The 72,089-nt window shown below is 43.2% G+C and overlaps 1 protein-coding gene and 1 pseudogene across 2 annotated transcripts; both read right to left on the reverse strand.

Moving 5' to 3' along the window:
- The window catches only part of LOC147450893 (uncharacterized), a 2,571-nt pseudogene extending 2,139 nt beyond the window's left edge, over positions 1–432 (reverse strand).
- A 20,650-nt stretch (positions 433–21,082) lies between these two features.
- LOC147450894 (uncharacterized) lies at positions 21,083–39,961 on the reverse strand. 2 transcript variants are annotated; one of them, XM_086519882.1, is made up of 2 exons: positions 38,932–39,961; positions 21,083–21,456 (listed from the first exon to the last, which is right to left on the reverse strand). In XM_086519882.1, exon 1 carries the CDS (start codon positions 39,551–39,553, stop codon positions 38,951–38,953), a length of 603 nt encoding a protein of 200 aa, XP_086376008.1. In that variant the 5' UTR covers positions 39,554–39,961; the 3' UTR covers positions 21,083–21,456; positions 38,932–38,950. The 2 variants fall into 2 exon arrangements, with proteins under 2 accessions (XP_086376008.1, XP_086376007.1); XM_086519881.1 differs by lacking the exon at positions 21,083–21,456 and adding an exon at positions 33,750–33,879 and having other exon boundaries at positions 38,932–39,949.
- Between the last annotated feature and the right edge of the window lie 32,128 nt (positions 39,962–72,089).

Here is a 72,089-nt window from a genome sequence, read left to right on the forward strand (position 1 = left end):
TCTATTATTACCACTGTATTGCTCAAATCAATGGTTAAAACATCACTACTCTTCCCTACTTTGGGAAAGAACAGCAACACTCCCTGATTATGTAGCTCCATGATAGCTGCTTGAATCACTTTATCACTAGTTTTTGTAGAAGGGAAAATTTGATAGTATTTTTTTGAAATGTCAGCCAAAGGTAAGAAGATTGTGGGCTTTGATCTAGACCACCACCGGACAGCAGGTTTGGGCATCAATGCTGGCAACACTTTTTCTGCAATATCGCTGCACAACTTTGGGACGAGGCATCGACTATTGCTAATTAGCTGCACTTGGAGTAAGGTTGCTAATCTAGTCTTTACTTTCCGCACTTGGGAAGTCTTGTTTAGAGCAATACCAAAAAGATTGTCAATGACATGGCTCGGTCCACTACTAACCATATCTTGCACTGGCTCAATTATACCAAAATCAAGCTCTTGGAGAAGTCTTCCATGATTCGATAAGCCTTGTTCCAAGCAACGCTGTACATGTCGGCAGGAGAGGTTGCATAAAAGAAATTGACTACCACAATCACCTTGGGCCTGTTGGCAGATGTAGGAGAATCATCCATTGATGTAGTAGAGTCAAGTCTCTTATGGGAGACAATGAATTTCAACCAGTATCGAAGCTGGCTTTCAAACTGTGCTTGAGACGGCTGGCCGGGTTCCGAAAGCTTGCACACCACTGCAAAGAGATCATTGTTGCTGGAAGTCATGATGTAATGGTGAAATGTGTGGAACTCCTCTTGGCCAGCCAAATCACAAATGACCAGCTTTGGCGCTCCTTTTAATTCCTTGAACCTGAGCGAATGAAACTCCATACCTCGCGTCCGGCTAATATTTGGTTTGCCTGCAAGCGAACCACAAAATGTTGGAATTAAGGAGGATGTTGATGAGCCAACTGACAGCAATGCTCGGCAAAGTGTTGTTTTGCCCGCCTCTCCATGGCCACAGAGGAAGAGCTTTGCCCCAGTTGGCTTCACCATCGCCTCTTTCAAATCAAGCCCGGCAGACCTCTAGAGTGAATTTATGCGGAGGACAGAAGCGGCTTGGGTCTTTGCTGCAGGATTTTCCCATCCTTGCGGGACAATGAATGTGCAAAGAGAGAAGTTATCAATCAAGGAATTGGCCACCTGCTCCTCTGCAAAATGAACTACGGCTCCTATATCTGATCCGAGCTGAAGCCAGCGCAGGGATGATTGAGCTGGGGAGCGCAAGTATTCAGCCAGGCCGGCGAGTTCCTCAGCTGATATATTGTAATTGACAGCGATGCGTAGGGCTTGGAGGGGGTAATTTGCTTCGTTGTTTCTATAAGCTGCATTGTTCTGCTGTAACGACTCCCAGAACCTGCTTCCAATTCTATGTAAGTGGTACAAGTCTAGAAACCTGATGTTACAAGTAGGTCGCTGGAGAGATTCTGCCACCAGCTCTGAAAAAGAAGAATCTTCGATTCTGAGATGAAAATAAAGGTGGAGGATGAGGAGGCGTGTGAAATAAATATCTGCTTCTGGGGAGTTGAGAAGAAGCCCCAGATCCTCGATGCGCCAGATGCTTATGCCCAGGGCCCCAGGTCGGATATCTTGCATGTCTTTGTAGCCAGCGCCTGCAGCAAATCCCTCGTAACAAATCCCTCGTCACTGTCACTGTGAGGAGAAAAGCACCATCACCGCATATCAAGACGTGTGAGAAGAGAACATGATAAGACTGCACGTATTGTAACATTTTTCAGCGGGTCGTTATATTCTAATCCCATCATCTGAAGCTGCTTCCATTAAGTAGATTGTGCATAAACTTGGGCGAGGACTTTGATTTCGCCCACCCCAACGGTTGCTTCCACCAGCTAGCATCACAACATTTTAGAAACATCAAGTTCACACAGTTAAAGACCTTTACTCTTTTACACCCACAAGTGAACATGAGCATCTGCACACGCCTAATCATCAATCACCCAATTGCTCGCTCTCTCTCTCTCTCTCTCTTTGGGGGGGAAGCACATGTCTATATATATGGGTAGAGTGTTCCCTTGAGGTGCTAAAGAAATCTAGCCTACCTCAAGGGTGTACTGACTGTAAGAGAAAAGGCTATATGAGCTAATGCTGCTCAAGGTGGCTGATGGAAAGAGTGCAATATGAACCACTGAGGAGGGTTGTAGTGCCAATGAATCTGTCCGCTCCCCGTAGAGAAGAAGAGGGATGTGCGTGCCCCTCGTCTGATAAAGCCATGTCGCTGCGCGCTAGCAGACTGAGAAGGTCATGCAGCTGCTCTCCACTGAATGTGAAAAGTGTGGATCAAGTCTATCCATGTGGAAGAGAATGTCTCCACTGCTCGAATGCTGTGGAATGCATGATAGCATTGAGCGCGCCACACATTCGACAGTGCAATACTAACTATAGTGGAGAAAATCTCGTCCCGAGGTCCAGTATCAACATCTGTCATAATAAGGCGCATCATGCTCATGCAACCTCTCAAGAAGCCATGAGATGTCAGCATGTACACTGGATCTAAGTCGCAGCTCTAACAGAAATAGTGGGGACTTGGAGCTAGATGAAGCCATGACACTTAGCCCTAGGTGGGAAGTCGTGTTGTACCTCTGCATGGCTTAGAAGGAGAATGCCATGTCTCCATATCTCCACATATGCTAGGCATGACCCCAAGCAATGACTAATGCTCTTTGGCTGCTGAAGGCATCTCTGGCGAAACGGGTCATGTCCCATGTTGATGGACCAGACACCGATCGCCAGCCCTATATGGGCTATTCGTAAGGGCAACCATCATCATGGGAACCCCCTCTACCCTCTATCACATGGGACACATGATATCACAAGGGACACGTGACATGGTCACATGGGGCACATGAAAGCCTTCTCCCTCATGCTCTTATATACATGCTCTATATAAGAGCCCTCTTTGCATGGCTGAAAATTGCAACCCCACCCACCCTTCCCAAGGCCTTTTGCCCTGTACATGCATGGCATATATGTTTTAGCCGTTCATTGTGAAGAGCATGCTGGCCAACTAGCCCTTCCTCATTTAAGGGTGATTTTATTCTAAACCTTCCTAATTGGGAAGGGCAAGCTCTCAAAACATTGTTGGTCCGAGGGGGGTAAGCCTTCTCGGGAGATCACCTCTCCCAATACTATCGTCGCACAAGCACACTTAACAACGATGTTCCACAGATTGGTCTAGCCATCTAGACCCCAAACCTTAATGTGTAAGGGACCTCCGGTCTAGCCAATTTATGCAAGCCTTGTTACAAGTTGGGCTTACCCCAACAATGTCCCCCTTAAGCCAAACATGGGAAGCTCATTCGTTCATGCCACACATGCTCAATTTTCCACAGAGGCTCTATGCTTCCAACCATGGCTCTGTGTAGGTCATGAGGGCAACAACTTCCCGGGAGGTCACCCATCCCAGTACTGTTCCCGCGCATATGCGCTTAACTATGACGTTCCACAAATTGGTCTAGCCATCCAGACCCCAAAACCTTAAGGTGTTAGGGACCTCGGGTCTAACCAATTTATGCAAGCCTCATAGATAGACACCACTTTGTCACCACAAGTTGGGCTTACCCCAACAATCACCCCCTTAAGCCAAACTTGGGACTTTCCCGTTCCCTTGAGTACCAACGTGTTTCGCCTTTTTCTAGGCTTAGAGGTTGAGAGCTTCAACGTGGCCGGGAGCTAGCTCAGAGGTTGAAGTCAACATCAACATGTCCTGTTCCACGGACTCAGAGGTTGGACTTTGAACCATGGCTCTGATACCAGTTGTAGGTCATGAGGGCAACAACTTCCCGGGAGGTCACCCATCCCAGTATTGTTCCCACGCATATGCGCTTAACTATGACGTTCCACAAATTGGTCTAGCCATCCAGACCCCAAAACCTTAAGGTGTTAGGGACCTCCGGTTTAACCAATTTATGCAAGCCTCATAGATAGACACCACTTTGTCACCACAAGTTGGGCTTACCCCAACATAGACTTGATCCACACTTTTCACAGTCAGTGGAGAGCAGCTGCAGGACCTTCTCAGTCTACTAGCACACAACGACATGGCTTTATCAGACGAGGGGTACACACATCCCTCTCCTTCTCTATGGGAGCAGATAGATTCATTGGCACTACAACCCTCCTCAGTGGTTCATATTGCACTCTTTTCATCAACCACCCTGAGCAGCATTAGCTCATAGTCTTTTCTCTTACAGTCAGTACACCCTTGAGGTAGGCTAGATTTCTTTAGCATCTCAAGGGATATATCACTGTACCCAGATATACAGACATGTGCTTCCCCCCCAAAGAGAGAGAGAGAGAGAGAGAGAGAGAGAGAGAGAGAGAGAGAGAGCATTGGGTGATTGATGATTAGGCGTGTGCAGATGCTCATGTTCACTTGTGGGTGTAAAAGAGTAAAGGTCTTTAACTGTGTGAACTTGATGTTTTTAAAATGTTGTGATGCTAGGTAGGATCAACGGTTGGGGGTGGGAAAAGTCGAGCCTCGCCCAAGTTTATGCACAATCTACTCAATTGAAGCAGCTTCAAATGATGGGATTAGAATATAACGACCCACTGAAAAATGTTACAATACGTGCAGTCTTATCATGTTCTCTTCTCACACGTCTTGATATGCGGTGGTGCTATCCTCCTCACAGTGCCAGTGACGAGGGATTTGTTACGAGGGATTTGCTGCAGGCGCTGGCTACAAAGACATGCAAGATATCCGACCTGGGCATAAGCATCTGGTCCCTAGCACCTTAAGGTTTGGGGTCTAGATGGCTAGACCAATTTGTGGAACATCGTTGTTAAGTGCGCTTATGCGGCGAGAGTACTGGGATGAGTGACCTCCTAGGAAGGCTTACCCCCCTCGGACCAACAATTGGTATCAGAGTGTTGGGGTATAGGTGTCTGTGCCTTGCCCGGCCGCCCAGAGTCTGGGCGCTCACTGACTTGTATACCTTATACATAGCATAAGTGTATAGGGGGCTGCTCACTCTTTGAGTCTCCCCACCCACATCGTGTCTGTCTCCTTCTCTCTCTCTCACTCTCCGTCTGTGGTGCTCCCCCATCCCCTTCAATTGGTATCAGAGCTATGGTCACCGCGGAGAGCACGACGGCTTTGAGAACTTCGAGGCGATAGCTCGCTCGCTCTCGACGGTGGAGTTCGATCGCGGAGTTTCACGGAGAGCGATTTTAGCTTGAGGAGCATTGTCTTTGGAGCTTAGGAGGTTGGTGTGGTCAAGCTTGGTCGAGGAGGCGGTTGCGGCTTCCTTGGTGAGAGGAGCTTTTGAGCTCAGTGGAGCTCGTTAGAGAAGTGCTCGACGGAGGAGAGCTTGACATTCGAGTGCTTGGATGCTGTTGTGGCAGAGCTCTTGTGTTGGAGCTTGCATTGAGAGGACATTGCATCACGCAGAGTGGAGCAGGAGCAGGTTCAAAACTGTGTGCAGCTCGTTTTTGCCATTTTCGGGCTCTAAAACGCAGTTTTTTGCGTAGCTCCGTCATACAGAGTCAGATCTACATGATCCAGGAGTCTAGGTCAGGGTTTTGGAACGCTCCGGACGCGATGGTGATGTCTATTTGCTGAAATTATGCTTTGAATTACAGCAGGTACAGCAGCAAGTTTATTTGTGCACTTTCGGGTCCCAAAAACACTATTTTTGGCATAGCTTTCACACCCGGACTCGGATACATATGATCTAGGAGTCTACCTTGGGGTTTTGGCATGCTCCGGACGCGCTCGTCATATCAGAGTTTTAAAATTCTGAACGCTCAATTTTCTGCAGCAGCAGTTATTTATTGTGTGTCGAGGATTCCACACATGGTTTGCTCTCAGATGTGAGAGTGATATTTGCTGCAAGTTTCCTCACAGGTGGGAGGATACGATGTATGCCTTATGTGGTTTGATGCTCAAGGAGACTAATGTGATTGCATTTTGAGCTCGGCAATGTATGCCTCGAGCATGTTTTTTGGCAGTCACAGGTAGAGCAGATATTTGTGTACTAGATTTGCAGGTGTTTGCAATGATATATGCAAAGTGTGGAGATTGGTGCATGCATTTGGAGTGCGGTTTGATGCGCTTTGGCTGCTCATGGTTTTGAGCGTGCAGTCAGTTTGGTTACTGGTTTTGTGGCCGTTTTACTGACGAAACTCTGGCGAAATTTTCCCAGGAGTTTTATGCGTATCATTTATGCGATCTAGGTAGAGATTGCAGGTTGCACTCAGCATTTGCGTGCGGTGTTCTCTGCAGGTGGGAGATTTGTGCGTGTGTATGCATCGATACCGCACAGTGTGGGCTTGGTAATTAGCTCACAGATTGCAGTGTGATACTAGAGCAGGCGAGGCTTGTATTGACATTGCGGGAGCTCTATTTTGGAGTGTGTCTCACAGGTTTTACATTGTGTTTCTGGCCATATTGGTAGACAGTTTCCAGGTGTTGTTGGTGAGGTGGTTTTGCTTTCTAGTTTGCTACATTGTGCTCATGACAGAGACAGGTGATCGATCAGATTGTGACCTCTCACAGATGCGCATGTTTGATGGGTCAGACTTTGCGGCATGGAGAGAGTGTATGCTTGATGCATTAACACAGCGAGGGTTGCATCGACCATTGAGTGGTGATGCAGGTAGACCTTCAAACATGTCTGACGATCAGTGGCAGGAGCTAGAGGAGATGGCACTATCTACGCTCTCTTTGCACCTTGCGGAATCTGTATATGCTCTTGTTATGTATGAGACTACTTCGAGAGCACTTTGGCATAGATTGCATGATATGTATGATAGATCTGAGTCATCACGGACTCGTGTGAGACATGTACATTCACGAGCACGCCGACAGGTGACATGTTGGTATTGTGGTCATTCTGGACACGTTAGACGACGCTGTTTTCGTCGTATGCGACATCGTAGGAGACATGGCAGTCTCAGAGATGTATGTGGTGATGCCATGGACTCAGTTTCTTTGACAGTTGAGGCACATGTAGTGTCAGAGTATACTAGTGACGGGGATGTCACTTTTACCTCGAGCTATGCACAAGATGCTATACATGTGGATAGTGCACTCCCTTCGCAGTGGTTGCTAGACGCAGATGCTATGTTTCATGTCACGCCGCATCGTGCATGGTTTTGTAGCTATTCGAGCGGGATGCTTGGCAGTGTACGTTTGACCGATGGATCGGTGCATGCGATAGCAGGTGCAGGAGATGTGAGACTGTCATTACCGAGTGGTGCATCTTAATTGTTACGACATGTGCGCTATGTACCAGATTTGACAGTGAGTTTGATCTCGATTGGTCAGCTTAGAGATTGTGGATGTCAGATTTCGCTATGAGAGCGAGATTTTGTGATGCATTTGGGTTTGCTAGTGATTGCGAGAGGTGCCAGGAGTGGTACAGGTTACCCATTGCATGTGGATCACGCGAGAGACGGTGTTGTCTCTGCGATCACGCAGCCAGGTAGAGAGCGAGAGAGCAGGCGAGTCTCTTTTGCTTGTGGGTTGCAGGATGCTTTGCATGGAGTGCAGAGTAGTGAGCTCGTTGTGCACACAGTTGGGGCACGACTTGAGCAGTCACACAGAGAGGTGACAGAGTCAGACATGCATGCTTTGCTAGTGACTGAGCAAAGCAAAGAGTCAGTTGTGCGAGATACTTCTATGCAGGATAGACAGGTAGAGCAGTCTTGCTCTAGTGATTCATGACAGGAGGACATTGTGCAAGAGTCTATGCATACGGAGTTAGAGCATGAGAGCTCTAGTGAGTCACAGCAGATTGAGTGGTCATGTTTGCAGTGGATGATTGCAGAGGAGGTTGAGATGTCAGCGATTATGCAGTCATTCCTTTCTATGCTTGACAGTGAGCATGGGGATATAGTTGTGCAGGATATGTCTTCCAGCAGACACCTAGAGCAGCTGGTTTGCTATGAGGTTGCACGACAGGTTGATGCGTCTTTTGCGGACAGTCAGGAGATGCATGTGTCTGACACGCCTTGTCAGTCAGAGATGCCTATTGCCAGGGACATATATGTTGATGCATGCTCCGTAGAGCTAGTAGGGCCCGCTAGCATTGCATCGGCATTCGGTGGTCTCATGTATGAGATGCTGATCTTGAGACCGGATATCGCAGCTGCAGTGGGAGCATATGTAGTTGGGATTGTCAGTCGTTTGTTGATTGATGATGGCATAGTGCACGAGGGAGATATGCAGGTATTGCGTACATACTTGCAGTACGTGTGCGGTACGTCTGGCGGTGTATGGACTTACACGGGAGCAGGACAGCCGGATGCACAGGATCACAGCCAGCCAGTGGGCATCGGTTGAGAGAGGTTTTCTCTCACCTTTTGTAGTCTTTAGACTAGGTTCCCTTGCTTAAAGGCACAGTTGCCTTTAAGTGGGAAGTTGTTGGGGTATAGGCGTCTGTGCCTTGCCCGGCTGCCCAGAGTCTGGGCGCCCACTGACTTGTATACCTTATACATAGCATAAGTGTATAGGGGGCTGCTCACTCTTTGAGTCTCCCCACCCACATCGTGTCTGTCTCCTTCTCTCTCTCTCACTCTCCGTCTGTGGTGCTCCCCGATCCCCTTCAGTCTATCCATGTGGAAGAGAATGTCTCCACTACTCCACTGCTGTGGAATGGCTTTCGTGCAAGACATGATAGCATCGAGCGTGCCATGCATTCAGCAGCGCAATACTAACTATAGTGGAGAAAATCTCGTCCCGAGGTCCAGTATCAACATCTGGCATAATAAGGCACATCATGCTCATGCAACCTCTCAAATAGCCATGAGATGTCAGCATGTACACTGGATCTGAGTCGCAGCTCTAATAGAAATAGTGGGGATCTGGAGCTAGATGAAGCCATGACACTGAGCCCTAGGTGAGAAGTCGTGTTGTACCTCTACATGGCTTAGAAGGAGAATGACATGTCTCCATAACTCGCTAGGCATGACCACAAGCAATGACTAATTTTCTTTGGCTGTTGAAGGCACCTCTGGCATAACGAGTCATGTCCCATGTTGATGGACCAGACATCCATCACCAGACCTATATGGGCTATTTGTAAGGGCAACCATCATCATGGGAACCTCCTCTACCCTCTATCACATGGGACAAATGATATCACAAGGGACACACAACATGGTCACATGGGGCACATGAAAGCCTTCTCCCTCATATATACATGCTCTATATAAGAGGCCTCTCTGCATGGCTGAAAATTGCAACCCTACCCACCCTTCCCAAGGCCTTTTGCCCTGTACATGCATGGCATATATGTTTTAGCCCTTCATTGTGAAGAGCATGTTGGCCAACTAGCCCTTCCTCATTGAAGGGTGATTTTATTCTAAACCTTGCTTGGGAAAGGCAAGCTCTCAAAACACTGTTGGTCCCAGGGGGGTAAGCCTTCTCGAGAGGTCACCCATCCCAGTATTGTCGTCGCACAAGCACACTTAACAACGATGTTCCACAGATTGGTCTAGCCATCTAGACCCCAAACCTTAAGGTGTAAGGGACCTGTGGTCTAGCCAATTTATGCAAGCATTGCTACAAGTTGGTCTTACCCCAACAATCTCCCCCTTAAGCCAAACTTGGGAAGCTCATCCATTCATGCCACACATGCTCAATTTGCCATAGAGGCTCTATGCTTCCAAACATCGCTCTGATACCAATTGTTGGTCCAAGGGGGGGTAAGCCTTCCCAGGAGGTCACTCATCCCAGTACTGTCGCCGCAGAAGCGCACTTAACAACGACGTTCCACAAATTGGTATATCCATTTAGACCCCAAACCTTAAGGTGCTAGGGACCTCCGGTGTAGCCAATTTATGCAAGCCTTGTTACAAGTTGGGCTTACCCCAACAAACACCCTTTAGGGGTTACTTCATGAGAGGAGCTATGCTAGTTGACTACTTTGGTCTTGAGGGTAGCCATTTTGATGGCATGATGGCACTTCATGGGAGCATGTCTGAGAGAGATTGCAGTTGGGTAAGTTTTCGGGAAAAGTTATTGGCCATGCATGTTTCTCTTGGTAGAGAAGTGTGCATGTCCAATAGGGCATTTCTTGAACTTTGGAGACCAAAATAATGTTGTTGTTCAAGTATATTCTTAGACTCATGTGGTTATCAAACTGTCGTGGTGTTTTCTTCCTCTATCCATCGTGAGAATTAAGTATAAGGGCAATGTGCCAACACATTGTAGTTTTCAACTTGCAATCCCATCGCAAGAGAAGAAAGACTTTGAGATAATCTTGTGCATGGAAAAGACAACATAAGTATCCTACATGTTTGTGCCTCTGAGACATAAATGACTGTACATAAGATTTTAGAATAGATACATTTAATGCATATTTATGTAAAGCGTTGCTACAACCTCCTATAAAACGTGCTAATGCTCTCATAAACCATGTGATAAAATTGGAAGCGTTAAGAATTTTTTTCCATGCACTGTGAAGGTTGACAAATACAATAGTCGTGCCTATGGGACGGCAACCATAAAAGTATCCCTTCCCTAGGAACGGCGGAGTGCCCTTCAATTTTTAGGCCTGCTTCCTTGTATCCTGTTTCCAATCTTAAGTTCAATGCAAAGTTATGCCAGCAGTTTGATCACCCACTTATCTCTTTAAGCTCTCCATTATCATTTAGCCTAATCCTAGTCTACTGATCATGCCATGAATGTAGCTTATAAGTGCAAGCCTTTCTAACCATAGTCTAACCCTCACATGCGGTATCAAAGACAAATGATGGCTATTTTCATTTCTCAGCCTTATTAATCCTAGGAATCTTATCTCCGTTAGATCAAGTAATCATCTCCCTCGCTTACTTGGTCGCAATTCAAATTCACATGCATGGTATATTAGCATTAGGTTATTTTGCATTATCCTAATCAAACCTATCGTCAAACAAACATATGTGCCACTGCCTTTCTTAAATTTGAGAAAGGAATTTCATTTTTATTTTTTATTTATTCCCTTGCATTGATAAGAGGAATCAAGACTTTGGAGGTAAGCCATTCTTGGAAAGAGGCCTATTTGGAGGCTCCACGAGCCACCTATTTCTTGGAAAACTTTCACTTAAATGAACCCAATGATGCTCATTTGAATGGTGTTAGGAAATAAGATGTAGCTAAATAGATAATTGAGTAGATTACTTAATGGAGAGAGACAGATTTATATACACAAGATTATAGAGTAGAGAGAGAGAGAGAGAGAGAGAGAGAGAGAGAGAGTACACACGATATACGTGGTTCACCCAATGTGGGCTACGTCCACGGGAAAGCAGCCACTCAATGGCTTTAGTACTTCAAAACAAGAAGTAGTTTACAAAGGGATTATACCCTTAATGGAGCTCCCGCCTTGCTTCACTCTCACCACCTCACACACCTTGTTGCATCAACTTCACACTATGAAATGTGTGTAGAAATGGCCTCCTTTTATAGGCCAAAAGGGTTGCCCTCTCTTATGAGAGACAGCCATGTGTAGCCACCCTTGTGCGAATAAGTCCAAATCGGACCCTCCAATCCGCCCATGTGTGGCCGCCCTTGAGAAGACAAGTCCGCTTTTGAATTCGGCCACCGGCCATTGACTTCCGACCACCGACCACCGGCCATTGACTTCCGACCACCGGCCATCGGCCATTGACTACCGGCCACCGGCCAACCGACCGGTTGTTTTCAGAACACTTTTCGGCCGCCGTCCGGTCATAATATTCCGACGAAAAAAAGAATATTCCGGCGAAAAAAAAAGTCTCGGGGGCGGAGGCCCCCGAGGCCTTTAAAGTTGCCCCTGATTCTTGTCCGTGAAAATTTTGGTTTCCGGTGAGTGATTTTCCTTCACGCACGATGGCTTCTCCTCATAATGGGGGCCTTACAAATGTGCACTTTTACCATAGAAAATTACAAGGGTAAATCAGGCTCCATACTTAACAACTCCCACTTGGAGACTGATCTCCAAACCAAACCTGTGACTGCTTTCCATTCTGGCTTCTTATCCTTGAATGCCGATTGAAGATGAGCAAAAGCTCAACTTCTCCTTGTTGACCACCTTTGTAAACATGTCTGCAGGATTTTCACTTGTATGCACCTTTCCTAACTTTAGTTGTCCCTCTTCCAAAAGAGTGCGTATGAAGTGATATCTCACCTCAATGTGATTTGTCCTTGAATGAAAGGCTGAGTTCTTCGCAAGATGGATAGCGCTTTGTCTATCACTGTACAAGACACAATTGTCTTGTTTGAATCCAAGCTCTTCTAAGAATCTGTGAGACCACAGAATTTCTTTGCTTGCCTCCGTCATTGCTACATACTCTGCTTCCGTGGTAGAAAGTGAAACCACTTTCTGCAGCTTTGAAGCCCAGCTTACTGTTGTGCCTCCAACCGTGAAGACATAGCCAGTAGTGCTCCTTCGAGTATCTTTGTCACCTGCCATATCTGCATCAGCATACCCTTCTAGAAAAATATCAGTTCCTCCAAAATACAAAGCATTTGTTGTTGTCCCTTTTAGATACCTAAGTATCCACTTCAAAGCTTGCCAATGCTCTTTACCTGGGTTGTCCATGAACCTACTCACAACTCCCACTGCATGTGCAATGTCTGGCCTTGTCCAGACCATAGCATACATTAGAGAACCTATCGCTGCAGCATATGGAACTTTAGACATATAGGCTATCTCCTCTTGTGGCTTTGGACACATATCCTTCGTTAGTTTAAAATGACCAGCCAAAGGTGTAGAAACTGGTTTTGCATTTTGCATTGCAAACCTTTCTAGTACCTTCTTGATGTAATCTTCTTGAGATAGCTTTATTGTCTTCTTCGTCCTGTCCCTTGATATTTTCATACCAAGTATCCTCTTTGCAGCACCTAAATCTTTCATTGAAAATGATTTGGACAGCTCCTCTTTTAGGTCTTTGATGTCCTGCATGTTAGCACTTGCAATCAACATGTCATCAACATACAACATTAGGATGATGAATTTCCCATCTCCCAAATTCTCCGTGTAGACGCAGTGATCCGAGTTGCATCTTGTGAATCCATGATCCAACATCCATCGATCAAACTTCAAGTACCATTGTCTTGATGCTTGCTTTAAACCATACAAGCTCTTCTTTAATCTGCAAACCATTTTCTCCTTACCTTTTACTTCATACCCCTTTGGTTGAAGCATGTAGATTTCCTCCTCTAAGCCACCGTGAGGGAATGACGTATTTACATCCATTTGCTTGAGATTTAGATCATGAGCAGCCACAAGGCTTAAGACAAGCCTAATTGAGTTCATTTTTACAACAGGAGAAAATATTTCATTGAAGTCAATACCTTTCTTTTGAGAAAAACCTTTTACCACAAGCCTAGACTTGTACCTTTTCTTCCCACCTTCTTCTTCCTTTAGCTTGTACACCCATTTGTTTTGAAGTGCCCGCTTACCTTCAGGCAACCCAACCAACTCCCATGTTTGGTTGCGATGTAGTGAGTTCATCTCCACTTGCATGCTCTTCGTCCATTCTTCTTTGGATTCATGTTGCATAGCTTCTTCATATGATTCCGGCTCTCCTGCAGAATCTAAGATCAAGAGATGGTTGAAGGAAGGAACAAACCTTTCTAGAGGTCTACTTGCTCTTGTAGATCTTCGGGGAATAGGTTGAGGCTCCTCATTTGGTTGACGTTGTTGCACATTGTCACCGAGGCCTTTAAAGTTGCCCCTGATTCTTGTCCGTGAAAATTTTGGTGTCCAGTGAGTGATTTTCCTTCACGCACGATGGCTTCTCCTCATAATGGGGGCCTTACAAATGTGCGCTTTTACCACAGAAAATTACAAGGGTAAATCAGGCTCCATACTTAACAAATGGAAGCCTAATAACTCTCCTCAGCTTAACTCCTGGTTACACAGAGAAAGGACCATCGTGCTACACACATGAGACATGCATCGTGCTACACACAAGAGAGATGCTGTGTAGCTTTGGGCAAAACTTATCTAAAGCGCTAATTATTCCTTCTTTGACCCAATTTTTCTACTATCTTTGATGCCATTTGAACCTACACCTTCTACAAAAATTGGCATGCATGCTCAAAATCAGTGAATCTGAGGCACGATCTTGCCATACACTAGTAGTTAACCTCACATAATCTCAAGTTGATTCATCAAGAGGCCACTGAGCACCACTCTCTATTACAGTCGGATGTGGAAACCCAAAAGTACTCTGCAATACAATTTCAGGTCTCTGGTCAAAATTGGCATGATATTTTCTAGTTGAGGGCTTGCCTTACACTGCTCATCACCCCCACGAAATTATGGCTTAATCCATACATTGGTCAAAGAGAGCCGATCTATGTTCTATTCAGTGGTAGACACCGAGTTATCCTCTTATGCACTATTTGGTGTGTACAAGCAAATTTGGCAACTGTGATTCAAGCCGCTATGGCCGCCCTAGGCCACTTGGTGCTCCTACAAGATCTTGGCTCTATCCTTCAAGCATACGAGAAAGAAATTTGACCCCTGCAGTACTTGACAGAGGCTACCCGAGAGGAAGAATATTTTTAATCTTGTATTTTTTTGGCTTGCTTAAAATTTTTATGGCCATTGTTGAAGGCTCCCTACACACGATAACAACTCTAATCACTTTTCTCTTGGTCTCATCATTAGTCCTTGAACTCAAGGGGGGGGTGCGCATCTGGCATAGGCCTTCACAGGAGCTATCACTTTCTCTTTTCTCTGAAAACAAATTTGTAACTACCATTGCAATGTATGTAGTGATCATCCTTCACAAGGATGATGTGCTAATTTTCCTATTGTAAAGGGCACAAGAGTGTTAGACATAGCCTCCTGTTTTTGGACGGTAAAGGTGTTGGGGTGTAGACCAGGTGGCCGTGGGACACCACCCGTGTATACTTGATTTCACCTAATCAATATAGGGAGAAAAAGAGAGAGGGTTGACTCCTCTCTTTCTTTTTCACTAACCCAAACACAGGCTGTCTGTGTATCATCCCCTTCCCCATTCTCTTCTTCCCCTCTCTTGCACACACTCCGTACACGCGTTACACTCAAAACAATTGGTATCAGAGCTTGGGTGTTCCAATCTTGAGCCCAGCCCGATTCCCTCCCCACCGTGCGTGTGCAGGCCTCTCAGCTCAAACAAGGAGAAATCAGCCTCTTCAAGAATCAGCAGTTTCGTGCAGAGTAGATCCAAGCATTGCGAGTCAAAGGCAGGCACCGGGAGGAATTGAGGTATAATTGGAAGCATTGCAAGCTCTAAATCGACGCTCGTAGCAAGGCAATGTGTGAACAGCCCGTGAGTAGAAGGTAGCATCATCCCGACAATAGATAGCGGGCAACAACTCAATAATCGGGCAGCAGGTTGTGAGCATGGTTGTGAGCAACGGATAACCTTGTGTGTGAGAACACACACGAGCAAGGAGAATTGATGCAGCAGCTCACAATTTGGGGGGGAATCCGCCACACAGAATTTGGCAAAATCGATTTTGCAAGCAAGTAATCAAGCTTGACAGTGCTGGAATAGAGGGGAGATTGAGAGCGGTTGTAGGTTCAAGCAAGGCATCCACACACACACACAAACACACACACACACACACATTGTGTGTGTAGAGCTACAAGTTGGGGAATCAAGAGGAAAAGAAGAGTCTGTGGCACTCTTGGAAGCAAGGGGGAAACAGTCAAATTGAATGACCTGCACATAGGAGGAATCGAGGGGTCATTTTAGCATGGAAGCCCATCGCACAAGGAATCGCCGGTCCTGATTTAGGGCAGCAGGAGTGACTCGAGCAACCAATCGAGAGAGAGCAATTGTGTGTGCAACTCACACCAATCAGCCCATAATCAGGGAGTCCTCACAAGAAGGAAGCTGAAATTGGTGGAGCCCTGGAACCTGCAGATGTAGCGAGTGCTGCAAGAGTTGTAGCAAGTGCTGAAGGAATCGAAGCGAAGAGGAGGGCGCTGGTGGTGTTTCCACACACACACACACACCGCTCGTCCTCTCTACATGCTTGTCAAACAGAGAGCATTTGACAGAGATTGCAATAAATTTTTTTTACTTTGCTTGCACGCTTAAGTGTGTGCAGCCCGGACTACCCTTTCGACATCCTCCACATCTAACCCCAAGATTGAGAGAGAGAGAGAGAGAGAGAGAGAGAGAGAGAGAGAGAGAGAGAGAGAGAGAGAGAGAGAGAGAGAGAGAGAGAGAGAGAGAGAGAGAGAGAGAGAGACAACTTGAACAAAAAAAAAAGGCGAGCTTGACACCGCGCTTGCGAGCTAGCCCAAGCAACACAGAGAGAGAGTGAGCGAGTGAGAGAGAGACCAAAGTCTCATCGTCGACATTAACGATTCTCTAATTTCGACATCGTCACCCGACTTCGACGTCCACACACCGAGTCCGACGAGCTTGAGAGCGATCTTGACATATCGGCTTCGAGCATTAGCGCTTTAAGATTACTCGGCTAGCCACTTCCGCCCGGCGGCGTAAGGCAACATCGACATCGACACCGCTCATGCGCACCAGCTCGACATTGTTCATTGCGGCGGATCTTCGACATCTGACCCAGACACCGGGCATTTCCCCAGACGAGCGCGTTCCCGCGATCGACGATCGTGCTTGCGACACGCGTGGGTGAGGTACCTCTCTCATAGAGGAGTGACACCCGGCATCGGCATCGAGCGCACCGAGCGCACTGTACGACACAATTTAGGGTTACAATACCTTTGGCAGCTATTCAACTAGCATATTTCTGCCCGACGACAGAAATCGGCACATAGCGACATCGGCACACAGGTTATAGGCTACAGGGTTTTTTTGTTCAACCCATTCACTCACAGATTCTCGAGGTTACCAGACACAGCGCTTTCACAGGTGATTTGGAAGTCATTTCGATAGCAGATTCTCTGTAGACACATGCGTTGACAGATGCATTTTGTTGTGAGCACACCTAGTGCTATTGAGATCTTTTGAGAGCAGATATCCCCGCAAGGATCACTTTCACTGCATGCAGCAGTTCTTGGCGCCTATTTGAGCGGGGTTTTACTCATGTACGTTGAGTTGCAGACACTGCCCACTGTACTACTAATAGCCGTTTTTCGGCTCTCCGTAATTGCCATAGTGAGTTAAGCCACCCTATCAAATCACTCAAACATTTTGGTTATCCCTACCATTTCACTGTATATAGGTGTGTGTGATCAGTTAGGGGACTTTTTCCATAACTTCTTAAAAACCCTCAATTAGCTAGTCACTGGGCTAGTTGAGCCAAAAAAATTTTAAAAAAATAAAAAATTATAAGTATATTATGGCCCATTTGTGTGTAAATATTTCATTGTATATAGGGCCTAAATAAAAGGATTTTTCATAATTATTTTGGTATTTATTTAAATATTTCTACCTATGGTGGGTTATTTATGCTATGTACATTGACTCACCATTACCATATTTTTTCTTACCATTTTGCATACTCTTTATTCCATATAAAAATAATTTCATGCAAGCTTCTCTTATTTTTGGTGTAACTCCATCCCAATAAAAATCCAAAAAAACTAGTTCTATTTATGTGTATATTTTTTCACTATTGTGATTTTTTCCTTCCTACATCTATTCTCTATTACTCTCATAAATTAGACCACCAAAAATATTCATCTTTTTATGGTAGACTTATAATGAGAGAGATTTATTTTGACCCCTTTATATTTTCTCCACCTATATTATTTATATTTGACATGTACATTTTTGTTTTTAGACCCCTCAATATTTGATTTTCTTAGTTGTACTATTCACTTATATCATGATCTCAACAATATCTTCAATCATAGACCTACCAAATAAGGTCAAGGGTATGTGGAATATATGCATGCACCATGGGGAGCTCATTCTTGGAGGTATTCAAAAGAATCATCCAAAGAAGGACCTCACAAGGACTTTGTGCAATGGAAAAAACAGTCGGTTTTGCTGAAGTTTTAAAGATCACATGCTCCCCAAATTTGAAAAGGTGATACAAACAAAAGTGGTAGCTCATGAGCTGAACTTTTACCTCAAATTTTTTCATATTTTTTTGAGCTACGAGCTGTGAGCTATGATTTTATTGGTGGAGCCTAGTTTGCCCATGCTATGCAGCCACACTCCCTCCACTTTATCATTTTCCTCTTTCACACACACTTCTCCACTCATCATCCCTACCTCTCTCACCACTCCTCTCTGTACCCTACTCACCTTCTTGTCAACCTTGAAGAATAAGAGAAACCATGGTGAACTCATGTCTCCTACACACACTTCCATTCCAAAATTGACCACCTAGTCTCATTTTTCCTCATCCATATTACCCATATCTATCAAAAAAACCACAAAATTCAGCCTCTTCTCTTGAAAGACGGCATCATGGTGATTGATTACTCATGTTCACTTACCTTGGCTCTCAAGGAAGGTCAAGAGTGGAGAAAAAACGTACCGTCAAAGCTAGTGGACCATCAACAAGCATCAAAATTGACCCTACTCAAGACACTTGGAGCATCAACATTGTAAGAAATCCATATTTTCTTACCTATTAAGAGTTTTTTCTTCCTTATTTGTATCCTATATGGATACTTCCATTGTAAATATCCAATTTCATTTGTAAATTAATAAAAATACTAACTCTACTAATTTACTAACACTAACCTACTATGAAAAGTCCTATCACCTCCACTTCTCTCCTCTCTCTCTTATTCATCTATCCCCACCAACTTCTTGATAATTCCAAGCAAAAGAAATTAGATAAGTGCTGAAAATATAACCCAACCATGGTTAGAGGAGTAACCCTAGCCCTCAAATATGCTATAAAAGGAGGGTGTAGCTAGCACAAAAAGGGGAGAGCCGTAAGCAAGAGCACTATGCTATAGCTTGAGAAGCCAAGCTCAACCTCTCTAGAAGGAGCTCTTGAGTGGAAGCTCATTGGCTTATGCATATGCATGTGTTGTATTAGGGGTGATTAGCAAGGGAACTCTATGCCATTGTAAGAGAGAGTGACACTCAATTGAGAGTAGGAAATCTATCATTTCTCCTACTAGTGTAAGCCCAACATTTGCTGAATCAAGGAGGGTGGATTTGGACTAAGCTTGGATACTTTGTCTCTCTTCCAACGTGAAGTAATGGACAACAATGATGTGTAAGTGTCTTGGTGTTTTTTTTAAAGTTCTTGATAGCTTGTCTCTGGGCGTTGTCATCAATTTAGCCATAAATCCCACATACTGTAAGAGGGCGATAGGGTGGAGAGGACTCCCCTGGCCTTAAGACAGTGATTGGGGTGGCTTTTCTTGTGATGTGTTGTGGTGTAATTTACTCAAGCTATGTTGAACAAATACTAATCTCACTTTGATTGGTCATGACAGATTTGTAAGAAGATATTAGTGCAACAAGCACCCCCTCCCCCTCCTCTCTTTTTCTTATATATATAATTGTGTTTGCTTGATCACTGTTGAACATTTCAAAGTAGCCCGAGCACTCTCTCTCTCTCTCTCTCTCTCTCTCTCTCTCTCTCTCTCTCTCTCTCTCTCTCTCTACGCGTCCTAGTTCGCATCCAAAACTAGGTGGTGCCCCAAATTTTTGTAGGGTTAGGTTGCAGGTTTGTGTGTGTACTTGCTGTTTTTTCCAACCCCAACCCAATTGAGCAGCACGGGAGCCTAGAAAAGTGCTTAGAGGCCACTCTTCTTGTTGCCCGCCCCGGACCGCCTCACTACGTGTGGAGCCATTTTTGGCTGTTTTGGCAGTTTTTACCGACCGTTTTTGAGATTCAGACCGGAAGAACCCTTTCTGAGACTGTGGCTAGTCCATTTGTGTTTGCATTAGCCTTTTGGAGGGTTGATAGCGTGAGGTTTTCTTTGAGCTGGGGTGTGCTCGAATGTTGAGACACCCTCGGTGATACAGGTAGCTGGAGTTCCCCTTTACGGTACCCTTGCTATAGGATATGTACTAGACGGTTTTTTATGCTTTTGACATCGAGTTGGCAGTCACACAATAGTGGTTTTGTGCAGCAGATGCCCAGTTAGTGCAGTTGGCACATTTATATGCATTTTGAGTTGAGTTTTGACTCCTCATACAAAGGAGACTCTACCGGTTTTCCTTTCCGCGAGTCGTGACTTTCATTGTTGGCACTTTTGAGTCTATTTCGGTTGAGATTTTACTCCCGATACAAAGGTTACTCTGCCCAAATTTCTACAACTTCTCGCCATAGTTTAGCACCTCTCAAACACTCTTGTCATCGATGTCTTCTTCTTCAGAAAAGGAGTATTTCATTCGAAAGTTCGATGGTAGCAACTTCACCATGTGGAAAGAGCGCATGAAACATGTTTTGATAAACAAAGGCCTCTTAGAACCGTTGAAAGAGCGTGCAGAGGATGATGATTATACACAAGCTCAATGGGAGCTTTTGGATGCAAAAGCCATGGCTACGATACGTCTACATCTAGCCGAGTCAGTCTTCTTCACTATCATAGGGAAGAAAAAAACCAAGGAACTTTGGGATAGCTTATGTTCATCATCGCAGAGCAAAAGTGCATCCAACAAAGTTTTTCTCATGAAAAAGCTTATGAAGCTCAACATGAAAGAAGGTAGCACAGCTTTCGGTCACTTAAATGAGTTCAACTCCTTGTTCAGTCACCTGACATCTCAGGGCTTTAAGGAGTTTGACGATGAACTCAAGTCTATCTTCTTGTTATGCTCTCTACCCAGTTCATGGGATATCTTTTGCACAGCCATTATCAATTCAGCTCCGAATGGCAAGTTAGAGTTCAATGCTGTCACAAATGCGTTGCTCACTGAAGAGATTCTTCTGTGCGCTCCTTGTCGCACTGTCGAAGCAAGGGACTTGCCAATACACCGTATGCGAGCCACAAACGGCTCCAAGCACACAACAAGCCTAAACTAGCAAGCTCAAGAAAACAAAGGGTGTGTCACTCACCGCTCTACGCTCGCCTTCGTGGTGGATTCCTCGCCGCGATGAAGAAGAAGCTGCAGTCGTGCCGCGCTCAACCGCTTCGCCGCCGTCGTGCCTTCGTAATGCTCGATGGCACACACACTCTCCCTCTCTCTCTCTCTCTCACACACACACACACAAGGAGGTGAAGAAGAAGAAGATGGAGATGGAGCAAGAGCACTCTTCAATTGCACAAATGAGAGAATGAGTAAAAATTAGGTTTAGTTGGCTTTTATAGGAGCTCACCCCATTCACACTTGGGCGCCCATGCTTAACCAACTAATCCCTTGAATGTCCAAGTTAAAGTGCGCCTCTCATTGGCGATCACTCTACCTTTCCCTATTGGTCCGACAAGCCCGGTACCTGACTCTACCAAATACATAATACACGTCCGTCGTAGGTGATGGGGTGTCCATGTGCCGTGAGGGTTAACATGCCCCCCTTCCTGATGTAGATTCCGTCCTCGAAAGCTATTGAGTTGAAGCTGGTTCGTCGAGGTGGAAGAGCATTTGAGATGAATGTCCTTAGCCTTCTTCAGTCACTGCAAAATCAAACAACATTGGCACAGTAATTGCATTCTCGTAAAAAGCATATGCAGTTTTAGGTAGACAAATTGATTGGTAAAAGAATTTCAAACAATTTGGTAGCAATGAACATTAAATTGCAATGTAATCAAATGCATAAATAGATGTAAAGGTAAAAAATTAAACAAGTCTGGGGTCACTAATTTGACGGTCGAAAAGCACTAGAGATCGAATATTAATACCATGGGTAAGCTTCTTAATTTTCAGTGGTCAATTAAGTTGTTTAATCGCGAGAGCCAAGTATTCATGTTCGAGGGCTGACTAGAGGCTATATCTAGAAAACCTTGTAGTTAAGCTACCATAAAAGGAATTTCTCATGAAATCATCGCCTGTCTGATTACTTTTTCTTTGACCCCCCAAGGTCTTTTCATAGTGATTCAATTATGATGTGGGTGCTTATTTTGTATGCCTTGGGTTTTTTGCTTTTCAAGGAAAAGCGCCCACACTGGGAACCTCTAGGGCTCTAGTACCATAGGCAATACATGTGAGTGAAGTACCAATTCAAGCTGAGATTTCTCTTCCAACTTAAAATTTTACATTGTGGCACTTTGATTTTTATTGTTTGTTCATTTTCAACATTTTAATTTTGTAACTTTGGGAGGTCATATAACATTGTTACACTCCCCAGGCTCATCACATTAGTAAACTTCCTTTATAATACTTACGCTAAAGGTCAATAGGGTTAAGCCCACTAGAAAGCCCTAGTACATTTCATACAATGCTGCCTAAATCGGATTAAGAACCTAAGTAACCATTGCTTATTAGGAAGGCATTCCCCATGGTATTAAGAGAAGATCTCTAACACCTAGCTTGGTCAAACTAGCTTAGTCGGACTGCTTGATTTTTACACCTAAACAAGTGATTATGACAAAACATTACATTGAATTAAATGTTTGATACTAAGCCAATGCGCTGAATATTATGCTACCAATCACAATCAAAGCAGACAAACATGGATGCAAAAAGATAAAGGCAATGCTAATGGACAAGAAACACCTGTTTGTGTCGATGGTCGCGCTTGATTTGAAGGTTCCATGAAGGTCCAAATCCTAACCACAGCAACACGTTCCTGTACACACTAGGAAAACAAAAGGAATACCTCCAGGAGGCACATTAGTGGAAAAAGAGAACTTCGCTAATCACTCAACTCTAAAACAGAAACACTCCTATCGTACTAATCTTACCTACCCTCCATCACTCAAGTGATGAGGATCAAAGGTGTTTTATGGCATAGGTTTCTGTTTCACTGTACCAGATGTGACATGTGTAGGTCTGAGTCAATGTTTTGACTTTTATTGTGCATACTCGTTTGCTAATTGCTCTTGCTCTTTTTTTTTTTTTTTGTGAGTATAAAGCTTTATATGTACATTCCCTAAGATTGGAATTGATAGGTCAGGGAAAAAGGTTGAGAGGGAAGCAAGTGAATGATGACTGTCAGCAAACACTCCCCCCTTCCTTGGGTAGATCATACCGTTTGAAATGAGCTTGTCACCCTTTGAAACCAATTGTTCCAGTTGGTAATAGGTGAGGATTTTTGCCAGTAGTTTTCTATTACCCTAGGTGCCTCGTCAAGTTGCAACGGTGGTAAGGTACTCTCCCAGGATCGAACTTGAAGTGGTTCATTAGGTGATTCTTGAACACTGGGAGGTGTGGATTCTTTTGTAGCTTCATGGAGGTCCACTACTATAGATGGAGGCTGTGTAGAAGCTTTTACCTCTATGGATGTATTACATGATGAGCTAGAATCTTCATGGGACTCTCCCCTTCCTGAGCTAGGTGGAACAAATCGTTCTTTCTTTGGTACCCAAACTAGCTCGGGAGCAGGTGTGTAGCATTCTGTGATTTTTTTCTTTCCACGATCATTGATTCGTTTTGGAGCTACGGGATTGGGCTCACTTGGGTCAGGTGATAGGTAAGAGCACAATCTACGTTTTGGCACCCAGATTTGATCATTTCCTTGATAGTAGCCTTGGGCTTCCAATAGTCGTTTAGGGATCCATCGCAACATTTTCTTACTTTTCTTGGAGCGAGTGGTACGTTTCTTACAAGGCTTCTGTTTTTTAGCACTAGGTATGGTCACTAAAGAAGCTTTAGGGACCCACTTGTATGTTTTCTTCGTTACATTAGGATGAGTCTTGTCGGAAGCGATACGCATTGCTTGTAGCATATTTAAGGGTATATGCATTTCATCCCCCTCAGGTGTTACCCAGGTCGTCCCCCTGTTTCCCCAAGTGTCTATGGTTGATGCTAGGTGGACCCAATCCACATTGTCTGATTCCGTCATACCCGGTAACACATCCATGTAAGGAGAATCTTGGCCAATGTCTGTATCCTTCTTACAAGTGTAACAATATTGTAGTGGGGCGGAGTGAACTGTGGTGTCAGAGCGATGATCAATAATGGTTTTACTCCCTAAGGGGTGTACCTTACCAGTCACCAAATCCACTCTAAGGACAGAGTCGTGGAATTGCAAATAGACATGATTTTTAGACCAATCGTGAACCATTTGTGCTTCCCTCGTGAATGGTCGTCCTAAAATCATTTCATATGACATAAGGTGTTTAGAGAAATCCATTACAATGAACGTATGTCGTACCTTGTGTCCTAGAACTTTGATCTTAAGATCCTTGAGCATCCCCATAGGTTTGGCTATGGTACCATTTGCCATCTTTACCACAATGTTAGTAACACTGAGGCGGGGTTTTCCCATGGATTCCCAACAATCTTTTGTAACAATGCTAACTCCCGCACCACCATCAAGAATTCCCTTTATAGTTAATCCCTTGGTAGTGATGGGTAGGGTCGCATTAGACTCGTCGCCTTCAAAATACTGCCCTAATTCGTTAATGGGTACCTCGATCACAGACTCGTGTCCATCTAAGTCAAGTGATTTCACATGATTTTCCTCATCAATCATAATCGAGTCAGGCCTATTTGGTTGCGCAAACTGCGGTAATCCCGTTCGTAGCTCTCCGTTAAGGAATGCTCGAAGTGCAAGGAATAACTCAGGATCTCCATACAGCTTTGCTATGATCGTGGTTCGGACCTCAGAAGACATGAAGTCCACTAGTTTGGCAACATTCATTGGCGTTTTGCAGGGTGTAGGTCCTTGACTAGGAACTGGTGAGGATGGAATCTCATATTCCTCAATGGGATCAGGTATTCCTTCGTTAAACATCCTTTCCAACAAGAAAGGTGTATGCTCACTTTCTGATGTCCTGTCCTCACTCCCTTCTTGGATGATACTAGATATGGCTAACGGTCTATGGTTCCTGTGGGGTGGATGAACTTGCGTGGGAAACACTGTGTCATGAATTTTGATCTGCATGGGTTCTGGTTCTAGTTTCCTTTGAGTCTCCTCCACTAAATCTCTTAGATGTTTCACCTGCTTAATCTTGTCTACAGGGTTTGGGTATGTCCCAATCTTCTTTTTACGATTCTTCCCTTTTTGCCCCTGCGGTTTATCTTGGGGGTCTTGGATTGGATTTGGAAACACTTGTGGTGTTTTCAGAGGCTCTTTATGGTTTTCTCTTATTCGGTTTTCATTTGGTTCCATGTTACGGTTTTCTGTGTCGGTCTTTCCCCTTGTGGTATTGGTTCTAGTCTCCATTGTCTCGACTGAATCTGAATCATCCTCGAGGTCATTCATATACACGGGGTCATCTCCTGTTCCTATATTTGTTTTGGAACTTGGCTTTGAATTTTCCGTATTCTGCGACTTCTTCCTTCGTGTCTTCTTTTTCTTTGCTTGGATAACTGATGCGGTATCTCTCTCTTCGAGGATATGGCTTGGCCCTTGAAGCATGGACCGTGTAATCGCATAAGCGGGTGCGACGGGTGGTATTGGTGATGTCACACTAGCAATTTCGACCAAATTCAGGGGTGTGATTTTAGGCGCATTTGGGTTATAGGGGCATTGGGCAATCAAGTGATCTATGCCACAACGATTACATGTGAGTATTGGCATTGCAGACGTGCTCCCTTGATTCATTTGCATCTGTGCAGCATTCTTTTGCAGCCTAATAGGGCACTCCGCTACTCGATGTGGTCCACCACACTCGTAGCATTGAAGAGGTGGCCTCCTAGCCTGGGTGTTGATATTTTGACCTCTGGATGCGAGAGCAGCAGCTTGATAAACCGGCTTGACTTGTCCCCAACAATCTTCCATGTAGTATATAGGACACTCTTCCAATGTATCAAGACTGTAGGCAATACTAGTGTCTATTTCCTCCTCACAGCCATCTGCATAAGCATTAGATGGCTCGCAACCCACTTGGTTCATAGGGGCGACTCTTGGATGCGGGGGCTGCGGTCCTAGCACAGGAGGTGGTAACGGTGTAGCTTGTACAACATTTTGAGATCTAGGGACCATGTGTTGCGGTAGTTGCTCAACAGGTGGAGTAGGCATCAATACAAGAGGTCGAGGCGCATCCGTCCAGGCTACAGGTGGTCTATTTGCCATCATACGTTTGATCATTAAACAATCCTTAGCTTGGTGACCATACCTACCACATGCGTTGCAAGTTCCATTAAATTTTACTCTAAACGTAGGGCACTCACTAGTGCTATGTGGACCTAAGCAAATGGAACACCATTGTTGCTCCCTTCTTGGATACATGTGACTATTTTGAGGGGGTCGATTATCCTTAAGAGACTCTTGGATTGCCTTGGTGAGGTCTGTCAAGAATGTCTCAAATACCTTTGGCTCATTGGCAATGGGCTTTGCAGTCATGGGTTCATACTCAATGGCTTGTGAGCTAGTGGATCTCGTGTCAGTAGACACCCTCATGCCTGCTATCATCAAGTTGTCCTCTAATTGGATTGCATTGGCAGTGACATCTTCCCAGGTTGTGATACCTCTAATCACTAGTCCATTATAGATTCCTTCATTCCTCAACCCTCGAATGAATCGATCAAGCAGTTGGTTATTGTTGAAGCGCTCATTTACAGGGCAGCGAGAGTTTAAGTGCTTTAGACGACTAATGAAGTCCCTTACTGACTCTCCTTCCTTACGTTTGGCCTTCTGTAGCTGAGATGCTACACCCCAAAGCACACCTTCTCGTATGTACTCCTTTAGAAACAACCTTCTAAGGGTAGGGTAGATTGTTTTCTCGTCCACCCTTAGGGTCCTATACCAATCTCCAGCCTTCCCACTTAATGTCAAGCTTAGGGAATTGCACTTATGTAGTTCGTTGCGTTCCCCTAAGGAATCACATACTTGTTCAAACACTTCAATGTGTTTCCTAGCATCTTCGTCCCCATTGAATTTTTGCGTGAGTTTGGCAATTTGTACTGCCTTACTTCTAGGCTCTCTATCAGATGCGTGACGCATATTTTCCGCGATAGATCGACCTATGGTTTGAGCAAACGCTGCCAAGTCACCTATGTGAGGAGGCAGGGCCGGTGGAGGTACTCTTGGAATCATATGTGGGAGAGGAACGGGTACCGGTCTTGGTATATGTGTGGATGATGCAGGATATGGAACATAACCGGGCATAGGTCCACTCGGATAAGGGCTAGGGAGCGGCACTCGAGGAGCATAAGCAATTGGTACAATTGGAGGTGTGGGGGCCATGTGTGCATAAGGGGCTAGAGGCACATATGGTCGAGGCCCCATATTAGGTACTACGACACTAGGTAGTGGCACTGCGCTAACCGTAGATGTCATCGGTACATTCTCTGTTAGGCTTATCCCTGGAGTGAGCACTGTGTTTTCCTTGATAGAGGGTTGAGCCAAGTTAGGGAAGCTAAGGTTGTCGCTCGGAGGCTCAGATTGCATAGAGACCCCAGGTGAAATGACGTAAGATGGGTCCATGGGGCTCATTAGAGGAGTCTCCATTTGTGATAGAGTAGGCTGTTGAGCCTTGCTCGTATCCAGAAATCTCATGGGGCCAGTTGAGAGTATATTTACCCCTCGGTTTTGCCTTTCGGATTGAATAATGCCATGGATAACATTACAGATCATTTTCTGTTGATCTTTGATGCTCGTGGCACTAGAGGTGGATTGTACAATCTCTATCCATCCTACATGGTAGGCGTGGCCAGAGTGTAGATCCGTCAACACCTCACTGTGGAGGTCATATGTCCAATGATCATTAATGAACAATCCTTCTAGAGTCGACGTGTTAATGGTTTCTTGTGAGGTAGAAGCAATGTTTCTCCCCGTGGTTTTACTTGTCACCAACGGTACTCTAGAGGGAACTTCTGAAGGAGGCAGCTCAACAGGGCCTTCTTGGTAAGAAGTTGATAGGATATCCACATGGACACTCTTTGGGGGTGTGGGGTCCACGTGCGATGTGAAAGGAGATTCCACTTCCCCACCCCCTTCGTGTGCTTCATTTGCATCAGGTTCCGAGCGAGTAGCTCTACCTAATGTTTCCATGAAACGGCTAAACATACTAGTACTAGGCTGTGGAGCTTCGGGAGGTGCATGGCCTTCTCTCTCAGTGTTTTGGGTAGGGTATGCTTCCATGATTTCTGAGTCGGAGGAGGAATCACTAGCGGCTATTTTAGGGTCTTGGGTGGTGCTACCTTGTGTCCCCGCTCAGGGTCTAGAGCTTATCGTGGATGGGTAATGGGTGTCCGTATGAACAGAGGCACCCTCAATATACTCGTGTTCTAGCACCCGCCCAGAGCGTAAGTGCATGTGCTTCTGATACCCTAAGGTGTCAAAAAGCTGCTCTAGGAGGCCTTGTGACTAGTTTTTAGCGTGTTTATTGTTTGTTTTTTTGCTAGATTTTTTAGAGCGTGTCGTGGAATGGGCCGTGTGATAGCTCGAAACGAGCGTATCGGTCAGAGGGTCGTGCCGTGCTTTACAGCCCTCCGTTTGGTCACTCTATACCCTCGGAATCCCTAAAACTGTCAATTTCCAGTAGGGAACTAGGCCCAAACTAGAAAGTCTAAGGGTGCAAGTGGGAAGAGAAAGGAGGAGAGTGGAGGACTTGTCCCACATGCTCTCATTCTCTCTTGAGGGAGTAGGGTATATATATAAGAGTGAGTCTGGTATATATCATAAGACTGAGGACTGGGCTTGGGCTTGGGAAAATGATCCCGATCCCGATCTATCTTTTATACAAACCAACCCGTCCGTTTTAAGAGTCACGTTTTTTATTTTCGAAAAATATCGCCGCCCACTCGCTCGCGTTTTTAATTTCCGATTTTTTTTTCTCAAAATTATTATTATTTTTTTTTTTTTTGGGGGGAAAATAATTTTATTTTTTTTTTTTGTGCAGAAAATACAGAAACTGAAAACGCAGGTATGCAAAAAATGCAGAAAACGCAGATATGCAGAAAATTGAAAAACGCAGAAATTGCAGAAAAAAACGCAGAAATTGCAGAAAATGCAGAAATTGCGGGAAAAACGCAGAAATTGCAGAAAATGCAGAAATTGCAGAAAATTAAAAAAAACGCAGAAATGCAGAAAATTGCAGAAATTGAAAACGCCGAACTTGAAAATGCAGAAATTGCAGAAATTGAAAAAACGCAGACAATAGCAGAAATTGAAACTTGACAGCAATTGCAGAAAACGCAAAAAACAGAAACCTTCCACACACTCCTTCCCTGCCTTTCCTATGATAGAAATTGCACCACAAGGAAGCGTAAAGTGCTAACCGAGCTTAGTGTAGGGCATATCCCCGGCAACGGCGCCAAAAATGTGCGCTCCTTGTCACACTGTCGAAGCAAGGGACTTGCCAATACACCGTATGTGAGCCACAAACGGCTCCAAGCACACAACAAGCCTAAACTAGCAAGCTCAAGAAAACAAAGGGTGTGTCACTCACCGCTCTACGCTCGCCTTCGTGGTGGATTCCTCGCCGCGATGAAGAAGAAGCTGCAGTCGTGCTGCGCTCAACTGCTTCGCCGCCGTCGTGCCTTCGTAATGCTCGATGGCACACACACTCTCCCTCTCTCTCTCTCTCTCTCACACACACACACAAGGAGGTGAAGAAGAAGAAGATGGAGATGGAGCAAGAGCACTCTTCAATTGCACAAATGAGAGAATGAGTAAAAATTAGGTTTAGTTGGCTTTTATAGGAGCTCACCCCATTCACACTTGGGCGCCCATGCTTAACCAACTAATCCCTTGAATGTCCAAGTTAAAGTGTGCCTCTCATTGGCGATCACTCTACCTTTCTCTATTGGTCCGACAAGCCCGGTACCTGACTCTACCAAATACATAATACACGTCCGTCGTAGGTGATGGGGTGTCCGTGTGCTGTGAGGGTTAACATCTTCGTAAATCTCTCAATAATGCTAGTCATGGAGATGCATATATGGTTGGCAGTTCAACAAAGGCAAGAGGTCGTGACAGTAACAAATACAAAAGCAAAAGTAGAGAGCGAAATCCTCATAGTCCTAGCAGACACAGGAACCAAAGTAGTGACTGCAATGCCAGAAATGTCGAGTGTTACTATTGCCACAAGAAGGGTCATTACAAAAAGGATTGTCACAGTTTCCTAACAGATCAGAAAAGGATAATTCTAGCAAAGGCAAAAATACGGTAAAGATTGAAGAGCTAAATGTTGTTGAGTCTCCCATACCTACCACTGCTGTAGAGGATGCTCCTTCTCCAGTGAGGCTCATTATGCCCATAGAGATTCGTGCCGAGGTGACAGCAGATCCCTTTGATGTTCTCATTTTCACTTCATATCTCACTCCATATGCTTTGGTTACACAGGATGAGGGTTATGCACGGAATTGGGTTCTTGATTCTGGTGCAAGTTTTCATGTCACACCGCATAGAGAGTGGTTTTCCTCTTATGCATCCATGCATGGAATAGTCAAGCTTGGTGATTCCTATGAGCTTGAAGTTATTGGCATTGGTGATGTGAAACTTCAGATGCATAATGGCACTACTTTTGTGCTGCAGAATGTCAGACATGTGCCCAAGCTTACGAAAAGCTTACTTTCTATAGGGCAATTGGATGATCTTGGCTACACTATAGTTTTTGGTAATCGTTCTTGGAGGATCCGCAAGAACAACCTTATCATGATGAAAGGTAATAAAAACGGATCCCTGTACTCTTTGTTTGTTTCGAGTGTCGACGAACACTCTATCTATGTTGCCGACTTGCCTTCGACTGAGTTGTGGCATAGTCGGCTAGGGCATATTAGCCAAAAGGGAATGAAAACACTTCAGCGTTTTGGCTACTTACATGTGTTAGATTTCACGAACTTTCCATTGTGTGAGCACTGTCTATATGGCAAACAGACTAGATTGAAATCTTCGCCATTGAATAAGAAACTAGGCGAACCTCTAGACTTGGTGCACAGTGATTTGTGTGGTCCAATGCCACATAAAACTCTAGGGGGGGCGAACTACTTTCTCACATTCATAGATGATTCTACTAGAAAGGTGTGGGTGTATCTCCTTAAGCGTAAGGAAGAAGTCTTTTTGACATTCCAAAAATTCCTCACCATGGTTGAGAACCAATCAATAAAAAAGCTCAAAGATTTTCGCATGGACAATGGTGGAGAATACGTCTCCACAGAGTTCATGGATTTTTGCAATAGAAGAGGCATTCGGCGGCAATTTACTGCTCCATACACACCTGCACAAAAGGGGATAGCTGAAAGAATGAATCAGACGATTCAAGAGCGAGTTGTCTCTATGATGTCTATGGTGAAGCTTACTCCAGAGTTTTGGGGGGGAAGCTGTTCGGACAGCAGTGCATATCATCAACAGTTCACCTAGTTCTCCTTTGGATTTCAAAATTCCAGAGGAATTATGGACTAGCAAAAGGCCAAGCTATGAGCATTTATGTGTATTTTGATGTGAGGCATATGCACATGTGCCCAAAGAACTTCGTCAAAAGTTAGATCCCAGATCACACAAATGCATTTTTATTGGCTATGGTGCAAATGGAGCGATGGGATATTGTCTCTGGCACCCAGAATCAAACAAAGTCATTCGTAGCTCACATGTGATTTTCAATGAATTAAAAATTCACAATAAGCCCATCAAAGATGTTGAGTACAGACGTGTTCGTTTTGAGGATGTAGCCTCCGAACCAACTCAGTTCAGTAGTGTTGCACCTACCCCTCAAGTGCAAGATACTACTATTGCTCCAGAGAGAGCAGAGTCTAGCTGTCAGGCATTGAGACGCTCTGAGAGAGTATCATGTGCGCCCGAGCGGTTTGAGCCGGGTATACACCACATTTTGGTCACTGACAGTGGAGAGCCAAACTGCTACAACGAAGCTATACAAATGGAGGATAGCGTTAAGTGGGAGCAGGCTATGCAATCAGAAAGGTTACATAAGAAGTCAAGAGGATCACTGCTTATACACAAAAAGATTGAACGATGGTTCTTTAATCATCTTGATCTTGTATGTAGATGATATGCTTATCGCAGGCAAATCAATTGATGAGATCAATCAGTTGAAAAAGATGCTAAGCACTCAGTTTTCCATGAAGAATTTGGGATATGCCAATCACTTTCTTGGTATGCACATCAAGAGAGACAAGCAACGTGGAATTCTTGAATTATCTCAAGAAAAGTACATTCACAAAGTCTTGCAACGTTTTAGTATGTAGGGAGGGAAGTCATTGAGTACCCCAATGGAAGCATACTCCAAACTTAGCAAGGAAGACTCTCCGAAAACAGTGGCTGAGAAAGAGGAAATGGCGAAAGTACCATATTCTTCAGCAGCTGGCAGTTTGATGTACGCTATGGTAGCCACAAGACCAGACATTGCACATGCAGTGGGAGTGGTTAGTAGGTACATGGCAAACCCTGGCAAGAAGCATTGGGAAGTAATGAAGAAAATCCTCAGATATTTGAAAGGTACAGTTAGCAAGTGTTTACACTTTGGAAACAGTGATGCATCTATAGTAGGTTACACGGATGCGGATTATGCGGGTTGTGTGGATCGTATATAGAAGATCCACATCTGGCTATGTGTTCATGTTTGCTGGAGCAGCTATCTCTTGGAGGTCGTGTCTCTAAGATTGCATGTCTTCATCTACCACTGAGGCAGAATATGTTGTTGCATCTGACGCCAGCAAGGAAGCCATATGGTTGGCTCGTCTAGTGGGAGATTTGGGCATTCACGAGGTTCCAGTACTACATTGTGATAGTCAGAGTGACATTGCTTTGGCAAAGAATCCAGTGTTTCACTCAAAGTCGAAACACATAGAGGTCAGATACCATGTCATACGAAATGCATTGGCTGGCAAGAGTATCAAGCTTGTCAAGGTTCACACTGACGACAACCGCAAATGCTCTCACAAAGAGCCTAGCCTCGGAGCGATTTACACATTGTATAGAACTTATGGGTGTAGGATGAAGGCCTCAGCAATGCTTCATCAACTTTGTATAGACTAACTATACTGATGCCACTATTGGCCACCATGACCTTCAAGTGGGAGGTTGTTGAGGTGTAGGCCAAGTGGCCGTGGGAAACCACCCTTGTATACTTGATTTCACTTAATCAATATAGGGAGAAAAAGAGAGAGGGTTGACTCCTCTCTTTCTTCTCCACTAACCCAAACACAGGCTATCTGTGTATCATTCCCTTCCCCATTCTCTTCTTCCCCTCTCTTGCACACACTCCGTACATGCGTTACACGCACAACAAAAGGCACCTCTCACTCACTCGGATAGTGCACACCATGGGAAAATCCTACGGTCTTTTAATAGATAACGCTTCAAGGAATGTGGCTATGCCAAAAATTTCAAATTCTAATGGTTTGATTTTGATGGATCTTTAAGATAAATTTACTGTATAATGCTATAATATTATGTTAATATTTATTACAAATTATAGAAATATATATTTAATGGTTTTTCTTGAAATATTTTAATACTTTGTAGTATCTAATGCAAGGGTGTTCACAAAAAACTTTCTGTGAAATTAGGCTTTGTGAGTCAGTTTTCCATTCACTTCACAAAAAATCATTTGTTTAGTTCATCTTTGGCATATATCTTAGTATTAGATATGAGATTTGCAGAAGTTTTTTATTATCCAAGTATATTTTTTAGCTTTCCAATCCTAGGTGGCCATTGTAGTAGATAAAGTGGAGGCTCCACATATGCATGTGCTTGGGATATCTTAAGTGTCACACTTCACCATCAAAATCTTCCCTAAAGAAGCTCCAGACCAATCGTATCACTTGAGCAATAATGCCCGTATGCAACATCCAATCGGAAGCAATGTTCCAAACATACACTAAATGACATGGTTTTCTACTAGACCACGCCCATCCAATGAAAGGTGCCTAGAGGACCAATGACAAAGATTCTGTCAGATAGACTGTTGAACAGGAGCAAACTGCTATTGTGGAGATATATCAATAACAACCTCAAAACCCAAGTATCGACATGACTGACTTGCCTGAAGACAAGTGAAACCCTCAAAATTTCCCCAAACTGGTTGTTCCTGTGAATTGACAAGAATGCCATGAGACTTGTGCGAATTCTCTCTCTCTCTCTCTCTCTCTCTCTCTCTCTCTCTCTCTTCACAAACCAGGGAAAACCCAACAGCCCTCGTGTGCACTCTGTCAAAGAGGTCTATATGACAAGTGAAGAATAACACATTATGGTGGCACAAAGTACTATTGAAACTTCCATGTGCTCTTTTTTCTCTGATCTCTCTCTCTCTCTCTCTCTCTCTCTCTCTCTCTCTCTCTCTCTCTCTCTCTCTCTCTCTCGCAAATGTAGCTTGTTTACAAGGTTATATAGGACTGGAGAAAACTAGCAACAACCCTAGTGTGTACTATGTCAAGGTAATCTATATGACAAGTACTCTCTCTCTCTCTCTCTCTCTCTCTCTCTCTCTCTCTCTCTCTCTCTCTCTCACACACACACACACACACACACACACACACACACACAAATGCACACTTTTTGCAAGGTTATATAGGACCGGAGAAAACTAGAAATAATCCTCGTGTGTACTTCTTGGGATTAAGCCTAGCTTATCCCATGAATAGAGGCCTCTCCCTAAGAGCATTTAACATGCTATAGACATGATTATGAGCATTTATGGTAGGCCATATAATATCCCCTACAAAGGTGCATACGACATTTTTTCTCAAATCTCTTCTTGATCTCTCCTTGATTGAAGACCCCTACACCTCACATGTGATGTCAGTAGAAAACCCTAGCATATGCCTTTGTAAGAGGCACTGCAATTCCTATTTCTTTTCTCATGAATGACTCGCTTCAGTTTCCACCCCAATTATTGCAATCGGTATAAGAGCTTCTAGGAGATTAATACATCTTAATCTCATTTAGACTCTAGGCATCAATGTAAACCCTCTATGTTAAATTGCATTAGCATAATCTCTTGCTAGTTGTGATTGCCAATTTATTTGCTTTTGCATAGTATCTAGCCTAGATTATGAGTACTTTGCCTCCTAATCACCATCATCATTGGGGCATGGGCATGCTTTACTACCCTAATGAAGCTTGTTGATAGGGAGAATTGATGAAATATATTAACATTTAATCCTTAGTTATTTTAGTTGGATTTCATTTGCCTAATATTTTCTACATTAAGGAGGTGACTAGCAAAATCCATTAGCAATTAATATTAGCTCTTGGTCATGGCTTCCTTCATTTTCAATAAGTCTCAGCGTTATTTGTTGATTTGGAGGACCAATTAAGGTTTAAACTTGTCCTAAATTTTGGCTACCTGGATGGAGTATGCCCCAGCTTTTACAACTCACCTTGATTCAAGGGAATATTATAGTGTGATATCTTCTACTCCATCTGAGGAAACTTATAAACCGAGAATGCTCCCTACCTCAAGGCTCACATACCCATGAGGTGAATTGTGTCAATTGCCCATGCAATGTTCTGATTTTTGCTAATTAAGCTTCTCCATATGCTACAAGTCACATAGAGGAAGCATCAATGAGTTCGGCCACGACTGAAATGCTGCAACTCACACCGTAGTATTTTCTCAGCAAGGTCCACTTGCCCCTCAAGTTTGGCAGCATTATGATACACCATAGTGTGCGCACAAGTCCAATCTTGTTTCAAGTACTTTAAAAACTTGAGAGCACCTAGTTTTTAAAGTACTTGAAACAAGATTGGACTTGTGCGCACCATAGTGTGCGCACAAGTCCAATCTTGTTTCAAGTACTTTAAAAACTTGAGAGCACCTAATTTCCCAATACCCTTTTAAAAGTTTCAATGGGTTTTTTAATTTCTTAATTTGCTTGGTTTTCCCTTTTACAAGACCTTATATAGGACTTATGTAGAGAGCAAGAAGAACTTCTAATCTTGAAGCTTTTAGAGCACCCTGCACCCTACCTTATTGGGTATCAAAGCTTGCAAGGGAAATCTATAGTAAAATCAGGTGTCTCTAGTTTGATTATTGGGTTTTCCATAAACCCCGACATCAATTACTTGATTTTGGAGGAGGATAGAAACCACCAAGGTTTTAGGGATTCCAAAGTTATTACAATTGGATATTCTTCACCGAATTCATCCATTGTTTGATTGATATTAATGGTTTCTCTTCTTACCAAAGCCCTAATCACTTTAACTCTTTTTTAATATTTTGATTTTACGAAGTTCTTTGACACAATCCCCATTGTACTTTGCAAATCTATATGACTCTTGCAAACCTGGTCATACTATATGATATGTATGTAAAACTCATGGAGATGGTGCCATACGAGCTCATTAAGAAAACAACGACAACCATGTAAAAGATACCTCCAATGGCATTGATCTTATATTACCTATACTGTAGATATACACTAAACGGCTCTACCTAGTGAGCCATGGTGATGGATCATTATTGAACCACCATGATGCATCATGTGAACCTTATAGATAAATCTTGTAATTAGAGATCAGTAATCTAGGCTTAAGGGGATGGTAGTTGGGATTAATCCTGATTGATCTCATGAATAGAGGTCCTGCCCTAAAGTCTAAGGTGTCCAAAATGAAACCTAAGCATAGGTATATGACCCACGGAGAATTTTATATAATATAGATATGGTTATGAGCATGTATGGTAGGTCAAAATATCCCTTAGAAAGGTGCATACAAGATTTTTCCCCAATCGGCCTCTCCTTCATCTCTCCTTGATTGCAGAGCTCTACACTCACATGTGATGTCAGCAAAAAATCCTAGCCTATGCTTGTACAAGATGCACTCATATACTCACTTAAAGTGTTGAATCAATTCAATTCCTAGTTCTTTTGTCATGACTGACTCCATTAAGTTTTCCCCCTAGTTATTACAGTTTTGTGTGAATGACAAGTAAAGAATAAACTAACACAATTCTATTGAATCATCCATGAGTTCTTCCTCTCTCTCTCTCTCTCTCTCTCTCTCTCTCTCTCTCTCTCTCTCTCTCTCTCTCTCTCTCTCTCTCTCTCTCTCTCTCTGTCTCTCTCTCTCTCTCCATGGAAAAAGCGGACGAGTGTTGCTTATGCCACATAATATAGGTGGAGTCTTGAGATAATCCATAGATTCCCTATGGGAGATCACCTCCCCCTCCTGTTGTACTTCATTGTGAATCCATAGATTCCATAGGATGATAATAGCAAGATTTCCTAGAGATCATCTCCCTCTCATTTTGTACTTCATTGTGAACCCATGGATTCCAATGGATGGCAATAGCAAGATTTCCTAATAAAGGACACATTGTAGCATACTTCATACCATGGGACCTATCTCAAGGCTCCTATAGAGACTTGCTTCTTATTTAAACATTATTGCTTGCAATGGGCTCTATATCTAGGCTATCATGGAGGCTTGACTCTTATCTCACTACACCGAAATCCACTTCATAGACTCTTTCTCTCCCCCCTCGCACCCTTGCGCATGTCTACATGCTTCCATCATGTGTGTGTGTGTGTGTGTGTGTGTGTGTGTGTGTGCGCAGACACGCACACACACACATGCATGTGCATGTGCTCACATGCATACACACATAGAGATGCAGATGTAGATGGGTACACGAAAACGCACGCAAAGATAGAAACAGATGCAAATGATGATGCGAGAGAGAGAGAGAGAGACACACACACACACACACACATAGATGTGCACACGCATGCACATGTATGTGCCCACACATGCATGCACGGGCACAAACACACATATATCAAGGCTTTTAGGGTTATCATATGCATGCAAGGACAATTAGTAGTGACCATCACAATTCGGTACATGAAAACCAAAAAGTATATGGTCAAGTTTCAAATTATCTAGCTATTATGATAGTTGGTGAGCTAGGTAGCCAACGTTGAGGTGGTCAAAGTGTTGGGGAGAGGAGGGGAAATGGATGATGCAAGGGGTGGATGGAGTACAATAGTTAAGCTCAAAAGAAGTCGTGGGAGACTTAAGCAAACGATGACAAAACATGGGGATTCAATATGTATTTTGTATGGTATCATGTGAGTGTACAAGAGAGCGGTCACTACAAGGGAGGGAAGATGCATTATACAAAGCATGGTCCCGCATATAGATGTAAATAAGGAGCATTTGGTGCACGCAAAGCACATCTCTTCCACTAACTATTATGAGTGAATCCCCTATGTGATTAAAGAACACGAATCTAGGCAGCAATGGAGACTCAATAGGCTATGAGTTTTTGTTTTGTTTTCAATTCGGAGTCGGGTAGGGCACGCCCGGTCACTCCCCTCATACACCAAAAAAGTATACAAGAAGAATGACCAGGACAACAATAGAGTAGGGGCGATGGGCTTGAAAGTGGCTGCAAAGTCATGAGCTATGGAATAACATTCACAGCAAGAAGAAGCTCTTACAGCTTCAAGTCTACATAAGCTCATGGTGAAAGTCTATGCACTCGTCCTTTCACTGTGTTGTCTTTAAGTAAAAGGGGTCCTCCAAGAGGCTCCAACACTAGCAAAAAAAACATGAATCTCCCTCCAACACTAGAGGAGAATCAAGAATATAGAGGACGGACACATTCCCTGTGGTTTATAAAAAATATCTAGGAATGACAACCTCTCACTATCACACGTACGTATGGTTATTCCTTTCCTTTTTTGGGCAGGAGGGGGGGGGGGGGGGGGGGGGCGGCCATCAACATCTTGCCGCTTGCGCAAATAATACATCTATAAAATGTATATTTTGCTACCAGCTTTGAGAGTAAGACATTTTCTTATGTGGTGAGCTTATAGAGGTTACTTGGGAGCATCTTCTAGAAGAGATGCTACATTAAAGCCTTGAGCAAAAGTATGAACGCAATATTAGAGGTACAATAATGCATAGCTTTTCGGATTTCTTTCTTGTATCTCAAAACTCGAATGGAAAAAGCAATGTTTGTTTTTCCAAAAATCTTCTAATATTAGAAACAAATTACAAGAACACTCACACAATTGAGGCATACTAGTAATTGTAACCTTCTTTAGCTATCATCTGCTACTATCTGTGTGAACCGGCTTTTTTTTTTTTTTTAAGAAACAAAAAAAGAAGATGTGAAAGAAAATAGCGAGCTTACCCTAGGAGACTCAAGTGAGTCAGCTTGCGGCAAGTGGTAGAATGTGGTCAGCAGCCAAGTGGCCGTCATCTACTAGGAGAGCCAGGCCGTCCACCACACTGTCGGGGAAGCCTTCGAGAGAGTGGGCAAGGAAGTCAGTACACATGGCTTGCGTGTCTTTGTAGATGAGGAGTTGAAGATGGCGGGCTGCAGCAGCGATATCGGCAGCTAGAAACGGGATACGATGACTAGCTGCTGCGGTGAGGTTAACAAGGCCCAAAGTCGACAAGCAGCGCAGCATGGCCTTTGGCGGCAGGTGAGGAGTGGAGTGAATATTACGGAAGAGGTGGGCGGGCATAATTAGCGCCTGCTCATGGCGCAGCTGTTGCTGCCGATGATCATCTTCGACCAAAGGCCAGTGCTTCAAATGCTGCACATCAGGTGTAACAATGTCAACCGAGGCACGCAGCAGGACCATGGATGCATCAAGTTGTACTTCAGCTGCTGGCGTCGGCCAAGTGCCATCTGGATTCTGCACCATCACCATACCCAGCTTCTCCTCATTAACCTCGAAGTGGCGCTCCCATGACCTCATCTCGAACCCAGGAAATTCGTTGCTCATATGTTGGTCATAGACAGTCATAAATAAACAGAAGTCTAGGTCGAAGAGGAGGCAGTCAGAGGGGCAAGGGTCCCCCAGGATGGCTGCAATTTTGTCCACGGGCCGTTCCTAGAGAAGGCCTGACAATCTATAATAAATCGTGGCGCCCCCACTAGGCTACTGGCTATCGCCGACTGCAAAGGAGCTGGCGGCCATGGTCACTCCCCACACACACACAGAGAGAGAGAGAGAGAGAGAGAGAGAGAGAGAGCCGTCCACAAATAAGAGTGTCAAAACTCTCTATTTAAAAGGAGACGCGAACGCAAGCCTTGATCAGATTCACACGCAGAGGGCTAAATATTGTACTCTCTCGCTCACAAACACAGGCAAGGTCTTGTACTCCCCAAAACTTACTCGATAGTCGATACTAATTCCCCCACAGCTTTCTGCACACGCAAGGTCTTGCGCTCTCTCTCTCTCTCTCTCACACACACACACACGCAAGGTCTTGTTCTCTCTCTCTCACACACACATAGCCTACATACTATTCCCCCATAGATTTCACACGCAATGTCTTGTGCTAGAGTAGATGCCGCCAAAAGATTATTCCAAACTATTGCACGAGAGTTTTCACACGCAACGTCTTGTTCTCGCAATGTTGATCCAAGTAGAAGTCTTTCATTCGGCTTTTATGCACAATACGATGCCTTTAGTTTTTGAAGAAGGAAGGTGATAACTTCTCACAAACTTTTGTTGCAAAGCAAAGCAAAGTTTCCAAAAAGGAACTAATTGGTTCCTTTTTTTTTTGTGGTGAACTACACGCAACTCATGGCTTGAATGTACATATGGTGCAAAAAACTTCCACATTCCTCCAAACTATTCCAAAATGGACAAACTAAAAGTGGAATCCAATTTTAAAATAAATTACATAGCTATCGTTGTTGTATATTTGCACAAAGGTGAAGGTTTAGACCTATAAATCATACCTAAGAGAGTAGTAACCATTTTAAGGGGTGATGGGTCAATTAACAAGTCATCGCTTTTGGAAACTCATTGACAAGAGAGAGTATTGACGCCAAGCAAGGGGAGTGTAATTAACTTAACTTTCGTTAAATTTTGCATGTTATTAACTTAACTTTTAATATTCTAAATGTGCTCTTTTAAAGTTTTATGAAGTTAGAGCCGAAGCATTAATGATAAAAGTTTTGTCTGATCTGATCAAATACATGTCACATAGAGATGTGCCCCTTACTGGGTCTAGCATAGAATCCATTAATTAATTATCGAGATTCGATCCCTTTCGAATCTTTCAACTCAAAGCAAAAGGGCGATCGGCCTCGTTCTTGCATTGGGACGACACTCCTGCAGTATCCACTTGTTTCTTCCGTCTGTAGCCCTACGCCCCCGCTACTCTTTAATCATCCACAACATATGCACCCGCAGCAGCAAGACGTTGGCATCACTCTGCTCCCACACTCCTCATCATCCCTAGTTTTGTTGTTTTGCCGCCAAGCAATGCAAACAAGCATTCAGGGCATCCTTCCCATGCAAAGAGAGAGAGACAGAGAGAGAGAGAGAGGTCCATGCTGTTGGTGCATCCTGCATTCATGGCCGCGCCTCTGTGCCTATCTCTCCTATTGAACCTCCGATGCACCTGCGCCATTGTTTGGATCGCGATTGCCTCCCTCTACACTCTTGCAGGCGAACTGTGGCTCATGCATGGATGAGGCTACGTCATTGTCCCCCATCACCACACCACCTTCACTGCAGCAATCGTCAAGGACAAGCCCTCTTTCCTCGACTGGCCAGCCCTTCCGCCTCAGCACCTGGCCGCATCCTCGTGACACCAGAGCAGAAAATTCTCTCTCTCTCTCCCTCCGTCTGACGCGCGGCAACTGTCTCCTCCTAGGCTACATCTTTAAGGTCGCTTGGGAGAGTTTCCTACCGACGTTAAAACTCCAGTCCTCTCCCTGTCCTCCATGTGCCCCAGCACCTCCAACATACTTTTCATTTTTTCTTTCAACCACGATAGCATCCACCCAAATTCTAATTAATTGAGCTGCTTTCGAAAATTAGGACCACATACTGGCTTAATTCTCAAATCTACTTTTTGCCCCTTTTTCCCGTTCTAGCACTTAGCATTTATTATAGAGCTCAATGGATATCTATAATCTATGCTAGTGCTCAATGCATATCTATGTCAATTTTTTAGCTTTTCTTTTTCCAACAAAATGGTGAAATTTATATTAACGAAAAAAGGGAGACAATTACAACCATGGGATACTTGCAGACCGTGACCCGGGACCATATCCATTCCAGGGAGACTCTCCCTTTACAAAACCGACTCATTACTTTAGTTAGACTTTGACTAGATACAGAACACCTATTGTCGACCATACAATCCGGCTGTATACATCATTTCATGTTAGTCATCAGTCTTTCAGAGAATCGAGCATTCCTTGAATCTTTTCCATGACGCTACTAGCTTTGGAAATAACCTGGAAATAATTTTTTAGCCTTTGAAAAGGATACTTTAGAGTACACAATTATTAGGTACCGTTAGGAGAGAAAATATGAAGCCTTGAATTTCTTGCAAGGTCCTCCTTTTGATCTCAAATCTTCAAGTTGCAAGCCAAGGCCAAGATTGCCATGGCACACAAAGGAGATAAGAATTAAACAATAGAAAGAGACGAACTTAACCTAACCTTTTGGCACATTTCCTCCATCCAACTAACCACATGTAACGGCTCAAAAAAGAACCAATTTTGGGACACGTCCATAATACCTTTTTGTAGGCCAAAAACTACAGCCACTTGCCATGTATGTCTAGTAGGCCACCTTTTAAGAGGAACCAACTAGCTAGGTAGCCTGGTGGTGGACACGTGCATCCCTAAATAGAAGGTTTCCACTCAAATAGTATAAGGCTCGGCCCACCTCCTATTTGTCGTTGGTAAAGCTCCTGCACAAAAAGGTTGCACGATATGACACCTACATTAGAGCCGATGTGCTCCTCTAAATTCTAATGCACTACACATGCAAGGATATATTCATGACACCCTTGTCCCCGGATCTCTCTCTCTCTCTCTCTCTCTCTCTCTCTCTCTCTCTCTCTCCTTCCTACTCTGATAGGGTTTCCCATGGTGCATTTCAAAAAGGGATTCAAGGAAGGTTCTTTGCAACATATTAGATTAACAACAAGCGTTTGATGTAATCCACCATAGAAATATGAAACCAAGTTTGTTCAAATAAAACTTTTTCTTTTTAGCAAAAGTTTATGATAGGGTATATGCATGCTAAGGTGGTACACTAGCTACTTGATATTACGGGCTAGCCAATCCATGTTACTACCCAAGTTTCTATGTGGTGGAGGTCACTTTTTGTGATGTTTTTAATACATGTTAGTCTCATTTCTGTTTAAGAACATGTGAGTTTTTTCTTTTCAATATACATGTTAGTCTCATTATTTAAAAGGCATTCTGATTTTCTTTGGCCCCTTCTTTGTAACAGACGCAAGCGGGGGAATTATGATAAGGAGAGTTGGGAGAATGGAGGTCTAGCCGTGCACCAAATAGGCTGAGAGCTCTCAATAGCACGTCCAAGAGCAGGTGGTGGGGAAACAAAAAAAGACTACCCAGCACAGGTCTCAAAAGCAAGAAGGTAGGAAAAAGAAGAGCAAGCAGGTGGGAAGACACCACCCAAGCTCTCAATGCATGCTTCTCGAAAGAAAGGAATTGCATCTTCTGCTTCTTCTGAGGAGGACCGTGGCACACACATGGGAAAGAAGAGAAGGACAAACCATCTACATGCAACACTTCTTATAGAGGAGAGGCAAGTGCATCATTCCCGATCAAACCAAGACATTGGAGTCCTCGCTTCTCTTGCACCAATGTCTAGGTGGTAGCCTCGTCTTGTCAATTTGAAAAGGAAGAGCTAGCTTTACAATACAAAAGTAGAGGCCCATGAGGTGTACAACCTCAGTTGTGTTGGTCAAGATCCTAGGCTCCTCAATGAGGAGGATTTTTCAGATGAAGACTGGCTGCAAGTATTTACTGAGGTTCAAAAGAGAGACAGCAAGGTAAAATGCAGGTTTGTGAAGAAGGAATTTTGGAGATAATGTTTCTCCATGTTTACTTCTATGTACCCGGAGCCTCTTAGTAACTATGGCATGGAGGTAACGAAGGCACCCGCATCAGTGAAGAAGCGCATCGGGTGTCTGAGAAGCATATATTGGGAGGCACTCCCTTGATCATTATTGACAATCCTTTCAAGTAGCAAACATCAAAGTGGCATTTTGGTAGTAATTGTGTGGAATATAGTTGAGGACGTGAGATTGAACATTGGGAAAGCATTCAAAAATGCAAGATTGAGTACTAGCTTGATGAAAGGCCCCTGGTGTGACTACCTAGGAATGAACCTCCCATTAAATAGCCCCTTGGGCCTCATTCCCTATCCACACTTGCAGTCGGCCCCTTGGGCCTGGTCCTTGACCACCGGGCATTGCCCTTGGCATGACATTACTCCCCCCTTGGAGAAGCGTTTTCGTCCTCGAAAACAAGAGTGATGATAGACTAATGTTTTCCATAGTGGCATCCTTCATGGATCCAGCTGTTTGGTTGATCGGAACTCGGTTCCGCAAGAGGTTCAATGAAACCAAGAGTAACATCTTGATTTTCCACATTGTTGTCCATTTGCAACCATCATCTGTTGCCAATTCCTATTCAATCATAGTGTGTAGACTCCATTTAGAACACACATGAGTATGCTAAACGAGTCATCACACAAAGATGTACCCAAAAGAGTACCTTTGTAACTTGCTAATATAACTCATCAGCCGAGTTTAACTCCGTGACGTGTTTTCCAATTTCAGCAGTAAACAACTCCATCATAAGTAGTGTTCAAGGTTGAGAACCTAATTTATACATGAAGAGACTACACCTAGTCGCAAACATGCTTTAACTTATAGTAAGCCAACTCCACGTAGAACAATACATTCTTGCCGATTGGATTGCTTGGTGCTAACGTACACTCTTTGCACATCCTTCAACACAAGAGTACACTTGTAACTTGTAATCTGCCTATCCTCTTTGGATTCTGACAGTATTGAGATGTGTTTTTTCCCACGGTTTATAGACAGTCGTCCCAAATGACTGGTAAACGGGGATCACAATATCATACAACATTGCTGAGCAAACAACAATGTCCTGTATAACCATCTTGGTTAACGTGAAAAATCCACAAGCACCCAAATCGAGCCATGACCTTTATTGGTATTTGGTAGATCCAAAAGTAAGCTCAAAGAGATACTACACATAGAGTGCAAACTAGCTTCATAAGCAACTAATGTGATGATTATGCATGCCGCTCCAAATCAGTCTTTGCTGAACACTAGGGCCCATAACACCTAGTGTGCATGTATTTAGCAAAAAATAGATCAGAACCGGTATATCCATGATCATCCTTACAAAAATTGATGGCGAATGGGATGCCCCTAGCACACATTAAAGAGGAATGTAGATAGTTCGAAAAAAAAACTGAATACTTTCTGTTGCAATCATTTGCAAGCTTTGCTAAAACGTTTGAACCATAGGAGAAGGTGAAACATTAATCACTTCTAGGGACAAACAATGAAACTTTTTCATTAACACTCAGAGCCTTTCTATATGTATAAACAACCATTTGTAATGTTGTTTAGCAGTACTTGTACATGAACAAGTCATTCTAAGTATCCGATAATTTTTGGCCACCGAAATTTCTCCTGATACGTCGTGCTGAAAATGGTCTAGAAAACAGATTTAATCAACACCTAGGGACATTGTCGTGACACATACTTGAAAAAGGGGGCCCCAATGCCAGTGCCAGAGACTCATATTCTCCACATGTGGAATATGTCTCACGTAAGAATTTTTGAAAAAAAGAACATCCTTCAAGTACAAAATGTACTTGTGCATGGAGGTAACTGCAAACACTCTACGATGGGAGTGAGAGGGACCCTCATTAGCTTTGCTCCACACTGGCTAAACCGAACTCCTTGAGTCCCTAGACCATGTTGTATCCCATGTGACAACATGTGCCAAATAAACCCTACAAGTGGGTCTATAACTGCATACTGCAGAAACTTGTTTTGGACACTATAGCCCAAATGTCTTTGGCTCTTACATGACCTTGTCATCTCTCTAAAGAGAAAAAATGGATATGCATCCTACGTAGAAAAAAGAAAACCAAAAGAAACAAAACCAAAACAGATGCGTACCTGTAACAGAGTGAAAAGCACCTACCCAAATTTCTCGTCAGCAAAGGCCTAGGAACACTAATTGAAAATTAGTGAAAGGCAAGTAGTATGGCACATGGAACCCTGGGTGTTTCCTTTGCAAACCAGATCCCTTGGTTAAAGTCAGGATTTTCTAACCCCTTGGTTAAACGTTGCAAGAAAACTTCTCAACTAGCAGGCTGAAAGCATGCAATGGTGGTACAAAAAGGACCGTCCTAAACACAACATGGGCTTGGTGGTTCATTTGCGTATAAATTGGACCTTTTAATTGGAAATGGAGAGGGGCCATATATTTCTTTGTTTTTAGACGTTTCATTATTTGGAGAGGCCACTCCAAGAGAGGAGGTGGGGGGAGAGGGCTGGACCCACATTATGGTTATTGGCTTTCGCGACATCACCTCTCTCTCTCTCTCTCTCTCTCTCTCTCTCTCTCTCTCTCTCTCTCTCCACCAGCAAGCTGAGCCCTGGTTTTGCAAAGGATAAATGGACAAGATAATTGAATTGACCAGCCACTGCATCTCTTTCTGTCTCTCTCTCTCTCTCTCTCTCACTCTCTGCACTAGAAAGATGCACACAAAACCCTGGTTTTAATTGATGTTTATTGACCACTACTGCATCTCTCTCTCTCTCTCTCTCTCTCTCTCTCTCTCTCTCTCTCTCTCTCTTCTCTCTCTCTCTCTCTCTATGTGTGTGTGTGTGTGTACGCGTGTGTGTGTCTCTCTTGCTCCTTGCCAATGGACAATACTACAAGAGTTTACTACTCGGGTGACTCACAGCTACTCTCTTTTGATGAGTTGGATGAGGAGGAATCACGCATGGATGAACAGATACAAAACCATCCCATTGTCAGTTCCATTAAGACACGTGTCACTAATCAAGCTTTTCTTCTTGATTATTGGGCTGCAAAGAAACGCGAACAGAGAAGGAAAGAACGACATCCTTCTTTTGCACTTGGATTACCGAAAGCCAGGTCAAGGAAGAACATTTGTGTAGCGGTGGCACGATGTTGGCGCAAGCAAACACTTGGGCTGTCAAGGAATGAGCAAAAGGAAATATTTCAGCAACTATATATTGGACCACCAGACATTTTACAAGCTGTAAAAATCAAATTTCAACAATGTCGAAAACACCGTTCTATCGGGTGTGCGCAACACTTTGGCTCAAATTATTGTCCCGCACTCAACAAGTGAGCATTTTGTTAAGAGAACCTCTCTGACGATGATCTTGAACAATAGGACAGGTGTAGCCTCAGTAAACTAATCCAAAATTGCTAGTGTCCTGGGTGTCCATCGAAGGAATATAACTGCTGCAGGAGAATAAAGATGAGGATGAAGTGTTGCCATTGAGTGCTTGTGAGAAAAAATTGCCACAAGGAACCTTTATCACTAATGAAACAAGAGATTTGGTGTATGCCTTTTGGACATCAGAAACCAGAGTTTCACATAACAAGAAGGACATATGTAAGAAGAGAATTGGAAGGAAAAGTGTTGTCAAACATCCTATGCATCTACTCGATGACTCTCACGTACCAAAAAATCTTAGCAATTGTAATTTATTTGTTGATTCTTAAGGCTGATTTGGTCAAGACAGTACCAAATTTGGTGGTGTGCTATATGGCAGTGGTGGTATACAAAACCAGTGCATTTCTGGGTGGTTCCAGAGCTATCCTTTATAGAACCAAAGCGCTTGTGTAGTACCAAATTTGGTAGTCTGCTATATGGTAGTGGTGGTATACAGTACCTTACAAAGGTTATATATAGTACCAATAAACTCCTATGTAGTTCCAAAGCTATGCTGTAAAGAACCAAAGCCCCTGTGCAGTACCAAATTTGGTAGTCTGCTGCATACTACTGATTCCAAAGCCTATCTGTACATTACCAAAGCCTCTATATAGTAACTTTTCCGTCGCTACAGGCACCAAAGCCTCAATATTTAGTACCAAAGTCTCACTCTATTTTACCAAAGCCTACTTGTGTAGTACCAAAGTCTTTGTGCAGTACCAAAACTATTCCCTGTATAGTACCAAAACATCTTGTTCATCACCAAAGCATTTGCAAAGTTTCCATATGGGTACTCTCCTGCAAACAATTCTAAAATGAGTCAAAGCAGACAGATAATACAATTTCTGGTACTGCTTACAACCAATTTGGGTTCTACAGTACTATCTTTGGTACTGTTTACAACGAATTTTGGTTCTACAGTACAATATTTGGTACTGTTTACATCCAATTTTGGTTCTACATTACTAAAAATGGTACTGTTTACATCCATTTTTGGTTCTACGATACTATCTTTGGTACTGTTTACATTCAATTTTGGTTCTACAGTACAATCTTTGGTACTTTTTACATCCAATTTTGGTTCTACAAGACAATCTTTGGTAGTGTGTACATCCAATTTTGGTACATTACTATCTTTGGTATTGTTTACAACCAATTTTGGTTCTATAGTACAATCTTTGGTAGTGTGTACATCCAGTTTTGGTACATTACTATCTTTGGTACTGTCTACAACCAATTTTGGTTCTACAGTACAATCTTTGGTACTCTTTGCATCCAATTTTGGTTCTACAGTACTATCTTTGGTACTGTTTACAACCTATTTTGGTACTACAGTACAAGCTTTGGTAGTGTGTACATCCAATTTTGGTACATTACTATCTTTGGTAATGTTTTCAACCAATTTTGGTTCTACAATACAACCTTTGGTATTGCTTACATCCAATTTTGGTTCTACAATACATTCTTTGGTACTGTATACAGCCAATTTTCACTACAAGAGGTTGTGTGCTCTTGTGACGCTGTTAGCGACGGAAATACACTGGGTTTTTATAACCCCCGGAGTCACTAAAACCGTCGCTACGAGAGCGTCGCTATATGCGTCGCTATAAGCGTCGCTATATGCGTCGCTATATAGAGACGCTCATAGCGAGGGTTATAGCGACGTTTACACTGAAGACTATAGCGACGCTCATAGCGACGCTACAGAGCCATAAATAGCGACGGTTATAGCAACGCCCGAGAGAATTTTTTTTTGGTGGCAGGGCATTGAATGCCTTGCCACCCATCAACCATATTGTACTTGATTCACTTTTTAAAAAAAGTGCAAGGGTAGATAATAGACCCAAAATAGTCACCCACAAGACGCATTGTTTGCAAAATTGACAATTGTACACATCATAGGCAAAATGAATTGATTGGCAAATGTAATAATGACAATTGTACAACATCATAGGCATAAAGAATTGATTGGCAAAAGGAACTGCGGTGACAAATGTAATAATATACATGGTTCAAAAAGACGTATAAAATCCGTCTCATGATACATAAGCTATGAGAAACCCTAAACTAATGCTATCTAGCTACGGCTAAACTGACGTCGTCTAGTTAGACGTCTCATCGCGTCCAAGCGGCGTATCTGTCGGATTTTGCAAAAAAAGACAATAAGACAGCTTTCAGTAAGTATAAACATATAACGACATTTATAAAACAATACAAAAAATAAAAAAGAGTAAACCCTAATACTAACCATGCCGCCGCGAGAACTGAGAATGTCCATCAGGGCGTTTAAGCCCTTCCTGCCTGCGTACTCGCGCTCGTACGGTGTGGGATCACGTCCTGTCATCGACCACTATCAAAACATACAAAGATTTCATTATGTTAGAATTAAAACACTCATAAACCCTAAACTATCGAACATAAAGAGCAATGTGAAAACACTTACAAAATCGGCCTCAACTGATGCCCATCCATCGCTCCCCAAGTGGTGCGAGCTCCCTGCCTCTACTCGCGCTCTGGTTGCATCCTTTTGTTGCTTCCACTTGTCGAGATTCTCGCGCGCTGCTTTCTTCGCATTCTTCCAATCTTCTTTGGCCAGCCAATCTGGCCTGTTCCACCCATTCTTGATTGCTTTTTGCACTTCGGAACGCTTGTGTTTGCAGTATTCGCGCATTCGAATCTTCATCAGGTTTTCATTGAAGCGCTGATCCCGTGTTGGAACGGGAAACTCATCATGAAGTATGCTGATGACTCTGTTTTTTAAATCACTTGGTACTTCACTCCATTTGTTTAGTATGTAGTGTCTAAACAGCTGAGAGCAAAGACCACGCATGCGCGAGATCACCTTCTTGCCCTCATCATCCATGATGATGCCGCCGCTGAAGTCGATGGAGTAAGAGAAGCCCTCTGGCCGGTGACGCGTGAACCTGGGTGTCCCGGCAAGGGTCTCTAGTGGCGTGTCGATGGGGGTACGGACGTCAGGTGTCTCCACCGGCGTCTGGGCCTCGAAGCGAGGAGTGTCGAGTGGGGTGGCTCCTGGCGGAGTAGGTAGAGGTGTGTAGCTTCTAGGAACAGTCAGCCGTGCAAAACCTGGCGTAGATGGCGATGTTGTGGCTGGTGTGGGGGCGGGCAAAGAAGGGGAGGGTAAAGAGCCTCGTCGAACACGAGGCGGTGTGGAGGCATCGGTGGCGGAATCCCCACAACAACCGCCACCGCCACCACTAGAGCACCGGTGTCTAGACGAGTGTGAAGCTCGTCTCGTCGACGCCGAAGCTTCGGAGCGCGCCGAATGCTCCGAAAGAGAGGGAGATGCGGATGGAGTAGGAACGCGCGATGATGCGCCAGAGCGATGATGCTCCACGTACCAGTGTCTCTGCTGCGGTGACAAAGAAGAAAGAAACTCCTCATCATCCATACCTGCATTAAACACACGAATATTTAAACTTAATATTGAATGAATAGAGTAGACAATGACGCAAAGACCATTAAATACAATGAAGTAATGACGCATATAAATACAATGACGCAATGAATTGAGTGATAGAAGAGGCAAGTCGAAAACTCAGAATTTTCAATCAAAAGATGTGAGCGCGAGTAGAAAAGAGCGTTATACAGCATGGAAGGTACTTAGAGAGCCAGAGCTTTTACAACACGGAGCAAAATTGTTCAAATACAATATTTGTGGCTTTAAGAGATCTCTCTCTCATCCTCGCATAACTCAGCATAACTTCCTATATCTATATAGAGCTCTCCGTTTAAACACATATCCTCTCTTTCATTTTGTAGCTCCTCTGCATGCACCCCATATAGAGTAGTAGCATCTTGATGCTCGTCTGGCACCACCGCAGCGGCTTCTGATTGAGCATCTTCTCTGATCTCCTCCATTGATGCCGTTGTGATTGGCACATGGTAGCCTTCATACGTCCTTGCACTACGAGGGGCTACCTCTATGACGTACCACCAGTTTGATGTAGACTTTGTAGGATGAAATATTACCTGCCAGAGCCACATAACTTACATGAGAGCTTTCAAGCACATAACTTGTAAAAGGGGGATGTTAACTATTTACATACTTACTTGTTCACAATGCTCGGGTAGTACGAAAGTGTCTCTTAGGTCAGTCCATTTCTTAGTAGAATCCACCTCAAGAAAACCAGACTCTCCTCTACACACAATAGCGTTGCGACCCTCCATGATTATCTTGAACCATTGCACGTCGAACAAGTCGACAAAAAATCCTCTGTAATCGATCCTCAAAATCTCTTGCAGCGTGCCGAAGTAAGTGAGTTCCGCCACCACAGGATCTGCATCAGAGGAACGTCGTCGACTAGACTGTTCAAATTTTGCCATGATTCCACAATCTTGAGTAAAACGCTTTTTGTCGATTTGTTCCACCCGTAAATGTCAACCTTTACACCATGCTGCTGTGTATGACTTATACTACAACGAACAAAGATTATGAGTGGCCGTTCAAACGTTTATAAATAAAGTCACTTGCTAGTCGTACATTGCAAACTTACCTTGGTCGCGCAACCCCGAGAGTACTCCCACTCTTCCTCAGTCACTTCGTCACCGCATTGTTGTGCGCTTTTCAATTGGTTGTGCAACCATCTTAAGCTCATGAAGGTTGGTAGGCTCTCCAGAACCGTTGGATAGTGCATCGGTGGTCATCTTCCCCGTCTCCACTCGATTCGTGCCCTTTGTCGCTCTTGCTTTGCATCCTCATATTGTGAAATCCACTTTTGCATCACTGGATTGTGAAGCATGCAAAATCGGTTGATTTTAGCCTCTAGATCTTCCGTCATCTTCTTCTCAACACCGAGATTGCACATGACAATCCCAGATATGCGCTCATCATCTATGGTTCGCGATAGCGTGTCCCGGGCTTTATCAAATCCGTCTAGCCACTCTCCAATGTACACTAGGGACTCTGATACCAACCAACCTTCTGCCATGCTACCCTCCGGACGTGCCTTTTGACGCACATATCCCTTAAGCGTTTTCATGAAACGTTCTAAGAAGAACATCCATCTGGAATGAACTGTGCCAGCTATTTCCACCTCATCAACTATGTGAACAAGAAGATGCACCTGAATGGTTAGCATTGTAGTAGGAAAATGTTTCTCAAACATGCACACAAGCTTCGCAGCATTTAGTTTGGCGAATGGTATGGAGTCTACGTTGATCTCCTTTTGTGAGATCCATTGAACCAGCTTTGCAAGTTTGTAGATTGTGTTATGGATGTCGAGAGACAAACATCCCTCAATGGCAACCGGTAAAATAAATTGTAAAGTATGTGCAGCAATGATATTAAAGTCCACATTTTATGCAATGATATTAAAGTCCACTATGAACGTACCTGACACATTTTATGCCAATCGTGTGACTTCAAACTGGTAAGCTTTCCTTCTTTAGTAAAACACGTTCGGAGCGAGTGCATTACGCCAGTGGGGGTCCGCAAAGATCGAATGGTCTCTTTTACTTTGCGTTCTTGGGCTCCTGTGAAAATCCATGGTGCTTTAGGGAGTTTTATCGATCCATCAGACGCTGTTTGCGGCCAATATTGCTCCATACGATCCACATTTCTAAGGTCAACTCTGGCTCCCAAAGTATCTTTCTTGCCGGTCAGATGGTCCCATAGTAGATTACCCACATTCTTGAATATGTGCATTGGATCGAGCAAGTGATTGATCATGAGTTGGGGCCAGTATGGTAACTCGTACCATAGAGATAGTCTCTTCATCCCTGGAGGCAATCCGTCATTGCACATCTCCTTCTGCTCTAACCATGCTTGTGCAGACATCCTTGGTGGCTCTCTTCCCATAAAGCCGTCGCGTAACACATGATTATCTGGAAGATACGCTTGATGACCTTCGTAGATTTGCTTCTTCAGTGAGGGTGCCCTACGTGCATTCAGTCTAGGTCCACATGTGACACATGCTCTGTATCCGCTTGTTTGAAGCCCTGCATGTATACACATGATAATAGATCAACTATGGGAAAAAACAAGATTTAGAGTGTCTGAGTGAGGAGTGTCAATAGATCACCTGAGCATTCTGTTAGCCCGGGATAGTCATGCATGGTCCACATTAGAATGCCTCTGATCAAAGCATTCCGTCGTCCTGTGTGTCGGCTCATATCCACCACCACCACCTCTATGCCAATCCACAATTGTTGTAGCTCTTCCAATAGTGGACGAAGATACACATCCATATTCCCCACTTCATATCGCCCTGGCACAATCAAGCTTAGCCATAGGTGCCCCTTCTTCATAGTCAACCACGGGGGAATGTTGTAGTTGACGATGACAACGGACCATACACTGTAAGATGTTGATCTTTGACCAAATGGATTTACGCCATCCATAGCCAGGCCTAAGCGCAAATTTTGAGCTTCCCTGGCAAAATCCGACCATGTTCCATCTATATGTTTCTAGGCTGCGCAATCTGCAGGAATTCGTAGCACACCATCCGAAGATTTATTCTCCTCATGCCATGATGCTAGGGCGGCCATGGACTTACATTCGAAGAAATGCTTGATGCGAAGAAGCAGAGGAAAATGTCGCAAAACCTTTTGTGGAATTTTTGTCCCGTGGAGATCTACTCGATATCTTTCGGAATCACATTTCGGACACTTCTCCATGTCTATGTATTCCCCTCTGAAAAGAATGCAGTCATTAGGACAAGCGTGCATAGAATTGTAATCCATCCCCAAGTTTCGCAAAATCTTTCTTGCTTCATCTCGGGAATCTGGCATCACATTGTCAGCTGGTAGTATGTGCTCTTTCAGCAATCTACACAACATAAAAATATGATACAGTCGTGTAAAAATCTATCAGATCATTATACATTTAGAGTTTTATTAAAGTAAACTAATTGTAATAGATCACCTGAAAAGCGCTGTGACGCTAGTGTCACTCCATCCAAACTTTGCCTGCATGTTGAGAAGAACCAGGAGTGCTTTCAATCTAGACATACGTGCTCCATTATACAATGGCGTATCGGCTTCACTTTTCATATCATCATAGATAAGCCTTTCTGAATCCATGATCGTCTCGATCATTTCATCAATCTCGGGCTCAAACATTGCCTCGTTGGGAATGTGCTCTGCATGATCATCCCCTGAGCTGTCAGAGGCTACATCTTGTGGCCTCACATATGCTGCTTGACCAAAGCGCCTGCGAACACGTCTATTGGGTTGCAAGATTGCTGCTTGTTGGCCAGCGTCAGAGTCCGACGAGTTATAATTGGCAACAACTCGATCTATAATAGATGGATCGAACTCGCCAAATTCGCGAACGTGCTGCAAAGAAACATCTCTTGTCCGTCGCACAGCATGCTTGCATTGATTACAAGGACATAAGACCCTCGTTGAGAGATAGGTGTTTCGGTTGGACGGTCCCACATCCTCGTCACTACTCATAATGAGGATAAAAAACTTATAACCTGGACAACAAATTTAATATTCTATTGGCATTCTTCGTCTTATCTCTCTCTCTCTCTCTCTCTCTCTCTCTCTCTCTCTCTCTCTCTCTCTCTCTCTCTCTCTCTCTCTCTCTCTCTCTCTCTCTCTCTCTCTCTCTCTCTTTACCTCACATTCTCTAGTCATGTCCAATCCCCGCACACCTCGGTCTAGAGGTGCACGGAGATCAGAACCACCGGGTTATAATCTCGTCTTTATTGGTCAATACCTATATTTGTGGGTACAAGAAATCTACACACCCACGTCTACATGATACTGCATGTAGTGGACAAAACCCCTTTGCCTCTTCTCTAGCTGTAGCACTTCACAGCAACTTAACATCTTTTCACAGTAGATCTTTTCACTGTTCGTCTAACTCTAAACCCTAAACCGTAAGTAATTCTTGCGTGGACTCGATCTAGCGTAAATAAGCGTAAATCTAAATAAACGTAAATCTAAGTAAAAATAAACCTAAATCTAATTTAACGTAAGTCTACATCTAACCTAATCTTTAACGTCTTTTGGGATAGTTTCCTACGACGTTAAAACTCTCTTCTTCTTGTGTGTGTGTGTGTGTGTGTGTGTGTGTGTGTGTGTGTGTGTGGGTAAACCTAAATAAACCTAAGTCTAATCTAATATAACATAAATCTAAATCTAACGTAAATTATGTTATATTAAAAACAAAGAACTAAACTAACAGGGATTATAAGAACCTTAAAACTGATTTAACACATAATTTTTCACATAACTCGGCAAGAGTTGGCATTCTCATCACTAAAGATGTGAGAGTTAACTTCCGGCGGTGACGTTGCCTCATCTCCATCCACATTTGGCGACAGCAATTGGCCCTTTAGACCGTTCTTGCTCTTGTTACTAACTTTGAAGTTGCTGTTGAATGACTAGAGGTTGTCTAGATGGTCATTGTGTCGGGGATGTAGTGACTCTTGCCGCCCTGAAGATCCACCTTCTTCCCTATCTTCTGAAGACATTTCACCAGTACTTTTGGATCGACGGAGCCCACCATGAGTGAAGGCAACAATACCCTATATTCCATTGAGGTCTTTCTTCACCCGCTTCATGCAGGCATCGCAGTCTATGGAGACCTAAATCTAATCTAATATAACGTAAATCTAAATCTAGCGTAAATAAACGTAAATCTAGTTAAAAATAAACCTAAATCTAATTTAATGTAAGTCTACATATAACCTAATCTTTAACGTCTTTTAAGATAGTTTCCTACGACGTTATAACTCTCTTCTTCTTGTGTGTGTGCGCATGTGTGGATGTGTGTGCCAATAAAAAGAGATAAATGGTATAACCTTTCTATCACCCATGCCAAGTATGATAGATTGATTATGCCATTTCCCTCTTGAATAATAGGTCTTGAGTTCAACTCCTCATCGGCTAGATCTTTAGGTCTTTTAATTTTAATTAGTTTCCTACGACGTTAAATTAGTTTCTCTCTCTTTCTCTCTCAATGTGTGTGCGTTTTTTTGGATCGTATACATGTTTTCTCTCTCTTTTCCTCTCTCAATGTGTGCGTTTTTTGTTTATGCATGTTCTCTCTCTCTTTTCCTCTCTCAATGCGTGCGTCTTTTGTTTATGCATGCTCTCTCTCTCTCTTTTCCTCTCTCAATGTGTGTGTGCATTCTTTGTTTATGTATATGTGTGTGCGTTTTTGTTTTTGTTTGTACTCTCTCTCTCTCTCTCTCTCTCTCTCTCTCTCTCTCTCTCTCTCAAAAACACTATGTGTGTGTGTGTATGTGTGTGTGTGTGTGAGAGAGAGAGAGAGAGGGAGAGAGAAAGAGGGGAAGGGAACATGAGAATGAGGAGAGGGAAGGAGCATACCTGGCTCTCCTTCCTCTCCTCGTGTGTGTGTGTGTGTGTGTGTGTGTGTGTGTGTGTGTGTGAGAAGAAAAAGAGAGAGAGAGAGAGAGAGAGAGAGAGAGAGAGAGAGGGAGAGCGTTACCTGCTCCTTGCTTGAGGGTGCCGAAAAACTTAGATCTGAGATCTAAGTTTTTGGGCGCGCTCGGTTATTTTTTTAGCCCAGCCGGCGTCGCTATGAGCGTCGCAAATTTCTTAGCGACGCCGAGATTTTTTTTTTTGAGCGTCGCTGTGTGAGCGTCGCTAATATGAATAGCCTCTTGTAGTGTTTGGTACTACTGCACATTAGTGGCATTTTACCATTTGCATGAAGTTGGAATTTTCTGACTCTTATTGTATTGGTTCCACAGGTAGAGCTATACCAAAGATTCAAGAGGACTCACCCTACAGTGGTCGTGTCTCTTAGATTCTTTGAGGCATTAAAGCCGTACTTTGTTCGGAAGTTGAAAGAGCAGTATACCTGCTGCTGTGTATCCCATGTGCAGATACTCTATTTCAAAGAGGCTTTTAATCATATGTGGCAAAACAAGTTTGGGAATCACGGGAAAGGTCACCTTTGCACTTGCTCCGTGTGCAATAGAAGTGATGATATAGGAGAGTGTTTTGCAAACCAAGTAGTATGTCAGCACATCACTAGTATGTGGGAATCCATCATATGCCCAAAGCCAAGAGATAGTGAATACCATGCCAAGAAATGCTTGATGGGGGGGTGCTCCCAATGTGGTGTACGGAAGTTGACATTTTGTCTCGATGAGATAGCAGAGGATAGCAGGGAGGTGTCTGTGAAGGTCTTCATGGATGTTAGAACATGACAACTTGATGCAGGTGGGAGTGAGAAGAAGAGAAAGGACTTGATTGTGTGACGGATGAAAAGTGCTGCTTTTCTTAGCCTGTTTTCAGTCCACCTCAAAGGCTTCATCAAGCAGAACTTTGTCTTTTGTTGGCAAGCCCAACAATTCAAGAATTGTTTGCTCAAGTTTCCTAGCAATGTCGTTGTATCAGTTATTGACTTTGCTGAGAATTATTCTTTTAAAATTCAGATTGAGATTCAGTCAATGCATTGGTGGTCTATCCAAGTCACAATACTTGTGCACATCACTTATGTAAGAAATGCAGCAGGTGGTGTTCAAAAGACTCTGCACTTTTACATATCGATGACAAGCAACATAATACATTGTTTGTCATTGTCTCTTGCTTCATGGCAGGTGGCTGAAACAGCAAGGACATTGTTTGCAGCACTATTGGGTGTGGTCAAATGGTGCAACTTTACAATTCAAAGCACGTAGACCTTACTATTTTGTGGCCAGGTACTATCAGATGACAGGCTTGCACATGATGCATAACTTCTCAATATCCGAGCATGGAAAAGGAGAGCATGATGGGGTAGGGGCAGTCATCAAGAGAAGCTTGACACATGAGGAATTGAAACCAGATGGCTGGCCTATGAAGTGTGCGGCTGATGTGGCGAACTTTTTGAACGCAACATTTCAGCCAAGAGATCAGTCTCACACATTAGGGAATTTCGGAGGTCATTTGGAGGGCCTTCTAAGAAAATATATTTTTTGCACTCTCTCTCTAGAAAAAATGGCAAATAATAGAGTTGGGTCTTTCATAGTAAAAGTTCAAAAAGTGTACTTTAAGTAGATTCCTTACTCTTCTGAAAATTCGTTCGAGGGATAATCCTCTTTTCAGTTGCATTGAATGAACCTCGTCAATATGGAGGGAATGAGGCTAACATGGAGGGATGAAGGCGCAGCCACTATTCACTTTCCATTAAACCTGCACATTTGGCTAATGGCGCACTCCTCAAATGGCACAAATGTTACCCAGAAACGAGCCAAATATCACCTTCACATTGATTTGGACAATGAGTACCAACCATTGATTAAGCGTAGTAAAACAAACACACATATACCTCCCGCTTCCATAGACACGCTCAGAGCTCAGGGAGCTAAACACATAGATATCTGGATGAGAGGCTCTCTCTACCCTAAGAATCCAATGACTAATGCGTCTCCACCGTTTGTCAATCCTACAAGCTTATTGACCTTTGCTGGTGATGGAGAAAAGGGCCTTCTGGGTTATTGTAAATCTCTTACAAGAGAAGCTGAAACTTACAAGGGCATTCTCCAAGCTCAACAATGTGAGATTGTTCGCCTTTCACATTTACATTCTACAGATCAGGTTACCATTTTGCAACATAAAACAGAGGTACAAGAACTGAAAGGAAAGGTACGAAGTTGTCAAATGAAGGACACCATCTTGGGTGGTCGTATCCGAAAGAAGAAATTGCGCAATCTTGAAACATTGCAGGTTGCATCAGGAGGTCTCAAGAAAAGAATCCGAGCATTAAGGTGATGCTTCTTGGTTGGCTACATTGTCTTAGTTAAGTAATCTTTTTTTTTTCTTGTTATGCATTGTTTTCATGTGCCTAAATAGTGTTAGTGAAGCAAATTTTCTGTTATTTACTTATGCATTGTCTTCATGTAGAGATTCAATCTATCCTGACAAGGAAAACATTCACCCCAAAGCCAATATAGGAAAGAGATTGAAGCCACTTATAAGTACAAGCCTGGCAGCAGATATAGTACATGATAAGAAGTTTAAGGTCCTACAACGAAATGTAGTGGACCGCTTTATTTCAGAGAACTCAGTGCCTGCAAAATAGATACAAGGCACACTTGATTCACTTGGTGTAAGCAAAAGAGGATATTCGGCTATCCAAAAGTCTGTCTCATCCATCTTTGTTAAGAAGGGTATAAAATCCAAACTTCTATCATCAGCCTCAAGTGTTTGGAAAGAGAGGCTTCAGCTTAACGAGGCACAGGGAGACTATCTTGGACAGCCCTTTCATATTAAAGCAACTTACAGTGGCCATGGAGCAAACATGGCATATGATGAGTTCAATAATATTTTTATGGACCTGCAGATATTATAGAAGAGAATGGTGGAGTTTTACAACATCACATTTGAAGAGTCACGAGGGGTATTACATTTTGTGTTAAAACTGGATGAGTGTGAGCTTGTTAAAGAGAAAAAGCTAGAGCGTGTTACTATTACTTTAATGAATAGAGCCCTCTCAAGGTGTCCCAGTGATGATCCTTTATATTTTAGTGTTCAATCAGAATCTAACATATGGTGGCTTGGTGCGTTTGAGGTAAGCGAGATTCTCAGGTAAGCTCAAATGTTCACATCTACTTAAGTCTCATTTATTTTGTGTTGCAGGTAAAGAAAGAAGATCATGAGATTCTATATTGGCTGTTACATCGAACTAATATTCCGGAGGTGATTGATCGACAGACTAACCAGGGAGAGGTACTACGTCTAGATGGAAGGGGAGACTTTCAAGTTCAATGGCATCTTGCAGGTGACCTCAAAACATTAAAGTGCATGTATAATTGTGGAATGGGTGCAATGGCAAAGTCGCCGTGTTTGTTCTGCATGGAGCCTACAAAGGTCATGGACCCAAAGTGGTGGATAAAAGCTCCAACACGTCACATTGAGGATCCTGCTTTTCGACTGGTTTTGAAAATACCACTTGTGAATGTCCACATTTGTACAATGCATGCCCTTTGTAAAATTGTGGAGAAATTGGTCTACTTATATATCGGGTTTGCTTGGAATATTAAGAACTCGGTAGAACGACAAGTAGCCCTGCAGTTCTTAGAAATGGTACTATCGGATATGGGGCTTCATGGTGGCAATGTGAAAATCCAGCGGGATGAAAAGAGATCAACTACTGAGAAGGATGTCCCATGCAAACCATCCATCGGTGGGGTGAAGGCACGGAGGTTTTAATCTAAACCCCAAGGTACAAGAGATCCGAAGCTAACAAAACATGGAAAAATATATAACACATCTTATGTTAGCAAGGTAGAGTATCAGAGCTGGAAAAAGCTCCATATTGCAGTCAAAGACCAAGAACCAACTACTCGTAACGCGAAGGCTGAGGTTTGGCGATCAATAGACATCCTATTTTTGATGTGCGACAAAGATGACTGGTCACAAGGTGATATGAACAAGTTCAAGGAGAATCTCAACCTTCTGAAAAAATCATTCAAGACAGCATGGACAGACACCCAGATTACTCACTACATGGTATTATCGTGTATTTCATTCTCTCTTATGTGCAAATATGTGAGTGTAAAACATTCTAACTAATCTGTTTTCATATCCAGCACATCATCTTCAATCATTTACCATATTTTATACAAAAGTATGGGAACCCGGCAATATGGAAAACCCAAGGGATGGAAAAGTCTCATTACATGGCGAGAAATGCTTATTTCAGGCACACACGACATGGTGGCTCTCGAATCAAGGCTAACAGTTTGAGAGAACTATTTGAATGGTTCTATCGTAGAATCATTCATCGAATGCAGGCAAAAGAAGTCTTGGCAAATTCAGCAACAGCACAAGCCATCAGACATTTACAACAACAAAAAGTTAAAAGATCAATGGCATACAATAACTCCGGAGCTCGTGAAAGTCAACGAAGGTGGAGAGAGACAATGGTGTATGTGAATCACAAGTGGAGAAAGATACTCTGAGTGGATGCCATTGTACAAAATTATATAATACATGATCTTATACAATTGCTACTTGAAGTGTATCAAGATTTTGAAGGTTCAATTTTGTTTTTTGGCATGTCACCCTTGTAACGAGTCATGAGATGTTTGCCATACTCTAAAAGTTCATATGGGTTTTGTCTACCAAGAGCTAGTGCCATTGCTGTGTAGGTGTAGTAATACGCTTCCCAACCACCTGTATAGCCCGGGCAGTAACCAAAACAATCTCTAGCAAACACTTTGTCCACAAGAATGACTTTATCTGCACTTTTGGGCAGCATGGGTCCACCCAAGAAGCGTGATACTGTCTTGAATGTGTAAGTTGCTATTGAACCCTCTTGTGACATGGAATTGTGAAAAACTACTATCGACGACTCGCAAAGATTTGAAAGGTACTGCTCTAGGGCCGCATCCCTTCCACGATACTCTCGAGTCCGCCGCCGAAGAAAGTCATCCTTGTCAGTAATCCAAGACTGCACATATCATGTCAGAAGTGACACAAAGAGAGAGAGAGAGAGAGAGAGAGAGAGAGAGAGAGAGAGAGAGAGAGAGAGAGAGAGAGAGAGTTACCATGAAGCTCTCATCCTGCAGAAAGAGGTTTTCCTGCCACAGGTCTATAGATGTAGTTGACCCCTGACCTGAATGGTCAAACCAATCCTCCACTTCTTTGTTACTTGTTGATGGTCTTAGGCTTTGTCTTATTGCTTGGAAGGTGGCTTCATCAAGTAGTGTCTCCTTGTATTTTTCAGCTTTCTCAAAGCATCTTCGGAGGCATTCCATTGGATTGTTGGATGTTTCCATTGCCTCATCATCACTACTATTCTCTGAAACAAATCCACTCCTCTCCTCTTGGACTCTGGAAATAATAGCCAGGGAGAAATCCTCCCTTAAATAAAAGATGCTTTGCACATCATGTAAGAAGATATAGGTCATGTTCCCAATCCTGAAGTCAGGCACAACAGGCAACATCATCTGAGCATGCTTCTCAGTGAAGTTACTGACATCCAATGGAAGTTTGATTTCTGTGGTTTTCACAGAGAGCATCTTACTTATTTGTACTTCAATTGCCTCAACCTCAAGGTCGACTATATCTTCAACCTCCTCGACTTCTTGTATATGAGTTGTCTCCTCGCATTCTTCATCTCGTGCTACATCCTACTCCTCTAACACCTCAAAAAGATTCTGCATGAGGAATCCAAACAGGCTGTTCAGGTAAATCATAAAGCCAAAGGCTTCCTGAATGAGTTTGCATTCTTTTTGGTGCAAAGGGCAGGCTGAATATCGGCAAGAAGGTGGTAATTCCCTATACTTCTTCAGTCCCTGTCCCTTTCCACCACAGTCATTTAAATGCACAAGAGTCATAGTGGGCAGAACAACCCTCCCTACCTGCACCATCACTTCAAACTTATCTCTGTAGGACTGCAAGAAATTAATGTGCTGAGCTAACAGGTCTTCAATGTCAAACTTTGGGTTAAACATAGAATGAACTAGATCAAACTTGTCCCCAGCACCACAAGATGCTGCAAAATCAAACAGCCTCTCATTAGTTGCAGCTGGGTCTTCCAGAGAAGACACATCCTCTTTGTCTTTACCTTTAGTTGCACAGGGACTACTTTCTGGCACATCTGCATCATCTGAGAAGTCTATATTCCTCTTTCTTGTATTTTTCTTAACAAGTACTGTACAGGGTGAGGGAGCCTTGTAGGGTGAGGGATCCTCTTGGCCTGGTGACCTCTCTGATTGATCTTCACCAATTGACTCTTCTTCAGATATGTCCTGACAAAAGTCAACAGTTCTTTTGGCAGAAACATTAAGCAACTGAGCCTGCAAAGGTTGAAATCCTGGCACAAGCTTTGGGTCTGGTTTCAGCCTCTTCTGCCTACTGGACCTTAATCCTATTCATCAGGAAACATGACAAGTCTCTCTCTCTCTCTCTCTCTCTCTCTCTCTCTCTCTCTCTCTCTCTCTCTCTCTCTCTCTCTCTCTCTCTCTCTCTCTCTCTCTCTCTCTCTCTCTCTCTCTCTCCATATATATATATATCTGTCTCTCTCCAAAGCACAAACAAAAACACACATAGTCTCTCTTTCTCTCTCTCTCTCTCTCTCTCTCTCTCTCTCTCTCTCTCTCTCTCTCTCTCTCTCTCTCCAAAGAACATTAAAAAAATACACATAGACTCTCTCTCTCTCTCTCTCTCTCTTTCTCTCTCTCTCTCTCTCTCTCTCTCTGTGTGTGTGTGTGTGTGTGTGTGTGTGTGTGTGTGTGTGTATGTGTCTCTTTGTACTAGAGGCGCGCAAGGACAACAACATACTTTTTGCAACTCTCTACGCGCGCCTTAAGTACAATTGAGAGACACAGAGAGAGAGAGAGAGAGAGAGAGAGAGAGAGAGAGAGAGAGAGAGAGAGAGAGAGTCATAACTATACTATAGGCGCGCGGAGAGAGCTGCAGCCAGTGTTTGGTTGGCTCTGCGCGCCGTTAGTAACGGGGACAGAGAGGGGAGGGAGAGAGAGAGTGTGTATGTCTCTGTGTGTGTGTGTCTGTGTGTGTGTGTCTCTGTCTATGGAAGTATGTGTTGAGGTGTGTGTGTGTTGAACAACAGTATGGGTTTTTCTTTGTTTACACACACACACACACACACACACACACACACACAATTTGTACCAACTGTTGGAAATACAAAGAGAAAGAGTGAGAGATCACCTTTTGTTGGTGGGGTTTGCAGAAACTCCAAGGGAGGTGTCTCCTCCATTGCTTTTTGTCTGTCAAACTGACTCTGTCTCTCTCCCTCTCTCTCTCTAAGAGTAAGGAGTCCCTCTCTCTATCTCTCTCTCAATCTGTCTCTCTCTCTCCCCTTCTCTCTTTCTATGGTTCTCTCTCTCTCTCTCTGTCTCTCTATCACTCTCTCTCTCTCTCTATCACTCTCTGGCAGTAAAGAGGCTCTCTCTCTCTCTCACTTACTCTCTCTCTCTCTCTCTCTCTCTTTCTATTGTTCTCTCTCCTCTCTTTCTATTGTTCTCTCTCTTTCTCTCTCTCAAAATCACACTTATAACGGATACACACGGCGGCGCCCCACGTGTTACTATAAAATATAGTATAATTGCATGTTGTCGCACGTGCGGTCATTATTGAGACCGTATACTTTTGTACGTCATATATAGAGGTCATGAGAGAGAAAAACCACACCTCGTGAAAGAGAGAGAGAGAGAGAGAGAGAGAAAGAGCCGTCGTCTGCGTCTCCGACAGCAAGCCGACCCATCTTAGACATAACAAAGGTCTGCGTCCTCAGGAGGTTTGGCCCTCTCTCTCTCTCTCGCTCTGCTTCTGAAATTTCCCTCTGCCTTTGCCTCTATCTCTCTCTCTTTGTTTCTGTCACAATATATTGCATATCTAGCTCTGTCTTAACAAACAACACACACATACAGTCACAAACACACACACACTCACAAACACACAGACACACAAATAAAACATACACACACACACACATACAGACACACACACACACACACACAGAGAAACAGACAAATATAACATACACACAAACACACAGAGACACAAATATAACATACACACCAAAGACAAACACACTCACAAACCCAGAGACACACAAATCTAACATACACACACATACACACACAGATACAGACAAATATAACATACACACAAGCACACAGAGACACAAATATAACATACACACACACAGACACACACAGACATAGAGAGGCATAACCGGTGTGCATGTCTCTATGCGCGCCGTTAGTACTGTGCATGGACCAGTGTATGTGTGAGTGTTATAGAGAGAGGATGTAAGGCGGGGGAAAGAGAGAGAGAGAGAGAGAGAGAGTGAGTCTTTCTTTTACCTTATACTAACGGCGCGCGGAGGTGTTTTTTGAGGTCAAAACATGCTCCACGCGCGCCTTTAGTAATGGGAGTCTCTCACTCTCTCTCTATTTAAATATGCTAAGCTATAGAAAGGAGAGGGAGAGGGAGAAAGAGAGAGAGAGAGAGAGAGAGAGAGAGAGACTCCTCTTTTTGTATACAATGAAATGACTAGAACAAAAGCCACTGCAAGGAAGGCAGGCAAGGGACCAGGATTAGCAGCTAAGGCAAGTAGCAGATCTGCAACCCCAAAGAAAAGACTTGGAAAACCTAATAAATTCTGAAAGGTCCAAGGGTGAAGAAGTTACAAACCTGCATGGGACTTTTCAGAGAAATCAGAAAGGCACAGAAATGTGTAGATTTATGCATACCAAAGCTGCCCTTTCAGAGGATGGTGAGGTCCATATGTGAAGAAGCTACCTGGGGCACCAAACGGTGGAAGGTGGTGGCATTAATGGCTCTACAAGAAGCAGCAGAGGATTTCCTACTGGAGTACTTCAGTGACATCACCATTGTTGCAGCCCATGCCCACAGGGTTACTATAATGGACAAAGATAGTGAGACACTGAAAAGAATAAGGTGGAGGTATGACAAACTACTGGTCCCCAATGTCTGCAAGGATAAGAAAATGAGGGAAATTTTTTTATACCCCCCTGAGCTAGTGCCACAACTCATAGTTGTAGATGTCACACATGATGTGAATACAAGGGCAAGGGTAGAGACTATTGCTCGCCAAACAGAGGACATGAGGGAAGCAGAGCTTAAGGAGAAAGAAAAAGTAGCAGTGGAGTCCCAGAGGCAAACAGAATGCAATGTGACCCTGTCCATAGAGGCAAGCAATCAAGAAACTCTACTTTCAATGAAGGATTGTTTGATTGCAGAGATACCATTTGTAGATGGAGCCAGAAAGCTAGCTCTGGAAAAAGTGGACATTAATTTATTGCAGAATCCAGATGCTCAGATTTCAGACACAATTATCTATGCTTGTCTTAAGTAAGTGTTACTATCTTGCTAGCTTTGAAAACTCAGATAATAGGTTTGCTAACTCAGGTAAACTCTTTGCAGCCTGATCAAAAGTCAACTCCCACTGCACACCCACACAGAGGTGTTTCTTCTTGATCCACAAATGTCAGTGATTATTAGACAAAAGAACAGTCCATCTGGGACCTTTGAGAGTTGGTTTCTCCACTGTGCTATGCTGGAAGTTACTGTCATCATCTTTCCATATGAGAACAACCATCACTTGAGTCTCATATGCCTTGATGTTGACCAACCAGCAGTGTGGGTGTTCAATTCAATAAAAGGAACCCACCCTGAAATTAGGCTGTAAGTGTTTTGTATCAGAAAGTGTTTCTTATAGATATCCATGTAAATTTGAAGCCTCATGCTAACATCTTGACGCTGCTTTGTGCAGTTGTATAAAGAGGTTGCTGCTTGCCTATGGCAAGCTATCTAGAAGGTATGAACTATACAAGGCCCCAATCAAAGATGTACGTGTCCCAAATCAAACCGATGGAAATTCTTGCGGCTGGAGATGTCTTCTCCATGCAGAATATGTCCTGCAAAGCTACTTTGCATTAAAACCTTTCATGACTAAGGTAACCATTTGGCAATGCATTCAGTCAGTTTTGGTTTAGTTTATAAAATAATTCTCACCATGTGGTCTTTCAATTTTGCAGAGTGCTTTAAAAAACTACACATATGATTATTTGCAAAGATATCGGGTAAGTTTAATACAACACCTGCTTACTATGTCTAGCTCCAGAGAGCTTGAAGATAGCGGCTTGGATGACCGCACTATTGATATGACAATACATGACGTGCCACCACGACAAACCCCTGCATCCGATACAGTGGAATCACAACGGGCCGAGGGGGTCATATCAGCAGAAGATGAAAGAGCCGAGGATGAGGAAAGGTCAAATGAGCATATGGAAGGTGCTAGTGTACAACCAGAGGAGACAATGAAAGAGCCAAGTCAGCCAGTGGAGGAGCCAAAAGAGCCTATGGATGAAACCCAAGATAAGGAAAGCAGGTCTATAGATGAGCAAAAGGATATGGATGAGGAAAGCAGGCCTAGGGATGAGCAAACTGATATGGATCAGGCAAGGATGTATGAGGCAAGCCGGTCAACCGAGGGAGAGGAAAAGACCTTGGAGGAAACCTTGAATGAGGTAGAAAGAGCCATGGGGGAGACCCCTGATGAAGATGTGAATGATGACTATGAAGATGTGAATGATGAAGCTAATGCAGAGGAGAGCAACAATGACATCAACACTACAGAGACCCAGTATGGACCCTTGCTACCTGTAGATACAGTTGTTCCGGTAATGTCTATTCAAGTATGGCAAAATATGTTCAGCTTCTAACTGCTTATATGTACTTGTCAACTTTTACAGAGGTTGATTATCTTGGACGTCAATGGATTGCTGCTGATGCGCGTGCCTCTCGGTGACACAGAACCCTTTGAGGATTTGCAAACGTTTCGGATGGGAACTTGTCGAGTCGTGGTTCGTCCAGGAACCAAGGAATTTATTCAGTTTCTTCTTCCGCGCTTCAGAGTTGCCATATGGTCTTCAATGCAAAGGCAAAACTTGTCGCCACTAGTTACAATAGTTTGTAGTGTATGCGGCGCTCACACGTCAGATTTTGCCTTTTTGTATGATCAAAGAAAATGCGTTACCGTTGAGGGCCACTACCACCCTAAAAAACCACACTTACCTCTTTTGTACAAACCGTTTAGCCAAATCGGTGTACCCTTTGATGCAACTAATACACTACTGATTCGGATGATACTCTTGAAAAGGGAGAACTAAATCCGCCGGGAACAACTATCTCACCACCTTCTTTCGAGGGGCATTCCTTCAATTTTTACCTTGAAGACATTCTGATTCCATACTTACAGAAATTGTATCTCAGTCCATTGTTCACGGACGAGTTTGTACTTTCTAATGAATTAAGATGACTCTTCTATCATGTCTTTGTCTTGTCTAACATTGAGAGAGAGAGAGAGAGAGAGAGAGAGAGAGAGAGAGAGAGAGAGAGATTTGACATGGTAAAGAAATGTATTTCAAGCACACTTTTTCACAAGGCACAATTGACAAATGAGCTCAATAAACTTCATGTATTGAAAGTCATTTGTATACACTTGGGTTCACAAGAATATCTATTACATTGACACTACTTCAACCCGACCATCCAACTCTTTGCACAAAATATCTTTTTCCCTTCGCCGCATCACCTTACGGCCAGCTAGGAAAAAGGAAAAATATGATAGGTCCCTGTCCATTGACTCTTCAATTATGTCATGCCGCAAATGCTGAAGATTGCATAGCTCCCTTATTGTAACCACCAACAGTAGGCCATGCTCTTTATCAATCACTTCCACATCCACAGCAGGATTATCTTCCAAACTTGCAGAAACCTGGTCCATAGGAATGTACTTACCATTGAGCATTTGTGATTGCATATACCAAAACGAGAGTAACAGTGATTGGCTTGCAATCATGTACTTGACAACTAGAGTATCAAGTGCGACCTCGCACCGTAAACCAATCTCTTCCTTTACATACCATCCTCTGTCAAGAAGTTTGTCACAGGATGACTGTTGAAATGACTTGCACATGAACATAGTTTTCGTAACATGGATGTTGTAGCTATGAAACAACTCTATGAAGAGTGCAACAGGACAAAAGTTTGCAATTCTAACCAGTTTGGTGGGAATAGAGCTACGTAGAGACCTCTGTATATCCTTGTAGAGCTTACTTCGCATTGCCTCCACCATTGTTTCCTCGGGAACTGGCCAGTCCACAGTGTTCCAATCGGTTGGTAGAGGCACTTTCACCAACATGCCATTCTTATTCCCTGAGCTGAGTTGGTAGAAGTGGTCATAAAAAAATATTCCCTCATCAGCCAGGCTTTTTCTGCTCCTCCTTGAATATTGTAGAGAACCAATGTGGGCATGAACAACATGGAAGAGGCCTATTATACACTCCACAGGCTTCCATTGCTCATAAGAAGAGGGATAAACATCTGCAATATAGATAAGAAGAGTTAAACTAAGAGTATCAATAAGTAAAAATGACAAATCTAATGTAATTGAGCTGTGAAGAATGGAGACATTGCTCATAAGAAGCGGGAGAAACATTGCAAAATATATAAGAAAAGTTATAAGGAGAGTATCAGTAAGTTCACATGTCAAGAGTACTTACAATTGCAACGTGGTTGATGTATATCTGATACATTTCCACCGTTTGCTATCACCTCTGGATGGGTAAACACATGCTGAACAAGAACTTCCTTTACAGATGTTTTGCTGATTTCAACTTTGAAATCCAACACTCTGGCCTTCCATGCTGAGCGGTAAACGTTGATACCACTAGACCTCTTGGGTCTTCTTGGTTGCATGAGGACCCATGAACCTTTGTTTATCCTTTGTCCAACCCATTGGTTCTCTGCACTTATTGAAGTTGATATTGTAATTGAGGATATGCTACTACTTGGCCTTCTAGGCAAAGTGCAGCTGTTGGTTGTTGGTGTGAGAGACAGTAAACACCTGGAGCTTCTTGGGCGAGAAGACGTGGAAGCCATAGCTCTCAGAGAAAAGCTTTAGTGGAGGGAGATTCACTTTGAAAGCATTCTAATGGAGGGAAAGTGTTTTAGAATTCCAATATCTTGTGCGGGCTTAATGGTCACCCTCCAGTGCGTTAATGACCATAAGAGAATATCAGAAGTGGGACCACATGCAAGCACCTAAAAGCTCGGTAAAAGGAAGGAAATTACGATGCTACAATCCTAGATTCGTGAAAGTTTTATGCTATTTTCCTATTTTTTGAGTCTTTCCACATACTTTCCTACGTAACGTAGCCTTCGTGCTCATTGGACGCGCTCTATTTTTCTCTCTCTTCATATGGCCCTCCAAATGACCTCTGAAATTTCCTAATGGGTGTACTACACAGAGAGTCTTCTGGATTATTGGCGTGGATGATGTGCAACGCGATCTCCAATGGGACTGTGAGCGCATTGTGGGCTCCCGCTCATTTCATTTTGCTGATGGGTATTCAAAGGACAACCCGTGTGATGTGCACTTTTGAACCCTTTCATGCTTCTGTGATCCATGTATGAGTGGGCTATAGAGAAGATGCAAAAATAGACTACACATAGAAGAATGGAAATATGTTTCCATCAAACCACTGTCGGAGTCTGTAAATACAGGAAGGCACAATGAAGAGGATGATGAGGAGGATGACAGATATTCAAATTTTGTGCTGATGAGCCAAGTTTCTAACCTGCCATTGTATGAAGGGAGCCCTAAAATGTTATGTGAAATGTTGTCCATTAGGGATAACTTTGCAGTCAAAGCAACCGAAACTAAAGAGGACTTCTACCTTATCAAATGCACGAAGGAATTGTACTAGACGGTGAGATCACAAAAGGATATGTGGCATAACAATATTGTTAGAGGTGGGAAGGTTGTTGAAGGTTTCTACTATGGCTAACTGAATCAGACATCTGTAGTCATGATCTACTCACATCTTGTAAGGGCCATACGTTTCCTAATGGAGCCTATTATTGGATTCCCTAATCAGTTCAAGTTATCTGCTGAAGTATATGAGAACATATACAATAGCATGCGATATGATGATGATGATAGTGATGATGGTTCATCCATGATACTTGAAGTTACACAATGCCAAAACCCCTAAGTGGGCAAGTCCATGCTTTTCTTCTTGGTCAAAATATATCTTTTTTTCCTCATGGTTTACTGTTGTTCTTTCTATCCTTCACTTCCTCTGTTCAGTACTTGAGATTGATGTAAAATAACTGCCTAGATATATCTTTTTGTCCTCATGGTTTATTGTTGTTCTTTCTATCCTTGACCTCCTTTGTTCAGTACTTGAGATTGATGTAGAATAACTGCATGGATATATCTTTTTGTCCTCATGGTTTACTGTTGTTCTTTCTATCCTTCACTTCCTTTGTTCAGTACTTACTTGAGATTGATGTAAAATAACTGCCTGGATATATCTTGTTGTCCTCATGGTTTACTGTTGTTCTTTCAATCCTTCACTTCCTCTATTCAGTACTTGAGATTGATGTAAAATAAATGCTTGGATATGCACCAACTTGACCCTAACCAGTATCAAAATAATACTAACTAAAAGGGTCCTAGCCAGTACCAAAATGATGCCCGGAAGTACCAAACTTTGGTATTGTAGCCAATACCAAAAGGGTCCTAACCAGTACCAAAGTGATTCCAGGAAGTACCAAACTTTGGAACTGTAGCCAACTTTCCATAATCACAAGACTATGGATTCAAGCTGCAACCCTAGGCTACCAAAATACAAGTATGCACAGCAGGGTCTACAATTACTAATTGTCTCTTAAGACTTGCCCCTAACCAGAACTAAAATAATACTAACCAGTACCAAAAGGGTGCTAACCAGTACCAAAATAATGACAAGAAGTACCAAAATTTGGCACTTTAGCCAACTTTTCATAATCACAAGACCATGGATCCAAGTTGCAACCCTAGGCTACCAAATACAAGTATGCACAACAGGGTCTCCAATTACTCACTGTCTCTTAAAACTTTCACTTCACTATGATACCATGTGAAAACTAGGGGAGTGAAGGGATCTTTGTGCCATATGTGAGAATTACAAGTATATAACTGAAATGTATGAGAGAGAAAATGATATACTGAAAGGAATATCTTTATTAATTATGAATAAACCTTGGCATACAATGTTGGTACTACAGACTACCAAACTGGGCACTATAGACTACCAAACTGGGTACTGTAATACAATCTTAATAGTACCGGTACCAAAGCAGGTACTATGTAACACCCAGATACACAACACTGTGAGTACCAAAGCAAGTACTGTGTAACACCCAGATATACACAGTACTCGTACTTACTCATACCATTGTATTAACAACAATGTCAGGGATCTTAAAAAAGAATCTTTTAGACTAGAAACTACTAGACAACACCAAAAAAAAGATAGTACAGTTCAAGTACCAAACAGACAATTTGGTACTTTGGAAGTACCAAAAGTTGGTAATGTGAGTACCAAATCAGGTATTGTGTAACACACAGATACACACAGTACTAGTACTTACTGATACCATTGTATTTAAAGAAGATGCTTTTAGACTAGAAACTACTAGACAACACCAAAAAAAAGACAGTACAGTTCAAGCTCCAAGACAGTGTACAAAAATAGTGGGTTTCCAT

The sequence above is a fragment of the Adiantum capillus-veneris genome, chromosome 9, assembly GCF_014529385.1.
Source record: "Adiantum capillus-veneris isolate H3 chromosome 9, ASM1452938v2, whole genome shotgun sequence".
Classification (NCBI taxonomy): domain Eukaryota; kingdom Viridiplantae; phylum Streptophyta; class Polypodiopsida; order Polypodiales; family Pteridaceae; genus Adiantum; species Adiantum capillus-veneris.

Bases quoted from the DNA above. Each gene is read 5' to 3' on its own strand.
- LOC147450894 (XM_086519882.1), bottom strand. From the start codon at position 39,553: ATGACTGTCTATGACCAACATATGAGCAACGAATTTCCTGGGTTCGAG.